Raw genomic sequence first — 72,089 nt, forward strand, 5'->3', positions numbered from 1 at the left:
TTCACATCCTTACTGTTTTACAGTCTTAGTATGTAAACCATTTCTTATTGTTTTATAGTCTTAAGGAAATGTTCTTTCTATTGTTTCATTGATGTTCATTTCATTCTCATTTTTCTAAACCCTTACTATTTTACATCCTCATACTTTATTTAGTTCCTTAAAACCTTACTATTTCACATCCTTACTATTTTAGTGTCCAAGCAAGTTAACAAATAACCTGTTCAAGCATCACTGTAAAAAAAAATATTATGCATAGGGAAGAAAACTTCTTATGGTCAAGCATCATTGTCATCTTACACAATTATTATGTCATTGAATATGAAAATGCATAATAGTTAATCATCAACATCATTGTTAATATTGATCAAGCATTGTTGTAAAAAATAACATGGTTAGTTTGTTCCATTTCATAGTTACCCATATTCTATCATACTTTAATTTTTAGGTCAGTTATGAAATTTGATAATCTCAAGCATCACTCTCTTAAGAAGCTACTGAAATACTTCTTTTGTTGATTTCACTGGTGATATTTTGATTATACTTATTGTCTACGGATGAGGAAGGGAGATCAAATAACGACTCGAGTTTCAAAGAAAAGAGAACCCACAAGGTTGCATGCTCATAAAAGAGGAGTTCGATTTCCCAAACAACTTGAACCTTGCCTCAAGTTGGCAACAATCCAAAACTTGTAGCACTAGTAGTGGAGGTTAGTACACCTAAGTGGTAATCAAAAATTACAATGCAACAAAAGTTGTGGTTTGCAAATGACATTAAAGGGCCACTCAATGATGTTGAGGAAAATGAGATGCCAATTTAAGGGATGCATAAAAAAAATGGAGTATCCCAGCAACCACACTCTCCAAATGGTTAGATGGTTTGACAACCACCTCCAACAAAAGTCTCCCAACTATTCTCATTAGTCATGAAGAAGATATGATTGTTGAATGGTGCAAAGAGATGGCAATTGGTTGTGGACTTGAGATTGTCAACTTGAAGGAAGAGGTCCTTAAGATTTGTGAAACTAGACCCAACCCTTTCAAGAATGGGTTACCTAGGAAGTCTTGGTGGATGAGTCTTAATTCCCAACATCCAAAACTCATGTTGTAGATAGTTGAGGGCCTTGAAAAAGATAGGGCATTGAGCCTTAGATCAACAAATTTCTTTGCTTTTTGCGAGACATTATCAAAAGCATATGCTACAAATCCATATGGTCTTGGTTGCATATGGAATTGTGATGAAACTGATATCTAGGTGAGAATAATTGGAGCTATGAGGATGTTGGATGGAAGAGGAAATAGGAGTGTTTCTTACATAATTCCTAATATTTGAGAATGAATTACCATTCTATGTTGTTTTAATGCTTTCGAGTAGAGAATTCCATGCTTCTACTTATTTAAGGGCAAGAGGCAATAAAAGAATAACATCTCCAATTGTGAACTAGGTGTTTGTATGGTATCCCAACCACATGCGTGGATGAAAAAGAAAATCTTCATGAATTGGTTGCACCACTTTGAATGCTTAGTTCTAGGGGGTGTTTCACCCACCAATAGGCACTTGCTGATTTTCGATGGCCATGTCAACCATGTCGCACCCACAACCATCAAGGAGTCAAGGATGCTAGACATTGATTTACTAAAATTGTCAGCTCACACCTCACATAAACTGCAACCCCCAAATGTTAGTATGTTTTCTTCTTTCAAAACATACTTCAAATCTTAACGAGCAACATGGTTGACAAAGTTTCCCAATGTAGAAATTAGGAGGGCAGAACTTGCACAACTAGGAAGAAAATCGTTGACTAAAGAATTGATGGTTTCTAACATTGTAGCAAGATTTAGAAGGAATGAGATATGGCTCCTCAATCTCAATTTTGTTAGGTCCTGGAGACAACTGAGAGGGGGGGGGGTTGAATCAGTTGTCAAATAAATTCAAACCAAAAACAACTTAACCAACTTAATGCTTATTATCGGTAAACCAGTTTAATATGCTCATAGATAGTTTTAATAGTTAATTGCTATACCGGTAAGGATTAGTGCATGAAACATAAAGACAAAGTCATCCACAACACATAACACCAATATTTGTATGTGGAAATATTGTAAGGGGAAAAACCACAGTGGGAAACCTTACCCACAATTAGATGATACTACTGTAGATAGTAAGTGTACATAAATGGGGTTTGCACATGTAAAAAGGCCAAGCACCTAGAGCTCACTACTCAATCACAAAATGGGAGTCACACTAACTACAGTTGGATGGTTAAATCCAATAAGAATGTACTGCACAAAATAGCATCTTAGTATGCTGGATTCAGTACCGGTGTAGTTCTGATTGTCTTCACAAAAACCCTCCTTCAATCTTCAAATGATGTATGCGTGTATAGCTCTTCTTATTCTCGCATATACCTTCACACAATCCTTTTTCGCATTTCTCATTTGATCTTATAAATAAGATCTTACATTTATACCATAACCTAAGACCAATTTTAGTAGGTCGGCTCTACAAGATATTACAATAAAAACATTTTACAAACAATACAATATCCGATGCAATAACCGATTCAACATGTCAGCTTAATGCATTTACAACAATAATTAATCATCTCCATAGCGTGCCGTGCTGATCTGGAAAAGATAAACTTGCCGGTGTAACCTAGACCTATTTGCCAGTAACAACAAATATGCAACTGCTAATGTACCAATAAACAATTCTTCAAGACAAGATGTCCAAATGATGTCTTCGACATTACGAAGTGTTTTCCATATCATTCCACGTGTCGGTGATCATTATATCTTGCCAGTGTACCAGATACCGGTGATTGTGCATGAGTCATTTGTTTTTCGATGAATGTTGTTGATTCTCCAAAGTGCCAGAGTTGATAAGTGTTTAGTAGGTGTTGACATCAATGACAAAACCATACCAAAATACCAACAATCTCCCCCTTTGGCATTGATGGCAACACAAGATGGAAAAACCATCAAAGTGCCAAAATAGAAATGCCAAATACCAAAAACCAACAATCTCCAAAAAGAGATCATAACCAGAAATCAAAATACAGATACAGAGAGTAATAATCTCTCCCAAACAACAATCTCTCCCCCTGGGAGCAACATGTGTTTTCCTTGTGTTTTTCCATACCAATCTCTCCCCCTTTGACATCAAATGCCAAAGTTACAACAAAACCAAGTTCATATACAAAATACCAATCAATTTAGTATACCAACTACTCCCCCTGAGAAGTAGCTTCCCATCAAAGCTGGAAAAAAAGATTTCTCTATTAATTCTGTCGGTTGATGACAATCATCAACTTCCTAAGTCTATACTAGTGGGGGTATGACCCCAAGCTGATCTCTGAGATATTCAAAAGTCTCCTTAGACAGAGGTTTAGTAAAGATATCTGCAATCTGCTCTTTAGTATTCACATAAACCGGTTTTATTTCCTTTGCTTCAACACTTTCCCTTAGAAAATTCAGTTTGATAGAAACATGTTTGGTTTTAGAATGTAATACCAGATTCTTAGATATATCAATTGCTGTAGTGTTATCACAATAGATAGTAATAGGTTCCTTGCATTTTACCTTTATATCTTTCAACATTTGCTTAAGCCATAGTACCTGTGTACAGTTAGTTGCTGCTACAATATATTCTGATTCAGTTATTGATAAAGATGTACAACTGAGAGGGGGGGTTGAATCAGTTGTCAAAATAAATTCAAACCAAAAATAACTTAACCAACTTAATGCTTAATATCGGTAAACCAGTTTAATATGCCGGTAGATAGTTTTAATAGTTAATTGCTATACCGGTAAGGATTAGTGCATGAAACATAAGGAAAAAGTCATCCACAACCCATAACACCAATATTTGTACGTGGAAACCCTGTAAGGGGAAAAACCATGGTGGGAAACCTTACCCACAATCAGATGATACTACTGCAGATAGTAAGTGTACATAAATGGGGTCTGCACATGCAGAAAGGCCAAGCACCTAGAGCTCACTGCTCAATCACAAAATGGGAGTCACACTGACTATAGTTAGATGGTTAAATCCAATAAGAATGTACTGCACAAAATAGCATCTTCATATGCTAGATTCAGTACCGGTGTAGTTTTGATTGTCTTCATAAAAACCCTCCTTCAATCTTCAAATGATGTATGCGTGTATAGCTCTACTTATTCTCTCATATAACTTCACACAATCCTTTTTCGCATTTCTCATTTGATCTTATAAATAAGATCTTACATTTATACCATAACCTAAGACCAATTTTAGTAGGTCGGCTCTACAAGCTATTACAATAAATTTTTTTACAAACAATACAATATCCGATGCAATAACCGATTCAACATGTTTGCTTAATGCATTTACAACAATAATTAATCATCCCCATAGCATGCCTGCTGATCTGGAAAAGATAAACCTGTTGGTGTAACTTGGACCTATTTGTCGGTAACAACAAATATGCAAATGCTAATGTACCAATAAACAATTCTTCAAGACAGATGTCCAAACGATGTCTTCAACATTACCAAGTGTTTTCCATATCATTTCACGTGCCGATGATCATTATATCTTGCCGGTGTACCAGATATTAGTGATTGTGCATGAGTCATTTGCTTGCCGGTGAATGTTGCTGATTCTCCAAAGTGCCAGAGTTGATAAGTGTTTAGTAGGTGTTGACATCAATGACAAAACCATACCAAAATACCAACAAATTCTATCCTTGAGGACATGTATCCCAACAATACATATCAAATTAATGATGGTGAAGATGCTTCAATAGTGCAATGCATACTTAGTCTATCATGAGTTGTTTTAACTAAAGATGTTTCTTAAACGATTGCTCAAAATAGTCAAATTGATTCAAATACACAAGTCAACTATGATCAACCACCTCATAACATAGAGGAAAGCTAGTTGACAATATGGAGGGTAGTCTTAGTTTTCCCTTAGTACCTAGTCAACCGTTGTGGATTTTGGAAGGGGCGATAAATCTAGGTATTGATTTGCAAGGCCGAGAAGAACAAGGGATATTCTCTTTCCTATCACAACCACCCACGACTATCCCACCAGAACTAGTACATTACTAAGTTGATTGTGTTATTTAGATTATGAAAATGATGCAAATTTCACACAAGAATCAACAACAATTGGTGATGACAAAGACGACAACATAGAATCACAAGTAAATGAGATTCAAGCTTCTCAATTAGAACAAATAATTTGAAAATTCTTAAAGTTTCTTGTGCACATTGTGAACCAAAAACACAACACCGGGGTTGATAATGGAATCTGGTTGAGCTGACAATCCCAACTGTTAACATCCAATGATTACTTTAATCTTTTAATGGATCAAGAAATGAGAAAGAAATAACTTGAGGAGATAAAAGTCAGAAAGAAAGAACAAACCAAGGAGAATAAGGCAACATGTCTTTTGGAAAAGGAAAATAAGGAGCAAGACATAATAGAAAAGAAAGGATCAAAAACCAATAGAAGAAGGAAACACATGCTAGAAAAGAGAAAGAGAAGGCACCAAAGGAGAAAGAGGCAAAATAAAATGTTGAACACTACTAGAAGTTGAGAGTGGGGAGAGGTGAATAAACATTGAACAATACCTTTTAATATAAAAAGACAATAGAAGAAGGAAAAGCATGTCGAAAAAGAGAAAGAGAAGGCACTGAAGGAGAAAGAGGTAGAGGAAAATGTTGAACACTACCAGAAGCTTAGAGGAGGGGGGTGAATTAGCATTGAACACTACCTTTTTATGCTACTCTTTGTTATCATCCAGGTCTACTAAAGTAGATCTCAATTCACATTCCATGTCAACAATATCATCCACATCATTTCAACCATTTTGATCCATATCATCCATGTCATTTAATTCTTCTTTAAACATAGTGTTCAAAATCCACGATCTACCTTAGGGGTTAAGTTGACTCTTTAGGAACCAAAGGTATTATACCAACTGTTGAACACTACCAGAAGCTAAGAGGGGGGGGTGAATCAACATTCACAAAAAATGATCATATTAAGATATTCAAACAATAACACTCATCCAATACTTATGCAAGAAAGTAAACAACTCAATCATCAAAAAACTCTCACAAGAACACTAAGATTTTTATGTGGAAATCCCAAATAGGGAAAAACCATGGTGAGAATCAAAGTCACAATATATATATAATAATTGTTTTACAATAATAATAATAGTGTCAAATTTCTCATACTTATAGAGAAAATAATAAGGTGGCAGACCATTTTTCCAACCAAGGAGTTAAAGCCCATGAAAAGCTAATTTGGTGAAAAGGGGATAAATTGAATGATGAAGTGAGGGGGTTAATTAGGTTGGATAACCTCGCCAGCCAAGAACCTAAGTTGCAATGATTATTGTTATGATTTCTAAATCGCCCTTGTGATTTTTTGAAATTAGAATTAATTGTGCATGGCATGCAAAGGAAATTTCTTGGGAGATTAGAAGTAATTTCTATTCTAGAGCCTTCTTCCCGTACGCTTTATGGATAAGTTTGGGATAAAAATGCATTCACAAACAGATTGGTACCAATTTCTGGTTGAAGAATTGCAGTGGTTTGGCTATTTGCAGACTGGTTTTCGAGCACCGTGGTTGTGATAAAATGGGGGGAGATTTGAAGCACGTGGAGCCCATCGATTGCACATCGCTGAAAAATAATCAAACTATTTGGTGAATTTTGGAGAAAGCCGACTTTACTATTTACATTGAGAAGTTACATGGGGTGAAAGCTAAGGTTACTAAAGATTTTGTCAAAAAACTATAATAAGGGCTTTGTCAACCTTTTTGGTAGAGAAATTGTCATCAGTGAGGACCTTATTGTAGAGGTCACTAGTCTCTCTACCGATGGTGCCAAGTTATATAAATATAGGAAATTTTTTGAGAATGTGGTTAAACTCTTCCCTAAGTAGGAGAAGGAGAGGAAAAATTTGGTGAGAGATGAGACTACTAGCTACAACACTATGAGGATTATGTTCATATGGGGTGTTGTCTTGAAGGTGATTATGGAGTATGTCACTCTTGATGGGAGCTACACCAAATCCTTTGCCTACCATTTTTCTCTCCTAAACCATTTTTGACATAAGGTGAGAATTTCATTCCCCTTTCTTCTAGAAATATCTTTAAATGCCAACATTGCTGATCATAAGAAGGATCCTATCAAAAACCCTATTTTGCATGAAGGTCACATCCTTCTTATCTTTGATCATGTGAAATCTCTGCCGCCTATGATTCCCCCCCCCCCCATGAGGTTAATTCTGATATGGAGAAATTTCACTCTTTAGAGGATGAGTACCATACTAAGACTGAGGATGAGGAATTCAGTCCCTCTTCGGCCACTCCTAAAAATAAGGGGAAAGCTAGTGTTGTTAAAAGCCCTAAATCTAAAAACCCTCGTAGATCTTGCTCCCTACTTTTCATTAGATTGATCCTAACCTTGTTGGTGCTTCGATTGACAATCTTCATAGCCAGGGTAAGAGTCCTTCTCCCTCTACTTCTAGTGAGTCCCTTCCTGATCAGAACCTTGAGAAACTCTAGCCCTTTCCAAGCTCTCTTGAACCCTCTTTACATTTTCTTTATTCTGATAAGGAGTCTATTAATGATGTTCTCTCTCTGGCTAGAAATGGGGACATGAATAATTTTAAGATTTTTAAATTAATTTTCATGAGATTAAGGACATTTAGCTTAAACAAAGAGCTGGCAGCAACAGTTTGGAAATCGTCAAAGATAAAGTCAAGTAGATGGAGAAAGTGTAGGTCTCAAGTGAGATGACCCCCGGGTCTGAGAAGGATATGGCCTTTGTCATAGAATGTCTTAAAACTACTATGGAGGTTTTTGACAATTTCAAGAAGGGTTATGAAGCCAGGATGGAAACTCTAGAAAATGAAAATGCTAAAGTCAAGGAATCCATCAAGATGGTTGTTAAAACTAGCCGTGGGGTGATTGGTTTCACTATGAAAATCTTTAAGAATATTATTAGTCACTTTGAAGAGCAGTTCCAACTGAAGGAAGTGGTGGATGTGGATGCTAATAGTGAGCATGATACTTCTTTGAGACTGAGCAAAAGGACTAGAGGTACATTGAAGAGAAAGGCAGTTGGACCTCCTTTTGACTTTCAGAAGCTCAAGAAGATCATTGACACAATGATCACGATTGAAAAAGAGATGGAACACTCCATGAAATTGCTGGACTGGGGTTGTTGTTTTGGTGATAGTTCTTTGCTGGCTTTTCTATGTCTTGTATTCTTTGCTTTCTCCTATTTTTGTTTTTGGTTGTCTGGTCTTTGCTCCTTTGATGTAATGTAGTTAATTTTTATTATGAGGATGTTAAGTTTTTGTGCTCTTTGTTTTCTTAATTTCTTGCAAAACTTCACTGAGCTTTGATACTATCAAAGGGTTTCGGGTCCCTTCAAAACCTGTTTTTGCCTTAATAAAAAACTATTTTACAATGAACAAGGATTCCTTTCAAAGATTTCATTGCTCTAGACTTGTTGACTAAGGTGCACAACCTCAGAAAATACAAAAAGAGGAATTTCTCAATTGAATATCACTTCTTCAAAGCAAGATACAAACTGCTCTTACAAAACAATAGGAATAATAGATCAAACTGTATACAAAATAACATCTATTAGAATCTAGATAACAATTTACAACGTATATGTGATGGAAAAAATTAGGGTTTCACCCAATGATGTAGTAAAACCCTTATTTTTTTCTTAGGGACCAATTACATTAAAGAGGGGTGAATCCAATAGATCTAGACTCAATCCAATATGGATAGGGATGATAATTCTAAATAGATTTACTGGTTGAATTTGAATACCCTCTTTTTAAGTTGAATTGTGAAATATTGAAATTAGGGTAAATGTGCTAAAATTGAAGCAATTATGCATAAACAATGAGTTCCAATACAATTATAATATCTGTGTAGATGGAGGACCCAATTTGGCCACATTGAATGATTAAGTTTATAGTGAGAAAAGAACAGTCAAGAACATCTTCTATCAATTGGTTTTCAAAATTCACTAAGTTTCCAATATTTTAGGCAATATGAAGTACAAGTGACAAGGGCAAGAACCTGTTTCCATACTCAAAAGCACACTCCCAAAGATAGATGATACAAACTTGGGTCATGTAAGAATCAATGACTTTTGGGAAGAAATGAAAAAAGAGGGGAAGACACCATTGGCTCAGAAGATATTAGACAGTGGGTTAGCACATGTTGGGGGTCATCTGTTAGCAGTTCAGTGTCCAGAGTTGGTTCTTGAGTGCATGAAGGAATATGATCCAAATATTAGAGAAGTTAGAACAACGGAAGGTAATGTCATAGTGAGGCTTGATCCTATATCCATTGGGATCTATTTCAGGATACCGATTAGAGAAGAATTTGCAGACATGACTAAAGAAAACGCTGAAACATATTTTTCTAGGAACAAAAAGAAATGTTTGACTACAATGGCTAAAAGTTGGTTAGTGTCGCCAAGGTAAGGTCAATCACAGTTACCTAAGACACTTCACATAGCACTCTTTGTTGAATACATATCAAACATGGTAATTTTGCTTAATAGGTTGATCGGGAATGAGAATTTTGAAAATTTTCATGAATGGATGTTTTTGTATATCAATACAATATGTATTGGCAAGCAGTTTATTGATTGGGGAGAAATAATTAGTAATAACCTTCATAATTAGTTGACAAAATTCGATCTCAATCAACATTTCCATATGTTTTCGTACCTCATGTATTCTATTGGAAACATGAAACCTTAGCCTGGAATTGATAGTCGTGGGGTATATGGAGACACAAAACTCAAATATACAATTATTACCCATAGTTCAATTGAATCAGAGCTATATACATTTTTGTAAGGTAAATGAAGCATTTACAATGCTCAATGCTAGAGAGCTTCGAGGAAACATTAGACTTCAGATATCACTCAAAGTAGTTGCCCTTGTACGGAAATATGGGAGTTACTTCATACAATTCCCTCGCTTTACCTATATCCATATTGGGGGATTTGATGGTTACTCGTTCATGCTGCCCTGATTTGTAGATGATAAACTTGTGATGACTGAAGTTTGCAGGAAGATTGGCCAAGCTAATAAGAACTGACAGAACAAGCAAGCAAAAATTATCCCATTCCCAATTGGCATGGGTCATTATAGATGTAACTCTTCATCAAATGTACAAAACATAGAAAGGTCCATTGTCAAACTCACTCAATACTTTTATGATGAAAGGTTTCCATTTGATAGTAAAGGATACGTTAGAAACATTTTAGAGTTGGGGCCAGGGTACCTTTGTTGGAAAGAGACACTGTACCGGTAGAGATTTGTGCATGAGAAATATTTTTGGGTTGTCATTGATGGCAAATCAGATCAGAGATCACATCTGGTATATGCAGATTTGTTCTACTGAAAGTTTGATATTCATTTATGCTTAAGATTGGAAGGTGGAATACAGTATGTGACAGAGTATAAGTACATTGTGAAGATCTCTATTTTGGTTGTGTTGAAAGAGGTAGTTGATTGGATGTTAAACACAACTTATTTTGCAATCCTAGTCTTCAGTATTGATTCTTGTGCAAGATAGAAGATCTGGTATCCAGTAATTCAGGAAGAACAGAGTTATTTTGGTGAAACGTGTTGTGTGGAATATTTGGGATGACTTTAGTGATTGGTTTTGAGTTTGAGGTGGTCGAGCTGACATGTGTGAAGTTTATTATCAATTTTTTTTGGTCCGCATATGGATTTGTAATCGGATTGAGTTGACTTTTTTTCACATGTTTCATGTTGCGTGTTATGCAGTTTTTGGAGCCGACATGAAATTATGCAGATATAAGACCAATTCATTTGATCATTTTGGTATGTCTTATGTGATGATATGTGAGTGTGTGAAGATTGTATGAGCAATTGTGCGAAGTTTGTGTGTATGATTGAAGGTTTTTGTGCTCCGGTATATGATAGTGCAACAGAACAAAGTAGAAATATAGAACAGAGGAAGATGACCTTTTGCCCTTAATCAAAACTACAATTTTGCATTCATAGATACTATTCTCTAGTTCAAACATTCTTGTTATCATTTGTAAGGCAGTGAGCCCTCCTCTAGGCTGTAGCGCTCTTTTGTAATTGAGCAGTGAGATCTAGGCAGTGTTCCTGAATGCATGTGCATTCCCCTCTCTTAATATTATCATACTCTTGATCACAGTACTATAATATTGTGGGTTCCAATCTCACCATGGTTTTTCCCTTTCCAAGTTTCCACGTAAAATTTTTGGTGTTATGGTTTTGTGCTTGTTTGCATTTAGTTTTTGTACTTTACTTTTATTCATTTGCATTAGGTGGTTTAAGAGTTAGGTTAAGAAAGTTGTTAATTGCAAAATACTAATTCACCCCCCTCTCAGTGTGCATTGATTCCAACAATTGGTATTGGAGCCTTGTTCCTCTGAGGAAGCCTAACAACTTGAGGAAGATCAGGGAGATTGAATCAATGGACTCCGATTTGCAAAGACAACTTATTGTGGCACTTCAAGACCTAGATGCAATAAAGAAAGAAGCAAGTGATCTGAGAAGAAATTTGAGTGATGCAAAAAAATTCATTGAGTCATTGAAAGATCAAGTGAACACATCCAGAGATAAGAGAAAGGAGCTAATGAACAAACTTAAAGAGAAAGAAGAGCAATTCATTTATAGTGAAGACAAGACAAATGAATTTGAAAAACTTGCCAGAGATAATGCAGTCCTGAAGAATGAAATGCAATCCATTGTGATGAAGCTGACAAAAGAGATTGAAGACATGAAGAAGAATGAAGAAAAATTGACTCATTCATTGAAGGATAGATCTGATGAATGTTGCAGATTTAATCATGAAAATGACCTACAAAAGCTTGAATTAAAGAAAATATCAAATCATAATTTTGAGAGATGAACTTACCACTACTAATGAGTACAAAGAAAAAATTAATGCTAGCTTGGCTAAGCTAGATGAGATGCTAAAATTTCAGAAGAACTAAGGTGATATGGGAGGACTTGGATTTGAGAAAGGAGGAAGCTCCGGATCTAGTCAAAGCAATCATCAAAAGAACAAGAGATTTCCAGTAAGACAGACTAATGCTTATAAATTCAATGGTAAATGTTTTTTTGCAATAAATTTGCTCATATGACAAGTCAATGCAGACATAAAGCTAATCAAAATAATTCATCATTCTTCGGACAATATTTTAATTACAATAAATATGGTCATAAGTAAGTTAAATGTAGAAGTATGGTAAATAGGAGGAATGTAAGATGCTATGCTTGTGGAATATTTGGACATATTGCTAACCAATATAGAACAAAGGGAAATCAAGGGAATTTTAGACCTAATCAAAGAAACAACATTGTTTTCTATGCTTGCAACAAATCTGATCATATTGCAAAATACTGTAGAAGCAAGAATGCTCTAACAGACAAGAACAAAGCAGATGAAAAGGGAAAATCAAAGGTTGAAGAGATCAAGGAGCAGTACAAGAAGATGTGGGTTAAAAAAGAAGATTCAAATGCATCAAATGGGTTCGCAACTGATTCTGGTGTTGGATCTTCATCTGGTAAATAAGGCATTTAGCCTTAGGGGGAAGTTTTTCATGCAGATCCTTAAAACCCCCTTTATGAGATCTGTAGCTAGTTGCGCATGGTTGCAGATGGTTGTATATGATTGTATAGATGATCTTGAGAAATATTCGGAAGATTTGATGTTGATTTGATGCTATGATACAATGTTCATGAGTTTCGGGGCATTCGAAAGGACTTTAGGGTTGAGCATTTATTGCACCTTAGAGTTAGGTATTCAAAGGATAAAAAGGCATTTTAACTTTCATTTTCCCAGATTGCGTTTGAAGAAAAAGAGAAGAAGAGTGTGGTGAAGAAGATTGTGCAGCTAAACCAAATCTTGTGTGGATTCGACAAAGATTTCTTGCATCCAGTTGAAGTCAAAAAGGTACTTTATGAGTTCGACGCTATTTGTTCATAACCTAGATTTTGATAATGGCATCATCTAGTTCTAGTGTGGCGACTACGTTAGTTGTCGAGATAACTGATAGGGCAACACCAAAATTCAAGAAGCGTCCATACAAACCAATGGAAGATGATCTGAATGGTGCATTCTCATCTATTCTATATGAGGTATTGCATGTCGAAGACAATAGGGAATACATCCACTGCAATATTGAGGAGCTTGGAAATGCAGAAATGCTATCACTTGACGATATGGGCAACCTCAAACCTAGTTTCAAATCTTTGCAGGATAAGGGTTTCATTCAATTCATGAACTTTTAATTTTTAAATGAACCCGAATGGGTTAGGTATATTCTAAGCAGAGTCTATGATGAATTCATATGGCTAGACAAACCATACAAGATTACCAAGAACTCAATCTAGACGGTAACATGTTTGAATGCAACCGATGAAGTCCCCAGTCTGAGAAATGTGAAGAACACAATTGTGACAGAGGTAACTGATTCTCAGCATGACAACAGATCAATGACAATTAAGTATGATGTCAGATTTGTGTCCATGGTAATAGGATATAAGGTATATCAATCTAGCAGAGATAATTTAGTCTTTGGTACAATAATATATGCAACATATCAAATTCTGAAAGAGAACAACTTGTATGACCTGTGTGGAGTACCGCTGAGTGAACTTATGAGGAATTTGAATAAGATCAAGCAAGATAATAAGCATGTTTTTAATTTTGGCACTTTGATTGTCTATTTGGATTTCTATTTCATGAATGTGATTCCCAATATAGGGAAAATTTAATGGGAATATGATAAACCAGTGGCGGTGCAGATCAAGGAAGCCTTACACGGATTAGGAGATGCTCAAGCACAGAAAGCTATCCTATGGGGTTAGTTCAAATCCTTCCAAGGCATGATGTAGAGTAGGGAAAGGATTCCGAAGGAGATTGTGGAGAAGTATGAGGACACCATATACTTTATGGTGGAAATTGACTAATGTCTAATGGAAGTTGTTGAACCAAGGATAGTTTGGATCATGCCCATGGAGTATGAAGTTGATGCTAATACTCTTGACATTTATGCTCAACATATTTTGAGAAAGTCCATGGATGAGAAGGAAGAGAGATTTGGGACCTATAAGGAGAAAATTTTATGCTTGTATTCTTAATTTACCAAGCCCAGAATATAGAAGAGTTAGGAAAAAACTAGAACAACTCGTTGAAGATATGGGCATCACTAAGGAAGTGGTTTGTAGAGCCTGTGAGAAAAATATCCCGAAAGAGGAGGACACGGTTCAACCAAACAAGACTAAATTGGTGACTCCTTTGAAGCCAAGGCAAACAAAGTCAACACCTTCCTCCAGTGCTCAAAAGCCTATCTCTCCACCTAAGCCTCAAACCAAATCATCCGATGGAGCAGAGAAGAGGAAGAAAGGGAAGCATGAGAGAGTCTATGTAGAAGCCACTTCTAAGGAAGAGACAAAATTTGATGAAGAAATGAGGGAAGTGAAGAATATTGCTAACTCTACTAGGGTAGTCAAGAAGCCACCATCCAGTGAAGGTCAGCCAAGCAAAAAGCCTAAAGTTGCAGCTGAACAATCCGGAAGACCTCGACCCAGCAAGAAGCCCAAATCTGAGCTTGATGAAGCATTAATGTCTGGGAAGCTAGAAGGTAACTACACTATTGTGCCCCCCATTTCACTTAGTTAGATAGTTGATGAAGTAGGGACGGAAGGAAATTTGAAGAATATATTTGAATATTATGAGAATTGTGATGAGAATGATCAAAGAACTCTTGAGGAAGCCATTGTACAATACATGAATGTATATAGAAAAGCCCTAATAGAATTATCATCTATGATTCCGAAGGGTTTATATGAAATTTTGGATGCCAGAAGGCATACAGATAGTTTAGATGATGAGAGAATAAAAGAGTATGTATTAGTTAATTTGTGCTCTATGATTTCCAAGAGTGAAGTTGACAAACTCCTTAAGGTCATGAATAGAATATTTAGAAGAAAAACAAGAGTTAACGAGATCATGCTCAGAAAAGTAGATGAAGTGGATAAGGAGACATAAATAATTTTGAAACAAGTTTTGGAAGAGAATAGGTATGAATTAAATCTGGAAAAAGTTGACACCCCTCAGGAAGTACATGTATAGGATCATACGTCCGCTCTGGATGTGCATAAAAATATACAAGATACAGTTGGAGATGATACTGTTGATAATCAGAAGGTTACTGACTCCAGTGAAGTTGATCAGAATCCTCCAGTGATAAATGTTAAATCTGAGAAGGCAGTTGAGGATGTTGGAGATGGAAAGGGAGAGGATGCAGAAAAAGGTGAAGATGTAGAGAAGGCAAAGAAGGAGAATGATGGAGATAATATTGAACAAGTTCCAGCGGAAAGAGACAATATGGACAAAGGGAAACAAATTATTAGTGACACAGATCTCACCAAAGGGCCTATAGATCTTAATTCTCTATCTCCAGTCCAAGAACTCAAGCTTGCAACACTTGCACAGGCCAAAGAGAGTGAAGACTTATTGAAGTATCACTTTGAATACAAAGAACCGATATCCATGGAAACAAGTGTGTTGGGGAAAATTCAGCCATCTTTTAAGCAAGATTCAACAAACTCACCCTCTAGTAAGCTGAGGAGCATGCTGAAAGTAGTTGATTCTCATTTTGTGTCTTTAGAGAAAGAAGCGGAAGGAAAGGTACTTAGTCAATTTATTGTTATACAGTTAAGGACAATTTTGAAAATGGTTGAAGGCAATAGGGTTAGTGTGATTTCCGGTTTGAAGACTATTCAGGAGGGACTAGATGAAGGCAATAAGATATACAAGTCATGCTTTCTTTTGCCTAAACTCACAATTGAGATAGATAACAAGATAAAGGAATGTGAAGGGTAGTTAGCCGGTATTTCTCAATCTTATGCCCCCCAATCAATTTTTGCTAGTAACTATGAAGCTCAGGTGATGGCTCTACTGGACAAAATCAAGAGCCTTAATCAAGAAAAATATAGAGTGGTTGGGAGAGTGGGAGAACTCAGGAATTTCATTACTCCCCGGTAACGGGATATAAGGTAACGGGATATGAGTATGAGTACCCTTATGCTATATGAATGCCTATGGTATGAGAATGATATTGAAGTTGGACGAAGAGTTATGACCAAATGTAATTGATGAAAATATTTATAAGCCACCAAAAGAGAGATTTCTTCACTCTCTCTCTCTCTCTCTTATGTACTAATTTTGGATTTAGTATGTGCGATTAAGCCTTGGGAGGGTGTTAATGTGTATTCTCTAAGTGTGTTCTATGTGTTTGTAATTTTAGTTGTCATGTGTGTGATCCAATCTCTTTGGGGAATCTCCTTGAGATCAGGGGTGGTGTATGCATACACCCGTGGTTGGGATGTGAGCTTCTTGTGGCCCCTTGGAAAAGATATTTGTTCTTGTGTGTGTAGGTTGTGACCATGTTGAAGACATGTTATTTAGAAGGAGATATGCCTTGTTTACTTAGTATATTTTAGAGAGAAAAGGGGACTCTTAAATGGAAAAGAAAATGTATGTAAATAAATATATAGTTGTGTTTAAAATATAAGTTGTCATACAATTTATGAATTTTATTCAAAGTACATGCAATTTGTACAAGGAAATAACTTATGCAATATGTTCAAGAGAAAAAAATGAATTATGTTCAAAGGAAAATTTATGTAGCCCATTCCAAAGAGTGAGTGTGCTCTATTTCAAATAAATTTTATGTATTTCACTTTTGTGTTAAAAAAAATAAACAACTTTCTTGCGAAGGAAAATATGTTAGTTACTTAAACACACAAAAAAAGAATTGGATAGCTTTATGTTAAGAATATATTAGGAGAAAACAATAATTATTTTACCAATTCTTGAGAATGTTGTTGGGTAACAATTGAGTTTTTTTTTTTGGATGTTTTATGTTGAATTTTTTTTTTAGTCTTGTTGTTCTTCAAAAAAATTGTCTTCTATTTCTCTAACCTTATGATTAAAATTGATAGCATATGAATTATGAAAGAATTTGTGCATAGAAGTGTGAACATGATAGTTCCATCATCATGAATAGAAGAGCCTTTCTGCATAAAACTACCTTTTTTATAAGACGTCTTTAAGAATAAATTGGACAATGGAAAAAACATAATAACACAACAATAAAGGGTACAATTTTACGATATTTTATCACTCTACAATTGACATCAGTGGATGATAGTCACACTGATTTAGATAATATTGCCAATTACTGGACATAAAAGAAGAAAGGATGTTGATCTTATAAAGTTCCATTGATTATTGGATCATAAAACATATTTCATAATGAGGATAGTTGCAAATTTATTACCATTCCAGCCTCTATTTCAAAGGAGGGGTATATAGTCTTCTTCAAAATCAAGGTTGCTAAGGTAATTTCCTCAAGAATTTATAGATACAAGGAAAGAATATATGAAAAAAGTAAATATAAAGTAAAATTTACTTCTAATATTACAATATTGCAAGCATGGGGTTGTGTAGCAAGTTCATCAAACACCTTGAAGCAGGAGCAACCATCACAAGGTCACGTGCTTCTATTGATTTGGGATAGTTTTGGTGGTGGCTATTGGGAAATAAAATAAGTTCAATACTAAAGATTGTGGATCAATCTCTATCCAATAAACCAATAAAATGATGAGATTCAAGGCTTGGACAACTACAACATCAAAATCCAAAACTTATATGCAAATCTGGAAATTAAGTTGTCTTAATGCATGGAAACCCATGATTAGTTCCTTTTTTCTTTATGATGTCAAAAATCAATACATATCATGCTTAATAATCCTATCTTATGTGAACTTACAACAACAAAAAAAATAAAGAATAACGTCACCATAATATAATAGCAATGATGCACAAATCAACAACATAAGAACACCACATAACACAGTTTTTATGTGGAGAAACCTTTGTAGGAAAAAAAAATCCACCAAGAAAAAAGGTCAAGTATATATTATCAACAATAAATGTGTTTATAATTTAATCACTTACATTCTCCTCTTTTCCTCCAACATAGCAGCACCTATATACTTGTGAACAACCTCCTTATGCCTCCCACCTATCCTTTTTATTGTAGAAAAAATTTATATTCAACTATTCTTCATCTAAACTCTACATTCAAAAGTTGAATTTATAGAATGGCAAGATCTCCAAAACCACCAATAAATATGTCCAAAGAAGGCTTTTCATTCTTCACAATTACAACCCTTGGAATGCCTCTACGAAAGTTAAAAAAATAGTAGTTTTGGCTTCAATAATTTCCCTCCAACTTGGGCACCCAATCTTGCAAGATAAGCATTACATTAAATGCAATAAATGACAAAATACCAAGAGACAAATGTTGCCTCTTCCAAGCACCCACTTGGAGAAGCCCAAAGGTCACTCATTTGTCTACTTCTTAAGTCACTAATTATCTTATTCTGGGTATCCAAGTGTGGGAAAAATAATATAAAATAATTCTATTCACAACCCACCTTTACCACTGCTAAATGAACCCATCCCCTTATGAATGTATTAAAAACAATAGTGAGAATAAAATATTATAGATTATTTTTCCAATATGGACCCTAAGTGCCTTAGGACACTTTCTAAGATCGTTGGAACCATCTGATAGGATTTACAAGGTAGATGAAACCTTAATCCTAATAATAGCAATCTCCCAAGACACCATTGCCTCTAACAATAACACACAAAAAAATAAAAACATTCAATTAATAGACACAGGGGACTATCTAGCCATTTTTCTCTAGATGCATAAGGTTGGAACCCATATAGTAAGCCAACATAAGAAGAAGAAAAAATAAGAGGAAGGTGGCATAATGAAGACCTATTGTGTGGGTCATCATGGCTAGGAGTGAATACTACTCGTGCCCATCACTTTGACCCATTGGGTATAGGACATAGAGACATATATATAGTGTGAGGTAATAGGGGGAGGGCAGCTCCTTAGGTTGACATTGATAAACTATCATGCTTTTTAGCTATCCATGAACAAATAGAAGAAATAGTAGAAATAGATATGTTAGGGATTGATGTAAGGTGTGTTTAGGAAGTTAGGAGAAACATACACATATTTTATCAATGAAGGGAGATTCCTTAGCAGGGCGAGTGACCCTTCCATGTTAAAAATGGATCCTCAATTTCTTGAAGAAGATAATTTGGATGCCAAGATAACAATGCAAGGACTACAATCGTTATGTAATTGGATTGATATGCATTATGTCTATAGTATCAGTGACGAAGATTTATTTGGATTGAACATTAAGATTTATATTAGTATAAAAGTTGTAGTATAGTTAGCTCGGAACACTCGTGAGTTTTTCTATAAGGATAAGTAGTTACCATTATTAAAATCTCCATCACTCTTTAAAATAGTTAAGAATGGAGAATTTCAAATTTATAATGAAAACTATTATTATCTATAATATAAACTAAAGATGGAATATTAATCGATTATAATATGAATTAAAATTATTATTATTATTATTTTTGTTGATTTAATAAAAATTGGGGATGGGACAACATTAATTGATTGTACTATGAATGAGAGTATGGTAATAGCTATTAATATTCAATGAGATTGAAACAATAGGTAGATAGGATTGAGAGTAATAAAAGTGTTCATATTGCATTATGAATAATGACATCAATAATAACATTATAGTTTGGGCAAGACTATGTGAGTTGTTTATATTATTATTGTTATTAATAATAGAATGGGTAATAATCTATGCCTTGACAGCTACAAATATAATAGTGAACTTAGCAAATTATTAACATTATATTGGAGGAAGGTTTTTGCAAAGGTGAATTTCCTTAGTAAAGAGGTTTAATGATAAACTCTAAGCTCATTAATAATGGAACCTATAGCTATAAAATTGTATATCTAGAAATTGGGTGGTTAATTATTGTGGAAATACAAAACCCACACCATAAACATGAATTAAGAATAAGTTGTGTAACCACTTATAACCAAAGAAAGACACACACACAAAAAAAAAAAGCAACCATAGAACACTTACATCATTTGCACCAATGCCACAAAATAACAAGGACAAACCCTACCAATCAAATAAACAACCAAACACCTCACCAACCCCCCTTAAAAACGACTAGTTGATTCTCCACTACACTAAAAAGCAAGGAAATCCTAGTCACCTTCTATAGAAGAGGGAACCTAATTAGGCATGTAGGCTTTTTACTTCCCCTTGTTTTCTCATTTCATATAGTTTGCTTCAAGCAATTGGTGAGACCTCCCCAACAATAAAAAAATCATCATCATTGTAGAAATTATAAAATATAGGAATAACATTGTTGGGAAGAAAGGTATTTGAACCTTTGGTGAATGCCCTAACAACCTTATAAAGAGATCAATGACAACAGTTAGAAGCATGAAAATGGTTCAAAATCCTAAAATAGACCTTTGACTAGTGTATTATATGTCTTCATGATCTTCATGGAAGAGATATGAACCCATTACCTAAGAGAGAATCATTGTGCAACTCAAGGATCGTGTGGCAATAAATGCATTACAATGATCATGAGTTTTTGAAAGTTCTAGAAACTCTTTGGCCATAACAACCCTCAAGCCAACTAACAAAGATCCATCCAATTCTTTGGCCAACTCCTAATTTATTACAACTTATTATCATAGATTTAGAGTCCTAATCTCCTTATCAAGAAGAGGCATGAAGCTTGACAACTTCTTTTCCCCCAAAACTTGATGTTTCCTCTAGCTTGATCACCTCCTAACTAATGCTTGGTCACACCCTCTTAACACCTCCACCATACTATCAACGTCCAACGATGCCCTAAAACAGGTGCCATTATTCATGATTATAATACCTCACTAGATAGCCATAACCACTAGGATCGACATATAGTAGAATCATTGCATATATCTAAGATATAATTTTTCCCACCAATCCATTGATTCTAGATGCCTTATACACTTACAAATTCGTCAACATCCAAATCCATTATTAGGTCTTGAATTTATTATTTTAATTATTTATATAATTTTTTGCATTTTATATTATTTAAATTAGCCTCACATAGAAATGGGGCATGAGAATTTGATGCATTATATTCCAAGTGCCAATATTTTATTGATGTTGTAAGATGATATTTAAAGTGGGGCACCCTACTTGTGTGGGATCCTATGAAAAACATTCTAATAGATTCTTATGATGTGTAAGAACTTGTAAGAGGAGAGTCACTTTGAAATCTTGACCAACATTATGATAGGTGTTTATACTTGTCATATAGCTCTATTTTTTAGTATGTGAGCTACAATCCATGCATTCATGTTGGTTAGATACTTATGATGCAATACGACAAGTGTAAGAGGCATTATTGATTTACTATTTTACTCAAAATGTAAAATCTTCCTACGTGGGCTTTGGAATTTGAGTAGTAGTTGGGCACCATACCACTAGGTGGATTTGGCAAATTGTTTGTAAAACCATTAATGGTTTCAAGTTGCTCATTTCTTATAATTCGAGTTTCATAATTGTAGTATTTATGTATGAATTTACAGGTGTTGAAGTATCACTAAAATTACTCTAACATTTGATGCTAATGAAACTCCTATAAAAGCTTTCTCTACAAGTGTGTTGTAACCTCCTATTCAATTTGATAATACATAGATCATATTTTGGAGTATGGGGTTTTTCTCCTAGAAGGGATTTCCCCACATAATATTAGTTTTATGTGTTTTACGTGCTTTTATTTGTGTTTTTGCATATTTTATTGTTTAAATCTATAATTATGAATTTTTGTGTACACACATCTGAGCTCATTATTACCATAACAGGTTAGTTCCACTGCTTTTCTTCGTTACTCCTTGTAGTGTGACAAATTAAAGTTTGTACAAACACTCTGAAGTTTGAAAGATCTATGCAAGGTTTTTATGCTCTTTTCTAAAATTTGAATTTGTGTGTGCCATATTTAGAAAAAAAGATATTTTTAGCTCCCACTTTTAATCTTTTGCATTTGACTTAAAGTTTGACATATTTGTGAAACAACTCCCAACCTTTTGTTTTGTAAAATAAATGTACATAGGCGATACTTTTATTTATGTTTCTGTAGGTGAGGATATATTGATAGTGAAGCATATGGAGTATGATTTGGTGCTTAGTAAGAACCTCCATTATGCCTCAAAAACCTATTTAAGTTATAACTAATTTTCTTAAATATTCCTTATGTTGGAGTTTGGCATGTTTTTTATTAAAAAAATAGTGTTAACAAGGGCGTCGACCCTTAACATAGTCAGAGACTATAAAAAAGAAAAGACCGCAAGTAGAATACAACACATGGGAAGAAGCCTTGAGCACACGAAATGTCTAACCTACAACAACCCAACCCCAACTCAAGGAGGGTAAATGAATCCCAATCCTTGACAAAGAGGGGTAAGAGGGGGCGAGGAGGACAAACCCACTGGTTGTTGTTGCAGGATAACAACTGGCTACTATAGAATAGGAACAACAACAGGTTGTTGTAGAGGAGGGGCATTAGGAGCAAAATTAGTAGGTATAGAGAAGAGCTACAAGTTAGCGACAGGAGTTAAATCCACCAAGGCGGGAGGAGTGGAAATGACCACAATATCATTAGTAGTAAGAGGCACCTCAACCTCCCGAGAGGAGTTGTTTGAATCAGAATCAACAACATGGATGGTCAAATGATCAACAACAGCATCCTTCCACAAAGTAGCAACACCTTGTGGCCTGAGATAGAGAAGTACGAAGAAAGATGACCCATAGAGAAACATTTTCGACAGGGAAAGGGGAGGCCCTCAAAATCTAGCAGTTGTGTCCACAGTCGATCCCCAACCATGAGAACCACATCTCCTGGGAGAGGCGAGGATATGTCAATATCAACTAAGATGCAAGCAAAGGTAGTATGGTCCATAGAAGACGTAGCATCATCGACCTTTAAGAAACAATCAATAGAGTTACTGATAGCCTCATAGCAAGAAAGCTCCCAAAAATGAAGAGGGAGGTTTGGAAGGCGGACCCAAACTGGATGCACATTGAGTGGTTCAGTGAGAGGGTTAAAGGAAGTTGTCCAAGGCTTAACAAAGAGGGAGAATGCACTCCCCAAGCCCACAACTTTCCCAAAACCAAATCTTGGTCAGCTGAAGATGTGAAAGAAGCAATGAAAAATCCTTTAGCACATGGAAAAGGCTCAATATTATGAGCCACCAAAGGCCTCCAAGAGTCAAACCCAACGGTGGAGGTCCAGTAGTGAAGGCCGAAACCCAGAGAATTTGCACACTAAAGCACAACGTTGGTAGAACCCAATGTTGTCCACAACATCCTATCCACAGACTACCATGGGAGAGGATTTGACACAGGGAAGAGGACGAACCCCCTTAGAGAGCTGGACAACAGATCTGACCACACGAGCAAAACTACGCCTACCAGCAAAGGAAGGTTTGGGTGGGACCTTAGCACCCACAACATCTGTAGCAGTCGGCTGAGAAGCCTCACCATGAGACTCAACACCAGCATATTCATTCGGAAGAGGAACCGTGAGTGGAGGAGGGCACAAACCCGCGCCAATACCCATGACATTGTTAACAACAGAGACAAAAACCTTAGGGGAAGGGGCATGCAATCCACACACAGTAGTGGCATCACCACCGAGAAGGGGGCCACAGCAGGATTGGCTGCAGCATAAGAAAACACCCGTAGGGAGGAGCCGTTCCAAACACGGTCGACAATTTTTGAAAATGCCTCATGGGCGGGAACCGTTGCAGGCATCGAAGCCATTTTTTTGGAGTTTGGCATGTTATATATTGGAGATGCTCTCTTTTAAAGAGGTTTGATAATTTGACTATGACTTTTCTATGAGCTCGTGCAATGTTGCTGTTTCTAAAATACTTGTAAGTGCATTATTTAAGCTTCAATAAAGGTAATATTTGAAAGACTAAACATTTTTTAAGTTATTTGTAAACATAGTATTAAGTTTCCTTAATAAAAACATAGTATTAAGTTCCTCTATATATTGAAAATAGTTATATTTTGTGAATGAGAGGATGAAAGGTAAATTTCAAGATATAAATGCTCATAGAATTATTTGATTGTTGAAAAGGAAGTATTGATTACCAAAGTTCCTTAGTTTGTCAGTAGTAAAAGTTCTTGAGACAAGCTCTAACTTTGAAAACATTCTTTTGTCCATTTTGTTATTTTTCATAATAGTTTTGATTTGATTTTGAATTTTTTTGTACACATATCCTCTCAATATTAGCATAGCAAGTTGACTCAACTACCTTTTCTTCCCTACACTTTGTAGTGTGACAAAATCAAGTTTGTAAAGGCTCTCTCAAGTTTGAAAGATCCATGCAAGATTTTCATGCTCTTTTCTATTAATTTGAATTTGTGTGTGGCTATCAAAAAAGGGTTTGATTCCTAACAAGTATTAGCATGATACTTCAATACTTTCCTCTCTTTATAAAATAAGACATTTTTAGCTCCTACTCTTTTTTTCTTTTGACTTGAGTTTGAAATTCTTGAATCACAACACTTAACCTTTTGTTTTGTAAAATAAATGACACATAAATTTTATTTATATTTTTGTAAATGAGAATATACTGATAGTAAGGCACATGGGACATGATATGGTGCTTAGTAAGAAGCTCCACTAAGCTTCAAACCCATTTTGAGTATAAGTAATTTGCTTAAATACTCATTATGGTGAAGTTTGACATACTAATTATTGAAACTACTCTATTTTCCAATAGTTTAATAATATTTCTAACATTTTGTACGAGGCTTTGTTTAATGGTGTTGTTTCCATATTACTTGTTTACATATATTCTTTATGCTTTACTAAAGGGAAAATTATTAAGAATAATGTTAGCTTGGCCTACACAGTTTTATTCATATCTTCCATTGATTCGAAAAAATCACAAAACCGATAATCTGATTTCATCTGCATGCCCATCAAATTACACTTACCAACTATTTAGTAAGGCATGTTAAGTTACCATTGATGGCAGATTTACACCACATTTCACTGTATTCATCCCCCGTAGGCCCCCCTTCCCCGAAACGCCATGGATTTTAGAACTAGACAGCAGACGTATATGTTGTTCCAGGATTTGGTATGAAATGCGTGGCATTCTGTTCTAACTAAATTGTTATCTACTTGATGGGGAGTAGGAATGTTGAGCAGATACAAGCGTTCCACTGGGTAGACCACTCCATACTGGAGACAAGAGGGTGAGTGTATGTGAGTGTATGTTCTTGTTAAAAGGGCAAAATTATATTTCTAACAATCTTACATTTCTTATTTGAATAAAATTTGTGATTTAGGGTAAGATTTATGACAATTTCAAAAAGTGGGCATTACAAATGGTATTAGAGCTTGGATCATGTCATCTTACAAGTAAAAATGAATCAATGAATGCATTATAGTCAATAAGAAGGATCTAATAATATGCACATTTACGTGTATGCTTCGCGTCTGCATATATTCATGTGTATGCTTCGTGTTTTATGTGTATGCTCTATGTTTGGTTCATACTTGATGTGTTTCCAACATGTCTACTTCAGGTATCACCATGATTGTGTTATGAATTTATTTAGAGAACAACATTGCATATAATGTCATGCTTCTTCTCCTCATCTTAAAATATGAAAATTTCCTCTTCTTACTTTGCCTCAAGGAAGTAAATCAAAGCAAATTCCTGGTAGATGCAGAAATTGAAATTTGATTGATCATCCCTCAATTGGTTTCAAACTACTCTATTACAAGGGAAAACTTATCTTGAGTTGCAAGCCTTGCAACTTCTCAACTCTTGTTCACATTGTTGAGAATGATTAGGATACCCCACCTTGAAGTAAAAGCAAAAACCTATCTTGGTTTCAATTTGCAAGTTGAGTTAATATCAGAGTAGCACAATGTGGGATAAGTCTTGATTAAAACAAGTGGCAAGTCCGAAGCCTTTTCATATTGGGAGTCATCGAAAACACTTTCTACTTGCTTGAGGACAATAAATCTTAGGAAGGGTGGACTATCATGCCCCACCATGAAGGAGATTTGCACAGCTTAGGAAAAATCATCGTCCCTCAAGACTTCAAGATTTTTCCCAAAGAACAATCAACAAATATTACTAATAAACAACAATTGGGTTGATATTAAACAACGATGACATTGGAGATGAACAACGATTAGATAACAATAAAGAGATCTTAAGGAAAGCACTAAGTATTTAGTTAAAGACATCTGATCCATCAAGAGATGCAATTGCAAACTAATTATGATAACTAATGATTGATTGTGGGACATCATTGAGAAGACCTAACCCTCATGAAAAGATAACCATTCCAAAAGTTGCACCACTTGTGGGGAAGGATAGGATATTAAACCATGATTGGAAGAAGACAAGAAGGTATGTAATAAGAGAAAATAAGACATTTGGTCAAGCAATAGATTTCCAATTTCACAATTAATTAAACTAGATAGCAAATCTATATGTTATTCAACCATTTGGTATGATGCATAATATGTGGCATTCTGATCTGGCCGAATTGTTATCTACTTGACAAGAAATAGGAATGTTATGTAGATAATGTAATCTACTAATGTATATCTATATGTTGCTATTCTTGCCATTATGATGTCTATGCATAATAGAGCATATAGGTAAGATTATTTAATACTTAAAACAACAAACTATCCCATTATGGAGGGGAGAATGTACATATAAGGGATGCAAGTAGCACAAGGTTCCATTGAAGTATAGAAACCTTGAGTGGGGCCAAGAGGCCAAACGACGAGTGTCATTTCATGCTCTTGGGCTTGGTGGATGGGCTTGAGGTACCTTGTATGATGTCCCAAGTGGCTCCATAATATGGATGGGTTGTTAGGGAAAGTATTATTGAATCTTGCATGCCCTCAATCATAAGATAACGAATTAAGTAAACATGGATAGGGGGTACATATACAAGTGTTCCACTAGGTAGACCAGTCCATGTTGGATCTCCAATGTGCCTACCACTTGGAGCCAAGAGGGTGAGTGTCCAGTCTTGGGCTTAGTGTCAAGATTGCTTCGGGCCAATCCTATCATGCCCCTTCATTCAAAATCTCATATGATTAGATCTACCTAATGGATTAGGATAATTATATGCATTGGTACTCATTTGTCTGATTGCTAACCTTAATGGAAATAGTTGAGATTTATGTATTATGTATATATATCTTCATATTATTTTATCTGTTTGCAAGACTTAAATTAGGGTTTACCTTGTTAAAAGGGCAAAGTTATACCTCTAACGATCTTACATTTCTTAATTACGACAATTTCAAAAATGGGACATTACAAAATACAAAGCTTCAAAATTTAGGAACAAACATGTCCAACTAAACAGAACGCACAACACACTTGAAATTCTTTATTTATGAGACCTTAAGGAAAAGGCGATTGCATCAACACACATTCTGCAACTCATTTTCCAAAGAGAACCTTCAACCTCACAACCATGCCATGCCATAGTTCATTTGGATCATCATATATTTTTTATTTTTTTGTGTTGCAGAAGATTTAGACTCAGTACCATCTAAGTGCCTACAACATGAACTTTGCATTAAACCAAGTGCCCTTGGGCACTCATCACATATTTAGAAATGGGCATGGGACAAAATTACTTTAGAATTATTAAGCATTTTAAAAAAAACTGCTCCAAATAGAGGATACAAAAAACCTCATGAAATCTTTTGATAATATTACTTTCATAGACACAATTGAAACATTTTTTTTATTGTTTTAATGAAGTTAAATGTTTTTAAATGAGTCCACCAGAGATTAATTTGTGCTAAATGCATAAGGCAGTGCCATGAACTTTAGGAACTATTTTTATGGAGGAGGAGGTCCCACGAGAAAAAAATGCTATATGATTAATTAGAATTTTTTCCTCATAAATAGAAATCTCCACGTTTTAGATTGTGATTTAAGCAAGTTCATTTAAGATGGGGTTACGACATGTCCTCATGTGACTACTTAAAAATAAAAAATTGGTCTCCCCATGCAAATTTTTAATTATAGGAAAAGGATAATTTGGAATCTTTTATTATTTTTATGGAAGACTGCTTAAAAAATGAAAATAGTCTATTGAAAAAAAGGAGGGTTTGGAAATAAGTTCCAACTGCATATTTAAAAAAAATGTCATGTGGTTGCATAAATTTCTTTTTCTCCTTTTTTACATTTGTTTCCCATTTTTCCCTCTAAAACAAAAATTATTAATAATCATATACAAATAATTTAGTATCTATGATATCATTTTCACTATATGTGTTGCCCAGACTGAGCATACAATTTGGTTTAAAATATCTCATACAAATTAGTCCAAAGTATGTGATCAACTCTTTTGTTTTTGTTGTATTTTATTGTATGCCGCAAAGAACTCTAAGCATACAATTTGGTCAGAAATATCTCATACAAATGAGTCCAAAGTATGTGATCAACTCTTTTTTGTGTGTGTGTTTTATTGTATGCCCGGAAGAACTCTTTTTCAAGTACACATTGACATCCTCTTTTTTAAACTTGTTCCTCATGCTTCGGCTACAAATGTATACAATCTCCCATTTCCAACCATTTATGTTTGTTTGTCCCTACTCATCATACGAAAGTTTTGTTTTTATTTGTTTTCTTTTTTAAGACCATGTGCAATCAAAAAATACACACAGTTTTAATGTTTTACATTTCTTTGCAATTTATATAATAAAATAAGTTTATCTTTTTTTCAATTAAGTGAATATGTTTTTCCTTAGAGCATTTTTTTCCCATATGCTAAAACAGACTAGATCAACTAAGCTTACATGAAAATGCATAATACTTAAAAAATTTATACAATTAATTTTTTTTATAAATTTATATTTATTACAAAAGAATTAATATCCATGAGGTCATCCGCTCCACAAATTGCTCCTTAAAATGTTGAGCACTAACTAAAATAAGCTAAGCAGCCACATGAGGATTTAATTTTTTTTCCTAACTTAGAAATTTTTTGTCACTTGTCAATCATCTAAAGTTTTAGATTCCTATCAATTATAAGTTTTTTAGTATTTTATATTTATATACTCTATTAAATTGAATATGCAAAATAATAAAATTCATGAGACCACTAGCTTCCATAAATTTTGGAGCTTAAACTTTAAGCTTAGGATAAGGGTTGGTCTCCATGCAGTTGCTTAACTTATTTTGGCTCATAATCACTCAAGCTAATGGCCTGCTGCTTATTTTTAAGCAACAGTCTTAAATGGTATTCTTAATAATATTTTTTACAAATAAAATTTGGATAAAATATTGAAGGTAAATAAAAAAAGAAAAAAAAATTGTGAAGTCAGGTGTCATTTTGTCAATAATGCTTATTTGCAGTCCCCTCTTTTTTCAAAGCTTATTTTCAATTTTTAAGCAGGAGTTGCTCCATTAAAAGAGAAGGATTATGTTGTTGTAGTACCCCTACCCTAATGATGCAGGAGCATCCCCGGTTCATAGCAATCTTGCATCAACCAAAAATATTTTCCTTTCCGTTTTGCTTTATGTTTGTAGTTTCATCATTGCTTTCTATGTGTCCCAGATTTGGCTCACCAGATCCTGTGGAGTTGGATTCTACTTGAGACTTAATCATCTTCCTTATCCCCAAACCGCAAAGCATTTGGATCTTCTTCTAGCAAGTTATCGCTCTCGGTTTCCATGACAGTTTTTTTGTTACTGGTTGACAATTTCCTATTACCGGTTGCCTGGACCTATTTGCATTTGTGATCTACCGAACCCCCTTTCGTAGCTTGCGGAGCCTTGAGCGTTGATTCCGATGTTCCTTGGCATTTGGCCGACCTTTTCCCATGATCTACACTTCATCCTTTGGATTTTCTAGAGGAATTTCTTGGTGGAGGTCGACCTTGTTGGTTTTACACATTAGGTCTTGTTCTTCGGGTTTTGATCCCTTTTTGGACCGACCGGATCCCTTGGATCGTATAAATCATTGTAATTGAGCATTAGAATGAAAACAATCGAACAAGAAAGTAGTTAGACTACGCGTAGAAGATAGATCTTAAGATTGAAGGTCCCAGTTGTGACCTATTTTGTACTTTGAGCATGTTTTAGTAGGCCTATGAGCCGGTTTCTGTAACCCGGTTGTTACAAGTTGGTTGTAAGCAGTTTTCATGAAATAAAACAATTTGTTTTGCATTGCCTCCATCCTATCTTTGTGTTTTTGTTGTGTTTACTCTTGCTGACTAGTCTGGATTGATCTCTTTGAGGTCCCTCCTAACCGGTGTCTGCTTTACCTAATCAAACCCTTTTTTACCTCGTTGACCATGGTTGACTTTTTAGTGGTTTATGTGGATGGTTGATTTATTGTGATTGTGATGTTTTATTCCGTTATGATGCTTCGGAGTGCAATTTGGTGAATATGATTATGCATTATTGATCATTGAGGAGTAGTTGTTAACTTTGCTTCTACATTGTATCTTATTAATGATGAAATGTTAATTTTATTTATGTGTTACTAATGATGGACTAACACATTTGCTTCATGTGCAAGTTGTTTTATGTATGTGTCGTCATATTGTGTGGGAAGTGTTTGGGGTGTGAGGAGATGATTTCTCGTCACTCGTTTCGGTGAGACACGGAAAGTCAATTCTCCTTCACCGTTGTGTTTACCATGTTTGTGAATATATATGTATGTGTGATTCGGTGATGCAGGAAATTGCAGGTACAAGGTACCGACTCCACCTGGCTCCACAAGTCTGAGCGTACCTAATTAACTCGATAGAAGTGGAGGAGATGGTTCTAAGGTCCTAATGTTAACCCTAGCCTTGCTCGATTGTGAGCATTGCCAGTCTTTTGTCAACCCTATTGGACCACCAAGTAGGTCGTTATTTCGACATTGGTATGTCGGTCCTGTAACTGTTTTGTTTAAGTTGAGTTTTGCATGTTATGCGTTTGTGACTTTATTTATTCTTCTAGTGTCGTTTTATGTGAATTGCGTTTATAGATTAAATAGGGATAAATTATTATGGGTACTTTTTTATGGTTAAATTAATAATGCAAGCATGCTAGGTTGATTGATTTAAATTATTGTTTAAAAGTCTTTATATAGTGGGTTTATATTTATGCCTTGTGTATTTATAATAAGTCAATTCTTATTTTTAGAAATTAAAATGTCTTATGACTTTTGTGTTAAAAAAATAAAAATAAAAGAATAATAGAATTTGTTTAATATGTCATATAAATGCTTTGAGTTAAATTAGATTTTCAATTTTTATTAAAAAATGAAATTGTCCCCTAAATTAGATTTTTGGGGTAAAAGGCTTTATAATTTGGAAAAAATTTGGAAAAAAAGGGGATTCTTTCCTCATTCTGGAAAATTTTGGGGTTTGAGGGAAAACTCTAGGAATTTTGGGAGGATTGGGATGGCTTTTCCTCAAATTTCCTCCAAGAAAGCTCTTGCAAATTGGCTGCTTGATTCTTTCGCTTGTTCTTTGTTTTTAAAATTGTTTGTGTTTCTGTGATTGTTTGTTCCTTTCTTTGCCTAGTTTCAATATGAATCTAGTGAATTAAAAGAAGCGATTCCTTCCTTTTGGGGAAAAATAGGTTCTTGGGTGTTGAAATTTCTCAATTTCCTATTTGGAAAGAAAAATTGGACTGTGCATTGTATTTAAAATTTTTGGCATTTGAATTTAATATTGAGACTATTAAATTAGTAATTGGAAGGTTTTTTCTAGACCATTTATTGGCAAATGTCCATACCCTGTTTCTGGGAGAACTGGTTATTTTTTTATATGTTGCTGGAAACTTCATTGTGTAATTTCATATTGAATTTTTATTTTATTTTTTAAATTATATAAAAAAAAGTGGTCTGTCGAATTTGACAAAGGGGAAATTTTTTTAAAAAATGAAAAAAATAAAATTTGGGGTTAAGGAGGGTTGGGCGTGGAGCCAAACCCCACGACTGTGGGGAGAGGCAACCCATAGCTGTGGGCACAACAGTGGGGAGAGGTGGTCACATTGTGGGCGCCCCTACCTCCACAACCATTAACTTGGAATTTGAATGCAAATGGTATTTGTTATAGCCAAATTGGCTTAAATTGAAATGATTATATATTTGTTTTACATGATGGCTTATTTAGGGAACGAGTTGTCGTTATTCTTTTTAAGGGTTTATGGTTTTAAATCAAGCATTGTTCAAGTCTATTCGGGGTGTATGTTTACTTAGACCCTTTCTTTATGCGTTATTCCCTATTGAGGTGTTTTTTATCATGAAAGAGTCAGTTATTGAAAGAGCTGCAATTAGAGAACATTGGATTTTAATTATATTTTGAGTAATCATTATGATTCCTTAACATGGATGTGTTTAGAGTGCAAGTGTTCCCTTTTGAGCACTTACTCTGATTGGTGGAATTTTGGTGTTGATTTGAAAGTCATTTTCATGTCATGATGGCATGTTGTTGAATGTAAGTCTATCATGCAAGTTGATCTGGGTACGTTTTGATTATGGTCGTACTTGCTTTATTTTGGTTTTGGTCTTGTCTTGTGGATAGACCAATTGTTCGTTTCACACCTCCAATGGTTTAACCTTGGTAGAAGGTTTGAATAATCAAGTTGTTCTTCAATTTTGTTTTTTGAACTCCATGTGTTAGTTGGATTTTGTGTTTTGCCTTGGGGTTCTTTGGAGGTTGTGTAGTGTCATAAGGAAGAGTGGCTTTTAAGTGGGGGTTGGGGCCCAAAGTGGCTGCCAAGATAACCCCTTAGAAGTTGTGTAATATGTGATAATTTAATTAATAAACTAGGTTTGGGTTTCAAACATTAATCAAGATTAATTGTGCCCCACTCATGGTTGAGTGCTAGTACAGACTCAGGATGCAGTGGCAAGGCCTAGAATGATAAACCAACTACCTTCTCTTCACAAAAGGTTTGGTGGGTCCGCATGAATCATGGACGGGGGTCGGGGGTTCGAGAGAGGCTACCAGGATAACCTAGGATGGGGGTCGGGGCCTATGGACACTTGCCAGGATAACCCATACCAGCTATGTGATGATAACCTTCCCTTATGTTCACTAGTGTGTAGTCATGTGTTGGCTTTACTTGGAGCACTCTTGTGAGAGTCATATATGTATGCTTATGTCTTGTGTGAGTACCTGATGTACTTGTGAGACCATGTGATGCTTTGTTGTGGCTTGCTTGAGGCCCTTATTACTGTCTCCTAGCACGAAGGGGTGGTTCCTTTTCGGGCCACATGGTCGGGTGGTAGTGTCAGTTCCCATTGGATATTTTGTTCGTGTCTTCTTGTGATGGATTAGCTTCGTAGGTTCTCCAGATGGTTCTATTGGATTCATTTCATTCCATTGTACTAGTTGGATCCTCTTTGTGTCCTTGGATCATATTTGTATATCTTGGACCCTTATGTGGTCAATTGTATCATATGTTATATGTATGCCCTCATGGTAGTTTTAATTTGATGTAATCATTATGTAATTTTTATGTGACTTGATGTATTAAGTGCAACTGTAATACTAAGTTATCCTTGCAATGTAAAAGAAATGTACTATGATGTGAGTTAGATGTTAGGAATTCTATCTTTAAGTAAATCATTGTTGTAATGTAATTGAATGTAGTATAGTAATGTTATTGTTATCTCGTTCAAAGTATAAACAATCATTGATTTGTATAATTACGTTCTTAATGGTTAAATGTGTATCTTAAATGGATTAATTAATCTTAAGGAAAGATTAGTTTAATTAAGTAATTCACGTTGGGAGACCCTTTAGGAGTTTGTGTTAAGTCTTCTACATGTGCAACTTCAATTGCAATGTTTATCTTTTATGTTAATGTGCTCTGATTATTTTTAAAAAAAAATTGTACTCTTTTCGAGTGTTCGTAGTTGTATGCTTTAGGGTTTCTTGGTGGGGCATTACACTTGGTATCAGAGCCAAGGTTTGCAAACACTGGGATCTCTGGTGTAATTTGTGCCCTTAGTTTGGTGTGCAGTATATAGTCATTTTTTTGGTATGCCTGTCTCTCTTATGTATGCTTGTGATTAACGCTTGGGATCTTGAAGATCTTAGATGTTCCATGCTATGTTTCTTTACTGACTCTTTCTGAAAACCATACACGAGTGTAACATGTGTTTTCAGTTCTTGCTCTTCCTGATTGATAATTAGTGCTCATTGTCTGATTATATGTGCGTTGTTTTCCCGTAAGATGTTTAGGTCTACAGTTACTCTCATCTTTAGAGAGAATTGGATGTACCTTCTTAATTGATATTATACTATTTAGATTAGCTTAATATGTTGAATAATGCATTGTCTTAAGTTTGAAGTATGATTTTGTGCTTGTGTGATACTTGTAAATTGTATTTAGTGTGGTAATAATGAGAACTTGTATAGAAACTATTGAGTGCATATTCATAGTGAATTAGATGTATTTCTTCCTCCTTCTCTCTAGAAATTAAAATATTTGTATTTTGTGTACTTATGGATGTGTATGTTTTCTTGTTGCGAACGAATGTTACGATTTCCTAAAACCCTTATGTGAACCTTAGAGAGGTTAGTGTGTACTTGAGTGTTAGAAGATATCTTGGATGGGTAAAAGGATCATGTTATAGTGGTATAGAAGGGGATTGGATGTGTTTTCATTAAAAGATTTCATTGGGTGTTTTACATGACCAACTCGAATAATGACCTGTAAGAACAATACAATAATATAATTGCAGTGGGCATATCAAATTGACTTTGTATAAATAGGATGTGTAAATGTAGAACGTGTATGATGTGCCTACATAACCCTATATTAGTTCATGGGTAATTTCAATTTTCCATCATCTCCTCATGTTTTGACATTCGATGAATGGTCATAGTTAATGATGTATTTTTATCAAACAAGAGTAATGAGTGTTTTGATAGAAGGTTAATATGTAAGGAAAGATTGTATTTTATTATTCTTATCTGGAAACTAAGACATTAGTGGCATCTTTATATAAGGAAATATCATGATAAGCCAATTTGCATTCTATTATATCGGTAGTGAAATGGAAAATAGTACAATGAAAATGATAGGCATATAGGGAGAAATCTAATCATACTTGTGTGATCTTGTTGGTTGTGTGCATATGTGCGAATTGATTGACTATAAAAAATTCTCTCCCTATTCTTTCTATTTAGTTATGAAGATTATAGAAATGCTATTAAATTATTTAATTGAAAATTAAATAGAAATAATTGATTGTTTGCAACGAATATTATGAGGCATTTACTAAGGAATGTCTATTTCAATCTGCATTGAAAACCAAAGTGGTATGTTTTGCCTACGAGTGCATCATGTCGAGTAAGTAAGTAAATTGAATACTTTTTTTTTGAATATATTCTGTAGGTGGTCCATGTAATTTAGATGTGGATAGATCATGATGGGGAAGAAGTATTGATTAAGATAATCTTATTACTGCATGTAGAATGTGTGTAGAGAATAGGAAATTAATCTTTTGTGATTCCATTTTATTTTGAAAAAATAGAATTCTTAGCTTTGCAAAACTTTTTTGTAATTGTTAAGAACTATAAGAATATAGTGGTTGGTTAGAGAAAATATAGAAATGATTTTATTCCTTATCTTATTGATTTGGGAATTCTAGTAATTTGGATAAATGATAATGTTGGGAAGGTGATACTTGTGGATAGAGATTGTATGGTATTAAAGTATAGTAGTTAGTCTAATAGCCTTAGTGTCTACTATTCATTCTTTAATGCACTCGAGATGTGTGATCTTGGATGTAGTGTAGTGATTACTCCCTATGATGTGGCTGAGAATGGTCACTTTGTTTCGTGTTTTTTTATTATTGTGATAGTGTTTTGACTGTCTTTTGAATTGTGTTTTGTTGGCAAATTGGAGGAATTGATTATGTGTTGCATTGATGTTTTGTCATTGATGGCAACACTGATTGTTTTGGTTGTTTACCGGTTTTCAATAGGTTCCGGTAGAGCGGTTGGATTATGATATTGATCTGGTATGCTTCGGTTTGTGGAATTGGTTCGGGTCTATCATTCATGTTATTCATATGTGTATCACGATTAGTTAGTTTGGGATTTGATGACTCAGGAGCTATCATTTGTTCTAGTAAGCCTTTTGGTCACCGGTAAGGGTTTTACCGGCAGAGCTTTGTTGAAGATCTTTTGATGTACTTGATAATTGGTGTTGGTGCGGCTTCTAGATGGCTTTCGAGATGTTGTTGGTTATCTTGTTCGTATTCATGTTGATCATTGGTGTTGAATTTTGGACTGGACTTAGTGCTATCTTATTCTGCTAGGTTATGGACCGGTTTATGTAACGTGTTGGTGGATGATCCCGATGCATTTTTGGTTGGATCTATTGATTGGATTATGTTGTTTCAGTCTTAGGCCGACTTGGTTGATCATTGGATTGTGGGTTTATGTTATAAATTTATTGTATTATCTTTTAGGTGGTCGACCTAATTGTTTAGGTCCCAGGTTGGTATAAATATGATGTAAGATCTCTTTGTAGATCATGGGCATATTCATGGTTTTTTTGGGATATAGGATAATTTGTGTGTGAATAAGGTTGTAATCATATGCAGAGGTTTTGGTCAATCATTGGTGAAAGAGGATTAAGACCTCCGGTACTGAGCTTAACTGGAACTGTATTCAGGCATAGGAGATGATATTCTTGCAGTCCATTCTTCTTTCTAGATTGTAGTCTGGATTTATTTTGTGGTCAGTGAGGCTCCTTTTGTGATGAGCAGTGTGCTCTAGGCGGTTAGCCTTCCTGCATGTGCAGGCCCCTCTTTTTGTAATCACATACTTACTACAAAAGTATTATCTGACTGTGGGTAGGCTTCCCACCGTGGTTTTTCCTTTTACCGGGTTTTCCACGTACAAATCTTGGTGTTATCTTTTGTGGATGGTTGGTAAATGTTCTATGATTTATATTTGTGCTTAGCTTTTATATCTTCTATTTCGGTAATAAGGTTTTAAGGCTTAAAGTTCTATAATTTTTTAACAACTAATTCACCCCCCACCCCCCCCCCCTCTCAGTTGTTCACCGGTTATCTGAGTTGTCTAACATGTTTTGTGGCTAAGAGGCTAGCATTTTCTTTTGAAATTTCTTATGACGAAATGACCACTAAACTCTCGTTCCTTTTTATTTATATTTGGCACTTGTCATGTTTTCGATTTTGTTGATTTTCAAAATTGGGTTGCATTTTTCTTATTTATCATCATATTTGTTGATCATCATTTGGATGACGTTATTTTGAATGGTTGTATTGGCTGGCCCTGGCTATGTGTTAAGTGTTATATCTATCATGTTCACTTGAACCTCTGATAGTGTTTTAAGGGAGAGCACCACATAGAGTGATTCTAGGCATAATGAGGTAACTAAATAAGTAATGAGATTAGTTAAGAAAATAAATGTATTTTCTTTGATGAAATTGGTTGGTAATCGTCTGAATGATAAGATGTAGTAGGAAGAAGTGTGAAATGGATCTGATAGATTGTGTGATAAATTTTAGATAAATATTAATGATCTGCAGACTTATTGTTTCATCGAGTATTTGAAAGGCCTACATGGGTTCTACTTGAATTAAGTAGACCTTAGATGGTTTAATGTAGGAATTTATATTCATTTTTTCATTCGAATGAGGCTGTATCTTGCCTTATGAGTGATGCTTTGGTGTTGTTATTGATGTGATTTTGCACCATGAACCTTTATTCATTTAATGTGTATGCATTATGTACTTTAGAGGTAGTATGAAATATTAGTTACGACTGAATTTTAGAGTTTAATTTGAGAATATGTTGTGGTTAACCTAGTAATGCAGGGAAGTGTGTATAATTAGGATGTTGCAGTAGACATGTAAATATCATCTTTATGATGCTTATTGGTGTAGAGTCTGATCTTGCTAGTGCCAGTGAACTATCTTGCTAGTGTAATGCCTTGCCGGTGCCATAGGATTGTAAGGTTGCCATCAATGACAAAACCTTCAATCACCTACAATGTCTCATTGGAGTGTGCATATGCCAACAATCTCCCCCTTTGGCATTGATGGCAACACTCATGAGAAAATTAAAAAGTGTATCCAAAGCTTGTAATCCAAAAATGTTTCCAAAAATATGTTACCAAAAATTTAAGAACTCCCCCTGAATAGATAAGTCTTTTGCCGGTTATTTTCTCATACTGCTACTCCCCCTTTGGCATCAATAACAAAGGTTGTCAAGGTGTCAGTAGAGTTGTAGTCTCAACCTTGTGACTGGGTTGTTACAATTTGAAAAAGATCTCCCGAAATCAAGTTTATACTTTCCATAAACTTCTTGTTGTCTTTTATTGTTGTCTCTGTTCTTTTAACTGTACCGGTGAGGTGCCGCATATGCTCTGTCGATGTTTTCTATCCCTATACTAGTGCCTCAGATATTTCCTTCCGTAATGATACTAGATAGTCCAATCTTGGAGTCAGTTTTAGTCTCAAATTCTTTGCCTTATTTACTATTCTCTCCTTTTCTCTTTCTAACTTAAATAACTCTTCCTCAAAACTTGTTATCCTTTGTTCAAAAACTGATAATGAATTAGGTGAGTTAACAAAATTATCAGCAAGTTTATTGATTTCATCCTGTACCCTGCTCATTTTCTTATCTATGTCTACTGTCAAAAAGTTTGTCTTGCAAGTATCTTTGTACAGAGTTTTGTATTCCTTCAATAAGTTACATAGTTCCGGTAGAAGTGTGTCAAATTCCCTAGTACGCTTCTTTATCTGATCTTCAAAGAATTTTTGCTTTTCAATTTCTAACTTATCCTTCAATGCCTCTTCCTTTATTTGCTCAACAGTCACTGTGTTCTCAGTGATGTATTTACAAAAAGTGTCAAGTTGTCTTAAAGAATCCTTATTGTCCATGTTACAGTTAGGGGCTATCATCTTCAAAATTGGGATTGTATCATCTATAGCTTTATAAGCCTGTGAACTACAATCTGTTATCCTTTTGATGGAGTCCAAAAGTACTTCAGTTACATTTGTTGATTTGTAGCCTGCTGAGGAGGAACCAACATTCTGAATTCCGCCGGTGGAGGAAGTAACCAAGCTTGTAGTGACATCTGGTAGGTCAGTCTGTGTTTCCATTTCTTTAAGCAATGGCTTTTGATCTTCTCCTGTTGTCGGTAGCACTGTTTCCACATGAATCTGTTCCTGTTCTAGAGCATGTTGCTCTGCTTGTCTCTCTATTTGTTGCTCTGTGTTATCAACTTCAACTTTTCTTTTAGTATTGTCAATGCTGTCAATTGCCGGTGGCTCATTAGCCATATTTGTCTTGTCGGTTGTATCTTTGTCTATCATAATGTTGATTTTTTGTGTATCAACATCAACTGTGTATAGTACCTCAGGATTAGGATTAGTATCCTTTATGTCCATACTCTCATCTGTCAGTTGATCTTCAGTAGTTGTTACCGGTGATGTAATTGGAGACGGTGGGAGTAAGTTGTCTTTTACTTTGATGCTCAAAGGTCCACCAACCTTTCCTTTTCCTTTGTCCCTTTCCTTCTAGTATACCTTTATTGGTTTGGGGTTCCTTTACTCTTCCTGTTTTTCCTTCTCAACAAGGAATATGTCCCATGCATTTTTTGTTTCCTCTGTTACTTCATTCACTCTTCCAACCATTAATGCAATATGCCGGTGTGCAGTAGAGAATACTGACCGGTTGGCTTGTGCAATTAAGTCATCTATCTCCTTAGGTGAATTTACTGGGTAAACAACAAGTAACTTTTCAATTTTGATTTTCTTATCAAGCTCTACAACAACTTGTCTTCTTGCTTCCAGTCTTTTGAACAATTCATCTGGTAGTTCATCTACAACTTCCATCAAAAACTTCTTATAGATATCTAGGTGTAAAATGACATTGTTTTCAATTTGTTCTTTTTCATCTGCTGACAGTGTATCATAGACCTTTCCTATGTTCTTGAGTTTCCCTTCCTCTGTGATTTCATTTAGCAATTTTTCAAGAGGGGCCATGTTTTGTTTAGTCTTCTTCTTCTTTGGTGTCAACTTTTTCTTTGGTGTTGTCTTTCTAACTGGAGACCTCACTGCCTGTTGTTTTTGTCTAGTTCTTCTAGGTGAGGGTGTGGATACCAGTGAAGGATCCCTTTTCCTTATAACTCTTTTGAAAGTTGTAGGCATGTCACTCTCTGAAGAAGTAGCTACTGGTGAAAGGTGAGTCTCAGGCTATAGATTTCCTAACTCATCCTCAGTGATACCAGTTTGTTTCAGTATATCTTCTTTAATAGCCTTAGTCTATCTAGAACCTCTTCTCACAACTGCTTCAACCTTTTTCACTCTCTTCTTAGATTGAATTTGATTTTCTATGGTCTCAGCACTACCAAATACTTCTTCCTTAGGTTCATTTGGTGCTTCCAGAAGTGCTTTAGCATAAGTCTCAATAATATGATCATCGGTTTCATAACCCATCTCTGTTACCCAAATTGTTCTAGGGACGACTGCTTCCATCCAGATCTCATCCTTGTATTTGTTAACAATTTCCTATGATAGTCTGATCCTTTTGTTCATCCTAACCTTTAGTGCTTGAAAGTGGTCATGAATATTATTTTCTTTGTTTTCACCCATATTGTTGAATAGGCCTGTTAACTGTTTTCCTACCAGTATATCAAATCCAAGGTTCTTATGACCAATACTGGGAACCTGTTTAGTTATGTGTAGCATCAGGCATACAAGTAGATTTCCAAATCTAAAAGTTCCTTTCTTATCCTTCTTGATTTTGCCTAACCTATCAATCAACTCATCTTTTAACCATTCACATAAATCAATTTTTGCATTGTCTTTAACCATATCATAAGCACTCTTAATGCATAAACTGGAAACTGAGTTAAGTCTATTTGCATGAGTTTCTTTGTACCCTAAAATCATGCTAACAAATCTCACATTTATATCAGTCACATCATTAACCCTCAGAGACCTTCTGTCTAATGTTGCACTAGTTAAGTTCATTACTAGGTCAGTGGAGACCTTCTTAGTCTTGTCTGGTATGTTACTGGTGGAAGGTAACCCTATTACTGCTTTCACAACTTCCTTTGTAATTTTGTGAATCAAATCAAGCCAAAAGAATGAACCATGTACCCTGCTTAAAACTATCCTAATCACTTCCTTGGGAAATTTAGGAATGCAGAGGATTTTAGTGAATCCTAGGGTTTCAACAATTTTATGTTCAGGTTTTATATTTTCAGAATTGTCACATATAACATTCTTATACATGTTTTTAATTTCTTCATCTCCTAATTCCTCTATGTTGCAATGGATGTATATTCTGGGATCTTCTACAAAAATAACTCCTTTTGGAATTTGGGAAAAAGCACCTACATTGTCATCTTTCTTAGCTACCTTGGGAACTAGTTGAAATACGTTCCTAGGGCATTTTATAACCTCGACTACTGTAGGGTTTGCTATGAATTCAGGTGCAGAGGAGGATGCCATGATAAATACCTTTTTCTGCCTTTGGATGGATTGATTTCTGAAGTGCTTTACCTCTTTGCTCAGAATGCCTTAGCTCTGGAGATTTCACCCTCTTCGAATGTTTGAATGCTCGGTGAAGTGAAATGGAGCCAAAAACATTAATTTATAGTGTTGAACTGCAAACTACCACATTTAATGTATGCCGGTTAAGTAGTCACTTAACATTGTCTGCCAGTATAGAAGTAATTTCCAATTTCTCACCATTAACCGAGGGAATTATAGCATATGTCTCATTGATTGCCAAACCCTCAAGAAAATTTTCTTCAATTTGATGAAGAGCTTCCTATCAGTGGAGTATTACTCTGTCCTGCCGATGAAGCACTACTCTATCCTACCGGTGGAGTGATGATTGGTTCTACCGGTGGAGGAGTATTCCCAACAATATTTAGGTCAGACTTTCTAATCCATTGTTTTGATAATTCTCGCTTAACCTCTTCAACTTTTTCTTTTCCTTTCAAACTAGGACCTTTGTTGTCTATTGGTGATCCTTTACTTCTACAAAATTTTGCAATATGCTCAATCTTGTTACATGCATAACAAGTCACATTATTTTTCTGAATAGCCTTTCCATAACCTATGCCGGTTTGTGTTTTGCATCGATTAGATAAATGTCCAAATCTTCCACAAACATAACATCTCACATTCATTCTGCAATTTTCAGAGTTGTGACCAATTTTGTTGCATTTTGAACATTGACCGGTGGGTGCATTGATATTTTGATAATTTCTAGATCTACATTCATTTGCTCTATGACCATACTTATTACAGTTAAAGCATTTTCCATTGAATTTATAAGCATTAGGTTGCCTTACCGGTTTGCTATGGTCCTATGTGTTTGCAGTACCAGAGCTTTCACCAACTTCAAAGCCAATTCCAAAAGTGTCACCTTCAGGTTTTTTATTCTTCAGCAAGTTGCCAAGTTCCTCTGAGCTTTTCTTGAATTTTTCTTTATGTTGATTTGCAGTAACTAGTTCTCTTTCTAAGACTTCTTTCTGCCTCATTAGTTCATTGGAGTCATTCTGAGTGTGCATCAGATCTGTCTTCAACAAATCATTTTCATAGCTAAGTCTTGTGTTCTCATTTGCTACATCACTTAGTCTTCTATTCAAATCTTCTTCATTCTTCTTTCTATCTTCAATTTCTTTACAAAATCTCATAGTCATATCCTGCATCTCATTCTTTGTTGTCATGCTCTCTTGTTTCAGCTTGTTTATCATATCATTAAGTGATTCCTTTTCATCATTCTCATTTTGTATCTTTTCACAAAGTTCTCTTCTCTTATTTCTTGCAATAGTAAGATTCTCTTGAAGTGCTTGAATAATATCCTGGGCTGCCTTTAGATCATCTTCTAGTTTGATGTTTTTCAATTTCTCTGCATCATAGTCTGAGAGAGCTCCTTTAAGTTGCTTCATCAAATTTTCCATCTCTACCAGTGTCAAGATCTTCCTCAAGCTATTAGGCTTTTGAAAATAGAGGACCAGACTCTGATACCAATTGTTAGGATTCCCACAAATACTGAGAGGGGGGGTGAATCAGTATCTAACCGGTGAATTGCATTTCTTAACTTAAAACATGTAGAACATATTATAACAGTGTACCGGTATGCAAGAAATAATGCAATAAACAGAATTAAAAGCATCCACATGAAAAGCACACCATGACACAAGGATTTAACGAGGAAACCCGGTGTGGGAAAAACCTCGATGGGATTTGTGACCCATAATATTCACTTACTGGCCAATAAGAGAATATTACTGCTACAAGAGGGGCCTGCACATGCAGGAAGACCAACTGCCTAGAGCTCACTGCTCAAATACAAAATGGGAAGCCTCACTGACTTACAATGATAGATTATATAAATCCAGCATCTTGTACTACTTCAGAAAAGCATCTATAATGCTAGATCCAGTACCGGTTTCTGCTCTGCTTCTTACATAAACCCTTAACCTATATTTCGAATAGGTCTGCCTTAATTCGCCTAAATACAATCTTCTATATTCCTTTCTTGCTTACAAATGTTCTACAATGATCTCTCTTATATAAGAGTCATTTTACAATGATGCCAAGTCGGCTTACAAAGATTTTACAATAATAAACAAAATATAATATAACAAAAATCCTGTCGGCCTCTATGTCGGTATGCTTCCTTTCTCTGTTGGTGCCGGTGGTCTGAGTGCTAGTGTAGAGTCTGATCTTGCTAGTGCCGGTGAACTCTCTTGTCGGTGTAATGCCTTGCTGGTGCCATAGGATTGTAAGGTTGCCATCAATGACAAAACCTTCAATCACCTAGAATGTCTCATTGGAGTATGCATATGCCAACATGAATAAGGGTATTAGTATGTTTAACCTAGGTGATAAAAGATGACACATCTTGTTGTAACTCTTTTAACGCATTGATTTCTGTAATTGAGGAACGTAAAAGGAAGATTGTTCAATGTTAACTATTTGATTTAGAAAAGGCAGGAAATGTTTATGTTAAGATAGTTGATTTAGGATGTTGATTTCTATACATTACTATATTGATTTTGTGGATTGCATTCTCGTTAAGATAAGTTATGATTTTGGGTTATGATATGTGAGTGGGATGACTTAGGTGTCCTTGTTGTTCCATCCTAGCCTTACAACTTCTAGGAGTAAGTCAAACCCTAGGGGGGAGAATGTAGTACCCCTACTCTAATCAAACCCTTTTTGACCTCGTTGACCATGGTTGACTTTTTAGTGGCTTATGTGGATGGTTGATTTATTGTGATTGTGATGTTTTATTTCGTTATGATGCTTCAGAGTGCGATTTGGTGAATATGATTATGCATTATTGCTCATTGAGGAGTAGTTGTTAACTCTGCTTCTACATTGTATCTTATTAATGGTAAAATGTTAAGTTTATTTATGTGTTACTAACGATGGACTAACACATTTGCTTCATGTGCGAGTTGCTTTATGTATATGTCGTCATGTTATGTGGGAAGTGTATCGGGTGCGAAGAGATGATTTCCCATCACTCATTTTGGTGAGACACAGAAAGTCACGATTCTCCTTCACCAGTGTGTTTACTGTGTTTGTGAATATATATGTATGTGTGGTTCGGTGATACAGGAAATTGCAGGTACAAGGTATCGATTCCACCTGGCTCCACGAGTCTGAGCATACCTAATTAACCCGATGGAAGTGGAGGAGATGGTTCTAAAGCCCTAATGTTAACCCTAGCCTTGCTCAATTGTGAGCGTCATCAGTCCTTTGTCAACCCTGTCGGATCGCCAAGTAGGCCGCTATTCCGATGTTGGTATGTGGGTCATGTCTCTATTTTGTTTAAGTTGAGTTTTGCGTGTTATGCGTTTGTGACTTTATTTATTCTTCTAATGTCCTTTTATGTGAATTGCATTTATAGGTTAAATGGGGATAAATTATTATGGATACATTTTTATGGTTAAATTAATAATACAAGCATGCTAGGTTGATTGATTTAAATTATTGTTTAAAAGTCATTATATAGTAGGTTTATATTTTTGCCTTGTGTATTTATAAAAAATCAATTCTTATTTTTAGAAATTAAAATGTCTTATGACTTTTGGGTTAAAAAAAATAAAATAAAAGAATAATAATATGTCATGTAAATGCTTTGAGTTAAATTAGATTTTCAATTTTTATTAAAAAATGAATTTGTGCCCTAAATTAGTTTTTTGGGGTAAAAGGCTTTATAATTTGGATTTTTTTTGGAAAAAAAGGGGATTCTTTTCTCATTCTGGAAAATTCTTTCTCTCTGGTGATTTTGGGGTTTGAGGGAAAACTCTGGCAATTTTGGGAGGATTGGGATGGCTCTTCCTCAAATTTCCTCCAGGAAAGCTCTTGCAGGTTGGCTGCCTGGTTCTTTTGCTTGTTCTTTGTTTTTAAAATTGTCTGTGTTTGTGTGATTGTTTGTTCCTTTCTTTGCCTGGTTTCAATCCGAATCTAGTGAATTAAAAGAAGTTGATTCCTTCCTTTTGGGGCAAAATTGGTTCTTGGGTGTTGAAATTTCTCAATTTCCTGTTTGGAAAGAAAAATTGGAATGTGCATTGTCTTTAAAATTTTTGGTATTTGAATTTACATTCAGATTGTTAAATTAGTAATTGGAAGGTTTTTTCCAGTCCATTTATTGGCAAATGTCCATACCTTGTTTTTGGGAGAACTGGTTATTTTTTTAATATGTTGGTAGAAACTTCATTGTGTAATTTCATATTGAAATTTTTTTTTTTTTTTTAAAATTATAAAAGAAAAGTGGTCTATCGAATTTGACAGAGGGGAAATTTAAAAAGAAAAAAAAAATGAAAAAAATGAAATTCGAGCGGGGGGGGGGAGGGTGGAGCCAAACCCCATAGCCGTGGGCGCCCCTCTACCCATAGCAGTGGGGAGAGGCGGCCATGTTGTGGTCGCCCCTACCTCCACAACCATGTGGGAAAGGCACCCACAACTTGGGTGTCTCCTTCCCCACGCTATGGAATGGGGGGGTAAACCATCCCCTGCATGCCATGAAAACAAAAAAATGCGGTTCAATTTAATCTTTGTTTATTCGCTGACTTAAAACTGTTTCGGCCATGTGGTTTGAGATATGTATTAAATTTCATTTTATATATATATATATATATATATATATATATATATATATATATATATATATATATATATATATATATATATATATATATATAATTTTGAATTGATAAGAGGTTTAGTGAATATTGGTTTTTTTGAAATGATTTTCGGATTTCAAATTTAATAAGTAAATATATATATATATGTGTGTGTGTGTGTGTGTGTGTGTGTGTGTGTGTGTGTGTGTGTGTGTGTGTGTGTGTGTGTGTGTGTGTGTGTGTGTGTGTGTTTTGAAAATTAGTAGTAGATTGATTAGATGTAATCACAATTTATTTTATTAAAATGAAATTTATATTGTTATCCATCAATTATGTTTAGTCGATATGACTTTTATTTGAAAAGGATTATTTTGATTTAAATATTGAATTTAGTTTTCAAATGTAATTTAAATGTTATTTTCATTAACTTGGAATTTGAATGCAAATGGTATTTGTTATAGCCAAATTGGCTTAAATTGAAATGATTATATATTTGTTTTAAATGATGGCTTATTTAGGGAACAAGTTGTTGTTATTCTTTTTAAGGGTGTATGGTTTTAAATCAAGCATTATTCAAGTCTATTTGGGGTGTATGTTTACGTAGACCCTTTCTTTATGCGTTATTCCCTATTGAGGTGTTTTTTTAGCATGAAACAGTCAGTTATTGAAAGAGCTGCAATTAAATAACATTGGATTTTAATTATATTTTGAGTAATCGTTATGATTCCTTAACATGAATGTGTTTAGAGTGCAAGTGTACCCTTTTGAGTATTTAATCTAATTGGTGGATTTTTGGTGTTGATTTGAAAGTCATTTTCATGTCATGATGGCATGTTGTTGAATGTAAGTCTATCGTGCAAGTTGATTTGGGTATGTTTTGATTGTGTCCATACTTTCTTTTTTTTGGTTTTGGTCTTGTCTTGTGGATGTACCAGTTGTTCGTTTCACACCTCCAGTGGTTTAACCTTGGTAGAAGGTTTGAATAATAAAGTTGTTCTTCAGTTTTGTTTTTTGAACTCCGTGTGTGAGTTGGCTTTTGTGTTTTGCCTTGGGGTTCTTTGGATGTTGTGTAGTGTCATAAGGAAGAGTGGCTTCTAAGTGGGGGTCGAGGCCCAAAGTGGCTGCCAGGATAACCCCTTGGAAGTTGTGTAATAAGTGATAATTTAATTAATCAACTGGGTTTGGGTTTCAAACATTAATCAAGATTAATTGTGCCCTGCTCATGGTTGAGTGCTAGTACAGACCTAGGATGCAGTGTGAAGCAGTCACTGGTGAGGAAGGAACTCAAAGAGATCAATCCAGACTGGTCAACAAGAGTAAACACAATGGAAACACAAAGATATGATGGAGGCAATGCAGAACAGATTGTTTTATTTCATGAAAATTGATTACAACCAAACGGTAACAACTGGGTTACAACATAACTAGCTCACAAGCCTGGTAGAACATACAGAATAGGTCACAACCGAGACCTTGAATCTTAAGATCTATCTTTTGTGCACAGTCTAGCTACTCGATTCTTCTGATTGATTACATTCTAATGCACAGTTGCAATTATATATACCGATCCAAAGGGTCTAGTCGGCCCAAAAAGGATCAAAACCCGAAGAACAAGACCTAACTTGTAAAATAAACAAGGTCGGCCTCCGCCAAGAGATTCCTCCAGAAAATCCAAAGGATGAAATGTAGATTGCGGGAAAAGGTAGGCGACACGCCAAGGAACATCTGAATCAATGCTCAAGGCTCCACAAGCTTTGGAAGGGGTTCCGGTAGATCACCAAAATAGGTCTAGGCAACCGGTAACAAGAATTGTCAACCGGTAACAGGAAACTGTCAAGGAAACCGATAGCGATATCTTGCCGAAAAAATATCCAAATGCGATGTGGTCTGGAAGCAAGAAAGATGATCAAGTCTTCAAGTAGAATCCAACTCCACAGGAAAGAAAATTGAAACTGCAAACATAAAGCAAAATAGAAAGGAAAATGTTCTTGGTTGATGCAAGATTGTTATGAACTGGGGATGCTCCTACATCACAGTGGGAAGGCCTAGAATGGAAAACCAACTACCTTGTCTTCACGAAAGGTTTGTTGGGTCCGCATGAGTCATGGATGGGGGCTAGTGGTTTGGGAGAGGCTACCAGGATAACCCAGGATGGGGGTTGAGGCCTATGGAGGCCTGCTAGGATAACCTATACCAGCTCTACGATGACACTTTTCCCTTATGTTCACTAGTGTGTAGTCATGCGTTGACTTTACTTGGAGTACTCTTGTGAGAGTCATATATGTATGCTTATGTCTTGTGTGAGTACCTGATGTACATGTGAGACCATGTGATGCTTTGTTGTGGCTTGCTTGAGGGCCTTATTAATGTCTCCTAGCACAGAGGGGTGGTTCCTTTTTGGGCCACATTGTCGGGTGGTAGTGCCACTTTCCATTGGTTATTTTGTTCGTGCCTTCTTGCAATGGATTAGCTTCGCAGGTGCTCCAGATGTTTCTCTTGGATTCATTCCATTCCATTGTACCAGTTGGATCCTCTTTGTGTCCTTGGATCATATTTGTATATCTTGGACCCTTATGTGGTCGATCGTTTCACATGTTATATGTATGCCCTCATGGCAGTTGTAGTTTGACGTAATCATTATGTAATTTTTATGTGGCTTGATGTATTAAGTGCAATTGTAATACTAAGTTATCCTTGCAATGTAAAAGAAATGTACTATGATGTGAGTTATATGTTAGGAATTGTATCTTTAATTAAATAATTGTTGTAATGTAATTGAATGTATTAACATGAATGAATTATAGTAATGTTATTGTTATCTCGTTCAAAGTATAAACAATCATTGATTTGTATAATTAAGTTCTTAATGGTTAAATGTGTATCTTAAATGGATTAATTGACCTTAAGGAAATATTAGTTTAATTAAGTAATTCACATTGGGAAACTCTTTTAAGAGTTTGTGTTAAGTCTTCCACATGTGCAACTTCAATTGCAATGTTTATCTTTCACGTTAATGTGTTCTAATTATTTTTAAAAAAAAATTGCACTCTTTTTGAGTGTTCATAGTTGTATCCTTTAGGGTTTCTTGGTTGGGCATTACAGTTGTGACGTATTCACACATCACCCCATTGAAAATGGGGACCCCCACTTTTTGCTTAGGCATAGGAGTCTAGTTAGGTCATCTTATCTTGGTAAGTTCAGTAGTTGTTAGCCCTTGCCTATGAGAGGTGAATATGCCTAGTCAAATCAGGATTGAAGTTGTGTTGCCAACCTTGCTAAGATGGTTAATGTTGCTAAGAGATGTTAATTGTAGGAAAATCTCTTAGGGCTTAAGGTGTTGTGGATTTGGGTTTTTGATTGGCATAGGTTAAATCGAGAAAAGAGCCATTGAGATCACTTTCAAGGGGAGATAGACAATGCAATCTCATAGCATAGGTTGAATTAGGATTTTGAGATAAAAAATAGACTAAGGCATGAGTTTGCTCTAAATATTGATCCTGATGAATGTTTCCTTAGCAAGTTCAAGTTTGTGAAAATGAGAACCTTGAAATCCCAATTCGAACAATGAAAGAATGAAGATGAAATTTCCACCCTTAAAGTTTGAAAATTTAAGACTTGGACGAGGTACGAATGAAACGAGGAACGAACTTGGTACGAATGGAGATGAAATTTCCACCCCTGAAGTTGGAGAGTTCAAGACTTGGAAGAGGTATGAATGAAATGAGGTATGAACTTGGTACGAATGAAGGTGAAAATTCCACCCCTCCAAGTTAAGATTTCATAAAATGAAAGTGGTATGAATGGAACATGAAATGAATTTGGCACAAATGGATGTCAAAATTCCGCCTCATTCAAGTTTGAGATTAATGAAGAAAAGAGGTACAAACAAAATGCGAAATGAAAATGGTGCAAACGAAGTGCAAAACACTGAAGTACAAATGAAGCTCAAAAGGCCGCTCAAGTCGCTAAGTCCAAACAAAAGAGTTTCGAAGTCCAAACGAAAGAGGTTTTGATCAAGTCCAAATGAAAGAGCTTCTAAGTCCAAACAAAAGAACTTCAAGTCCAAATGAAAGATGTTTTGATCAAGTCCAAATGAAAGAGCTTCTAAGTTCAAATGAAAGAGGTTTTTATCAAGTCCAAATGAAGGAGCTCCTAAGTCAAAATGAAAGAGGTTTTGATCAAGTCCAAATGGACAACAAAAAGTCACTCTAATTATCAAGTCCAAATGAAGGGAGAAAAGTTGCTCCAACCATCAAGTCCAAATGTGCATGAGAAAGTTGCCAAGATGACTAAGTCCAAATGAAGCTTGGAAAGTCACCAAGATGACTAAGTCCAAATGAAGCTTGGAAAGTCACCAAGATCACTAAGTACAAATGGAGATGAAAAATCTGCTCAAGTGAAGAAGTGCAAATGAAGGATCTAAGACCAATTTGAAAAAAGGTTTTGCTTGAGTCCAAATGAAGCTCAAAAAGCTACCCAAGTCAAGAAGTCCAAATGAAGGAGAAAAAGCCGCTAAGGTTGTCAAGTCCAAATGAAGATGAGAAAGTCGCTTAAGATGTTAAGTCCAAATGAACACAAGATAGCCACTCAAGGATATCAAGTCCAAATGAGGACCCAAAAGACGATTCAACATAGGTACAAATGAGAGCTTAAATATCAAAAACATTGTGCAATTGAAAGGACAATCACCGATTTTAGAAAGAGAAGAAGTCGACCATGAAGGATAAGTGCCTAACAAATGGAAGTTCAAAAGGACATTTTTTTATTATGCAAGTCGGCCTAATGAGAAGTTGAAGTGAAAAGTGGTGACTTTTAGCCCTTAGCATCTATAAAGAGGATCATTTGTAATTCATTTTGTCACACATGAAAATATTATTCAAGAAAAATCCAACCTGCACTCGGAAACATCAGCGATTTTTATCTTCAATACATTCAAGGCGATAATTTTGAAGGACAATTTTCATCTTCAAGATAGCAATTGGACAAAGGAGATCAACGATTTGGTCAAAGAATTTTGATCATTTCATTGATCAAAATATACTTTTGAGAGAGGCGATTTGGAGTATAAAGGTTCTGATCCCAATCTAGAAAATTTTCAGTCCAATTTGAAGGCAACATAGACAAAATTTGGTGAAATTTTGTGCATCATCAAACCTATAGCAAGCATGAAATGAGGCATATAAAAGTGCAAGGTAAGTGAATTTGATATGTATTTTATGTTTTTGACACCCTTTTGTTTTCTTTGCAGGTGATTAAGGAATCAAGGACAGGTCAACATCAAGATCAAGCTTGAGTCATGCAAAGCAGAAATAAAAGTCAAGGCCTTAGAGCATGAAGGAAAGATAATGTGCATGATGAAAGAATGTTTCATAATCTTGAATTCCCTTCGAAAATCCAAGAATCAAAGTTGGTACATTGAGGAGCTACATTCAACCGGGTGTATCATTCATCAAGTGTATCATGAATATGGGAAAATCAACCATCTATTGATGTGTAGCTAGGTCGGATCCTTCTAGGGCCGACCTAGTACACTTGATGGCTAAGTGACCTATTGGACTTAGCCATATTGATGGTTCAATTTGATATGTAAACATTGTTTAAGTCTGGCCCTAATCGGGCATCACATGTAACTTGTAATTGTATTGGACAAGACCTATATGGATGTAACTTGTAATTTATAGGTTTGATCCTATTATTGGCGCCATAACAATAGGGCCAACCTAAGTTCTATTAGGAGACATTGAGGCATATATATACAAGTTGATTTGTAATCATTCAATATGAATTCACATACAATGAACTATCTCTGTCCACTGATCAACAATCTGCCTATGTCAAGCGAATTAGTGTTTCAGTCCAGCAAATTCATCCTGATTGCTTGCTTGGCTGGGCAAACACCATACTTGGTTGGGTGAACATCATTCTTGGCTTAGCAAACATCATACAAGGCTGGCGAACTTCCTTTCAAGGCTTCTGAATCCATTCATAGTAACAATGAACTTCATCTAGGGCAGTGAAGTATTCAAGGACATAGCCTTCAGCATATCGTATCTCCTACAACAAGATAGGTTGCCCTAATGTGTGCCCTGATTTTAAGTATGTTTCATGTGTGAAGAAAGATTGTAAATTTGCTATCGAGTTTAATTAATATAATTTGAGATCTTTTGTTGTTGGGTTTTTCACCTCCAAGAGGGAGGTTTTCCCAGGGTACTATTGTGTTATGTGTGTTGCATTTGTTATTTTTTGCTTTGTGTTATCCGTCTGATCCAAAACTAACATGGTATTAGAGCAAGATTTGAAGTGATCATGATCAAACTGTCTGATAGCAGCAAAACACTCTCTCCTACTTCACCTTCATCAAGCAATTTCCAACATTGAAGATGGTGACCATTTTAAAGGTTGAAGATAGACTTGATGGAGCTTTGAACTTCACCTTGTGGAAGGTTAGAGTTCTTATTGCACTTGAAGAGAATGGTCTACTTCAATTTGTAGAAGGAAAAGATCACCCTGAACTTGAAGATCAAGAAGAGAAACTCCAATTCAAGAAGATTGTTTTCAAAGCAAAGAAGATCCTGATTGACTCCATGAAGGACCACCTTGTGCCTATCATTTCCAAGATGTCTTCAGCCAAAGATATGTGAAGACATTGGAAGGGATGTATGAGATCAACAACACAAGCCATGATCTGGCCTTAAAGAAACAACTTCATCACATCAAGATGGAAAAAGGAGAAACTTTTATTGCTTACTTCAGGAGGATCTCTAAGTTGAGAGATCATCTCTCTTCTATTGGTCATGTTATTGACAGGAAGGACTTGACCATGTTGGCTCTTAATGGTCTTCTTGCATCCTGGGAATCTTACATTCAAGGAATTAGTGCAAGATCGAAACTTCCCAAGTTTGATCGTCTTCGTGCAGATTGCATTCAAGAAGAGTCAAGATTGATAGAAAGAGGAATTGAGTGTGATCATTATGATGTGGAAAATCAAGTCCTTGCTACACGTATGGAAAGAGGCAAAAGAAGGAATTGGGATAGAGACAAGAATCAGATCATGTCTTTGAATCAAAAAGGAAGAAGGACTTATCTCACATTCAATGTTTTAGGTGTGATAAGTATGGTCACTATGCTCGAGAGTGCAAATTCAGGTCTACTACTCTAGCTTCTTCTGCAGAAGTTGACACAGGGATACCTCAGGAGGAGCCAAGGTCAAATGTCAACTTAGAAGATTTCTTATTCTAAAAGGAGGAAATGTCAGTTCAACTTCAGAGGGAGCCTGACATTTCAGCTTCAGAGGAAGCATCATCTTTTGGTTAATGCATTCTTCTCCGTGAGAGAAGTTTGAGGTGAAAGCCCTCGTTCCACCCTCTGCGTGTAGGTATGGTGGATCCACCCTCTGTGAGTAGGCATGGTGGATGTCATGGAAGAAATTCCATGATGTAGCACTTGTGTTTATCCGCCCTCTACGAGTAGGCATGGTGGATGTCATGGAAGAAATTTCATGACTTAGCACTTGTGTTTGTTCACCCTCTGGGAGTAGCTATGGTGAACGTCATGATGTTTATTTAGTTTCCATCCATGGGAGTAGCCATGGTGGACGCACCCTCTGGGAGTAGCCATGGTGGTTGTGTTCTTTTGTAATTCCATTCATGGGAGTAGCCATGATGGACCCACCCTTTGGGAGTAGCCATGGTGGTTGTGTTCATTTGAATTTTTCTTGGGAGTAGCCATGACGGTTGTCACTATGCGACTTGGTTATTGAGAAGGAATCCTCCCTAGCTAAGAGGGAGTGTTGATGTGTAGCTAGGTCAAATCCTTCTAGGGCCAACCTAGTACACTTGATGACTAATTCGCTTGTCTGCCTTAGCCATATTGATGATTCAATTTGATATGTAAACAGTGTTCAAGTCTGGCCCTAATCGAGCATCACATGTAACTTGTAATTGAGAAAGACCTATATGTAACTTGTAATTGTATTGGACAAGACCTATATGAATGTAACTTGTAATTTATAGGTTTGATCCTATTCTTGGCGCCAAAACAGTAAAGCCGACCTTGTTGGATATTGTTGGTCATTGCTGCTGCTAGGATATGTTTTTGTCATTGATGTCAACATATTCCTATGAATTGCTCCAGTGATTGCAAATTGGGAAGATCTTATGATCCGGTTTGTTGTTTTGTTTTGTTTTGTTGATCACTGTTTTGCAGAGTTCGGTATTTTCTCCGGTGTGATCAGATCTTGTGTTGAGTTTTTGGGATATTGCTTGGGATGGTTTTGTGTATCTTCATTTTAGATGGATAGTGATTTGGTGCTCCGCAAGTTATCTTTCTTCGTGACAGTTGCTGATTGATTGTGTTCTTGAACTTTCAGACGTTGACCGATGAAGATTTGATAAGTGGTGTTGGTGCAGTTGTTCTTGATGATTCTAACGTGCTTGTTGGTGTTTCCTAGTCCTGTCCTATTTGTTTTTGTGATTTGCATTGATCGTTGTACGAGTTTTTGGTGGTTTCTATCAACCGGTGATGATTTTTGTGTTATGTGGTTTTCCTGGTGGTGTAGCGTGTTGCGGTTGATCTTGGCATGATTTCTAGTGGAGTTGTGCGTTCGGGAATTTGTTTTAGGACCATGATATGCTATGTAAATCATTATATTGGTTTGGTGGTCGATCTTTGTATCGTGTGATGTAATTTTGTTATTGAGGGTTGAGGGTTTAGCCGACCTTTTTATCAAGGTTGATGATTTGTATATATAGGTAATATATTCATGTAATTTTGGTTTCAATGTTAAATCTGCATTATCAGAGAGAGGTTTATGTGTGAACAAGTGATTTATCCTTCGGTGTTGAGTTTGAGGAGAGATTGGTGTTGTAGGGCAGACATCTGTGCTTAACCGAAACTGTAATCAGGCATTTGGAGATGCTATTCTTTCAATTCATTTCTTCTGGATTGTAGTCTGAATCTTATTGTAAGTCGGTGAGACTTCCCTGAGGGTTGTAGTCTTTCGGGCCATTATCTCTTGACCAATGAGCTCTAGGTAGTGTTCCTAAATGCATGTGCATTCCCCATTGTAGTATTTTCACATACTACTGTAGAGTATCATCTTACTATGGGTAGGTTCCCACCGTGGTTTTCCCCTTAACCAGGTTTTCCACGTCAAAATCTTGGTGTTGTGTGTTGTGCTTTCAATTTGCTTATCTGTCTTATTACTGCAGTTTATCAGATCTGTGTTTTGTGATTAAGTTCTATATTCTGGTGAAGATTGATTCACCCCCCCTCTCAGTCTTCCTTCTTGGTTGCTGCTAAAAATTGGTATCAGAACTAGATCCTTTGGTAGAAGCTTAACCGCTTTAGGAGATCCGGGATGGCAGCTCAAGATGTTATCTATAAGGATAGTCTGAGATTTGATGGAAACTACGCTATATGGAAGGACCAGATGGAAGTGCACTTGAAAAGTCTTAGTGAAGATTATTGGAAGATTATAAAGAATGCCTATATTATTCCTTTGAATGGACCGTCTACTCCTGATGAGATCAAGGAAGTTGAACATAATATTAGAGCGAAGGAAGCACTGCTTAGGGCCCTGACTGATTCTGAGATGATAAATGTTATGGGACTCCAGACCGCACATGAGATCTGGGTGAAGCTTGAGATTTTGTATGAAGGTGATAAACAGGTGAAGGTTGCTAAGTTGCAGAGTTTGAAAGAAAAGTATGAGACATTGAAGATGATAGATGATGAGAAGATACACTCTTTCATGGCTAAGGTGAATGACCTTGTCCTAGGTATCAGATGTGTTGGTGGAACCATTGAGGAAGATGAAATTGTTGCTAAGGTGTTGAGATCTTTGCCTCCTGCCTATAAACATAAGGTTGTTGCTATTGATGAGATCCAGAGTGTGACTACAATGACAAGAGATATGCTGGTTGGAAAGCTTGCTGCATTTGAGCTAAGTGAGTTTGGAGAATCGCATGGAAAGTCTGAGACAACATTTAAAGCATCTGAATCTATATTCGATAAGCAGAAATATGATCCTGATGAATGCAAAATATCTAGATATGTAAGAGAGAGAAGAGAGATGGAAGAGAAAGAAAGGGAGTTGGATGAACTTGAAGCAATGATTGCCTGGAGATTGCTTAAAGGTGTTGGTAAGTATGATGGAAAGTTGCCTTTGAAATGTTTCTTTTGTAATAAGATAGGACATTTTGCTTCTAGATGTCCGGAGAGAAAGACTAAGTATGACAGGCATGATAAGTTTAATAAGCATGGTAGGAATGATAGATATGAAAAGCATGAGAAGTATGATAAGCCTTACAAGCCTAACCGAAAGTATAGAAATCAGAAGAATCGTTACTATGCTGCTGATGAAAGTATTACAAATGAAAAATCAGAAGGAGATGAAGTTGTATTTCTTACCATTAAGGAAGATGGGTTTATACCTGTTGATTCCACTAGCTGTACTATTGAGGAGAAAGCTTTAGCTACTAAAGTTGAAGACAAAGATGAATGGGTAATTAACAATGGTTGTTCACATCATATGACAGGTGATAAAATAAAATTTGTGAGTATGGAAAGGTATGATGGTGGAATAGTTAGATTTGGAGATGACAAAGCATGTGTAATCTGTGGGAGAGGTTCTATTTCTTTTGATGGTAAGCATAACACTGATGATGTCTTGTATGTTGAAGGTTTGAAGCATAATCTTTTGAGTGTTGGACAAATGGTTGATAAAGGTTATGATCTACAATTCAAGGATGGAAAATGCAAGATCTTAAATGCCTCTGGTGTAGAGATTGCATCTGGAACTAAGACTGAAGGTAACATTTTTTAATTGAATGCTAGTGAGAAAAGTTGTTCGATTGCTCAGATTGTTGAGAGTTGGTTGTGGCATAGGAGAATGTGTCATGTAAATTTTGATTCAATGATTAAGATCAGTTCTACACATGTTGTTAGAGATCTGCGTAAGATTGTTAAGCCTGCTAATCCGATATGTAAGGAATGTTAGTTGGGTAAGAAAACAAGGATTTCTTTCAAAAGAAAATAGTATACATTAGAAGGATTGCTAGATCTTGTGCATACTGACCTATGTGGACCTACAAATGTTTTTAAGAGTGCAGGGTGATAGATATTTTATGCTACTAATTGATGATTATTCTAGGATGATGTGAGTTGTCTTTTTGAAAGAGAAATCAGAAACATTGGACAAATTCAAGATATTCAAAGCAAAGGTTGAGACTGGGTATGGATTGAAGGTGAAGTGTCTGAGATTTGATAGAGGTGGAGAATTATGTTCCGGTGAGTTCAATTCATTCTGTGAGAAGCATGGGATTAGAAGACAATTATCTGCTCTTGGAACCCCTCAGCAGAATGGAGTTGTTGAGAGGAAGAACATTGTTGGTATTTTGGTATGGTTTTGTCATTGATGTCAATACCTACTAAAACACTAGCACTCTAGATATCCAACAACATTCACCGACAAGCAAGTAACTATTGCACGGTTACTGCTATATAGTTCACCGGCAGGATATAATGATCATCGACACTTGAAATTATGTGGAAGACACCTGATAATGTCGAAGACATCATGTGGACACTTATTAATCATTGGTATATTCATATTTGCATATTTGCTTTTACCGGCAAATAGGTCTAGGGTTACATCGGCAGGTTTATCTTTTCTAGATCAGCATGGCATGCTATGAAGATGATTTATTATTGTTGTAAATGCATTAAGCTGACATGTTTAATCGGTTATTGCATCGGATATTATATTGATTGTAAAAAGATGTTATTGTAATATCTTGTAGAGCCGACCTACTAAAATTGGTCTTAGGTTATGGTATAAATGTAAGATCTTATTTGTAAAATCAAATGTGGAATGCGAAAAAGAATTGTGTGAAGGTATATGCGAGATTAAGCAGAGGTATACATGAAGACATCATTTGAAGGTGAAGCTAGGTTTTTGTGAAAGCATATCAGCATTACACCGGTACTGAATCCAGCATATGAAGATGCTATTTTGTGCAGTACATTCTTATTGGATTTAACCATCCAACTGTAGTCAGTGTAACTCCCATTCTGTGATTGAGTAGTGAGCTCTAGGTTGTTAGCCTTTCTGCATGTGCAGACCCCATTTATGTACACTTACTATCTGTAGTAGTATCATCTGATTGTGGGTAAGGTTTCTCACTGTGGTTTTTCCCCTTACAGGGTTTCCACGTACAAATATTGGTGTTATGTGTTGTGGACGACTTTGTATTTATGTTTCATGCATTAATCTTTACCGGTATAGCAATTTTCTGTTAACACTGTCTACCGGCATACTTAACTAGTTTACCGGTATTAAGCATTAAGTTGGTTAAGTGGTTTTTGGTTTGAATTTATTAGACAACTGATTCACCCCCCCCTCTCAGTTGTCTTCGGGACCTAACAATTGGTATAAGAGCTTAGTCCTCTTTTTGCAGAAGTTTAACAACTTGAGGAGATCCAATGTCTACTAGTTATTTCAGGAAGGACAGTCCTAAACTTGATGGAACCAACTATGGGATATGGAAGATCGGGATGGAGACACATCTGAATTGTATTGGTAAAGACATCTAGGAAGTTACAAAGAATGGTTATACTGCTGCTGTAGCTGGTCAGACTGCTCCAACTACCTTAGCTAAAGATGAGGAGAATGATTGCAAAGCAAGAGAAACACTTTTAAGCTCATTATTAGATCAACAAATCATGGGATTATCAGATAGGTCTACTACTAAAGCTATTTGGGATCATTTGGAAACACTGAATGAAGGAGATTCCATAGTCAAGATTGCAAAACTTGAAAGCTTCCGCGTCAACTATGAACATCTAAAAATGGAAGAAGATGAAAGGATTTCTGCCTTTATGGAAAGAGTAAATGAAATTGTTTTGGGTATTAAATGTTGTGGAGGAACCTTGAGTGAGGATGAAATTGTTTCAAAAATCTTAAGAGGATTGCCACCGACATATAAAATGAAGGTTACTGCTATAAATGAGTTGAAAACAATGCCTAATACATCAGTAACTAGGGATACATTGATTGGAAAACTTTCAACTTTTGAAATTGAGGAATTTGGTCCTGTTGCTACTATAAAGACAGATTTGGCCTTTAAAGCATCAACATCAGCTGCTCCATCATTTGACAAATCAGATTGGAAAGCCTTTGATGCAAGAGAACTTGAAGAAACTAGGAAGGAGAATGAAGAGCTTGAAGAACTTGAAACACTATTTGCAAGGAAAATGCCAAAAGGTCAAGTTGGAAGTAAGTATGAAGCTAAAGCACCCTTTAAATGTTTTAACTGCAATAAGATTGGTCATATGGCTTTGAGATACCTTGATAGACATGCTAGACTAAGAGAAGAAGCTAGAAGAACATACAAACCTAATCCTGAATATCAGAGATACAGATTTAAGAAGAACAAAGACAAATCTTGTTACATTGTTGATGAAGGTGTGACTGATGATTCTGATGAGGATCCAATAGACAATGGATGGGTTTTTGTTGCTATAACAGAAGATCAACCAGCACCTACTGTTCAACCGGTAGAACAAGCCCTAGTAGCTAAAGTTGAAGTAAAGGATGAATGGATCATTGACTCAGGATGCTCACATCATATGACAGGAGACAAAGGTAAATTCTTGAACTTTCAAGAATACAATGGAAGTTTAGTAAGATTTGGAGATGACAAAGCCTATTCAATCAAAGGTAAGGGCACAATATCTCTTGATGGTAAGCATAACACTGACAATGTCTACTATGTTGAAGGATTAAAGCATAATCTTTTAAGTGTTGGTCAATTGGTTGAGAAAATATTTCAGTTACAATTTAAGAATGGAAAATGCAAAATCATGAATAGAACTGGTTTGAAAATTGCAATTGGTAATCAGACTAGAGGTAATATCTTTCATTTGAATAACAGTGAAAAGGCATGCTTGATTGCACATATAGATGAAAGCTGGTTATGACATAAGAGACTCTGTCATGTAAAATTTGATTGCATTGTGAAGATCAGTACTTCTAAGGTAGGTAGAGATCTACCTAAAATTGTGAAACCTCATAATACAATTTGTAAGGAATGTCAATTTGAAAAACAAGTTAGAGCTAGTTTCAAAAGTATTCTAGAAAAATCCAATAATGCTCTTGATTTGATTCACATTGATTTATGTGGTCTAGCTAGAACTAAAAGCTTACAAGGTGATAGATATTTCATGCTAATTATTGATGATTATTTTAGAATGTGTTGGGTTACTTTTCTCAAAGAAAAATCAGAAGCACTTGGAAAGTTCAAACTGTTCAAAGCAATGGTTGAAAATGAAACCGGTAAGAAAATCAAATGTTTAAGATCATATCAAGGAGGAGAATTCACATCTAAGGACTTTAATACATTCTGTGAAGTGAATGGAATCAGAAGACAGTTATCAGCACCTCGGACACCACAGTAGAATGAAGTTGTTGAAAGGAAAAAAAGAACTATCTTGGATGCAGCAAGAAGCATGTTATCAGAAGCAAATCTACCACATGTGTATTGGAGAGAAACAGTCAGCACTGCCATCTATATATTCAACAAAGTTCACATCAAAGGTGAAACCAGTAAGACCCCTCATGAACTATGGTTTGGTAATACTCCTACTCTTAAGTATTTCAAAATTTTTGGAAGTAAATGTTATATTAGAAGAGATAAGTATATTGACAAATTTAATCCTAGAAGTGATGAAGGAATATTTCTTGGTTATTCATCTAAGAGCAAGGCATATAGATGTTTTAACAAGAGATTGCAGAAAATTGTTGAGAGTACAAATGTAAAGATTGATGAACAATTCAGAGGAACTTCAAGGTATATAGACTCTGAACCGACAACAAAAATTGTGACAAATGAACCTACACTAAATCCACTGGTACAGAATGAAGATCCAGTTACCTCGGTACCATCAGAGGATTCCACAGTAATTGAAGAACAACAACAAACTAAGACACCCCGATATGTAAGATTGAATCATTCTGAAGATCAGATAATTGGAAACAAATTTAAAGGAGTTATGACAAGAGGAAGATTGGCAAATGAAGAGGTATGCCTTATTTCTCAAATTGAACCATCATCTGTTAATGAGGCATGTGAAGACAAATTTTGGATTAAAGCTATGGAAGAAGAATTAGGACAAATTGAGAAAAATAATACTTGGACATTAGTTCCCCGGCCTAAAGATAAAAATGTAATTGGAACTAAATGGGTATTTAGAAACAAACTTAATGAAGATGGTAAGGTTGTCAGAAATAAAACAAGACTAGTGTGTAAGGGATATTCTCAGAAAGAAGGAGTTGATTACAATGAAACCTTTGCACTGGTAGCTAGAATTGAGGCAATCAGATTATTCTTGGCTTTTGCAGCTCACAAGAACTACAAAGTTTATCAAATGGATATTAAATGTGCATTCTTGAAAGGAGATCTTGAAGAGGAAGTCTATATTGAACAACCTGATGAATTTTCTTTGACAGATGACAATGATATGGTTTGCAGGTTAAGAAAAACTCTGTATGGATTGAAACAAGCCCCAAGAGCTTGGTATGCAAGGTTGGATAAGTATCTTTTAAAGATTGGTTTTACTAAAGGAAATGCAGACATCAATTTATATTACAAAATAACTAATGATGACATCTTGATTATAGAAGTATTTGTTGATGATATAATTTTTGGAGGAGAAGATGGATTATGTAAGAAATTTTCTATTAAAATGCAGCAAGAATTTGAAATGTCTATGATTGGAGAAATAAAATTCTTTTTAGGATTGCAGATTTCACAAACTGATAAAGGTATATTTTTTAGTCAATCCAAGTACCTGAAAGAGTTACTAAAGAAATTTGGAATGGAGATCTCTAAAACGGTAAGCACACTGATGACTACAAATGACAAATTATCTCAAAGAGATGAATCTACACCTGTTAATCCAACTAGATACAAATCTATGATAGGAGGTTTACTGTATTTGACACAAACCAAACCTAATATTATGAATGCAGTATGTATTGTTTCTAGATTTCAAAGTAATCCTAGGGAAAATCATGAATCAACAGTAAAAAGGATTTTCCGATACTTACAAGGTATTGCAAATCTTGGATTATGGTATCCTAGAGATGAAAATTTTGATCTACGTGCATACCCAGATGCAAATTGGGCAGGAGATGTGGATGATAGAAAAAGCACCACCGGCGGAGCATTCTTTCTTGGAAAGAGATTAGTTTCTTGGTTGAGTAAGAAATAGAGTTGTACATCTTTATCAACAGCAGAATCAGAATATGTTGCATCAACAACTAATTGTACACAGGTACTATGGCTTAAACAAATGTTGAAAGACATAAAGGTAAAATGCAAGGAACCTATCACTATATATTGTGATAACATTGCAGCAATTGATATATCTAAGAATCTGGTATTACGTTCTAAAACAAAACATGTTTCTATCAAACTGAATTTTCTAAGGAAAAAATTTGAAGAAAAAAAGATAAAACTGGTTTATGTGAATACTAAAGAACATCTTGCAAATATTTTCACAAAACCTTTGCCTAAGGAGACTTTTGAATATCTTAGAGATCATCTTGGAGTAATACCACTACCGGTAGAAACTTAGACAGTTGATGATTGTCATCAACCAGCAAAATTGAAAGACAAATCTTTTACTCCGGTCTTTGATGAGGAAGCTACTTCTCAGGGGGAGTAATTGGTATATTGAATTGATTGGTATTTTGTATATGAACTTGGTTTTATTATAACTTTGGCATTTGATGTCAAAGGGGGAGAGATATCTATAGAAAAACACATTATCTTTTAAGAGACCGGTATTGAAATTCTTTAGATAAACAAATGTTGCTCCTAGGGGGAGAGATTGTTGTTTAAAGGAGATTGTTGGTTTTTGGTATTTGGCATTTCTGCTTTGGCACTTTGATGATTTTTCCATCTTGTGTTGCCATCAATGCCAAAGGGGGAGATTGTTGGTATTTTGGTATGCTTTTGTCATTGATGTCAACACCTACTAAAACACTAGCACTCTGGAGATCCAACAACATTCACTGGCAAGCAAGTAACTATTGCACAGTTACTAGTATATAGTTCACCGGCAGGATATAATGATCACCGACACTTGGAATTATGTTGTAAATGCATTAAGCCGACATGTTTAATCGGTGATTGCATCGGATATTATATTGATTGTAAAAAGATTTTATTGTAATATCTTGTAGAGCCGACCTACTAAAATTGGTCTTAGGTTATGGTATAAATGTAATTAAGATCTTATTTGTAAGATCAAATGTGGAATACGAAAAAGAATTGTGTGAAGGTATATGCGAGATTAAGCAGAGGTATACACAAAGACATCATTTGAAGGTGAAGCTAGGTTTTTGTGAAAGCATATCAACATTACACCGGTACTGAATCCAGCATATGAAGATGTTATTTTGTGCAGTACATTCTTATTGGATTTAACCATCCAACTGTAGTCAGTGTGACTCCCATTCTGTGATTGAGTAGTGAGCTCTAGGCTGTTGGCCTTTCTGCATGTGTAGACCCCATTTATGTACACTTACTATCTGCAGTAGTATCATCTGATTGTGGGTAAGGTTTCCCACCGTGGTTTTCCCCTTACAGGGTTTCCACGTACAAATATTGGTGTTATGTGTTGTGGATGACTTTGTATTTATGTTTCATGCATTAATCTTTACCGGTATAGCAATTTACTATTAACACTGTCTACCGACATACTTAACTAGTTTACCAGTATTAAGCATTAAGTTGGTTAAGTGGTTTTTGGTTTGAATTTATTAGACAACTGATTCACCCCCCCTCCCCGCACCCCCCCCCCCCCCCCCTCTCAGTTGTCTCTGGGACCTAACAAACATACATGTCTTGGATGCTGCAAGGACTATGCTAATTGAAAGAAATGTTCCAAAGATCTACTGGAAAGAAGCTATTAGCATTGTTGTTTACACATTCAATAGAGTTCACATCAAAGGTGATACCGGTAAGACCTCTTATGAGCTATGATTTGGTCATGTTCTTACTGTGAGATATTCCAGAGTATTTGGTAGCAAATGTTATATCAAGAGAGATGAGGATATAGGAAAGTTTGATGCTAGAAGTGATGAAGGAATTTTCTTGGGATATTCAACAAAGAGAAAAGCCTACCAGTGCTACAACAAAAGACTGAGGAAGATAGTGGAGAGTGCAAATGTGAAGGTGGATGAGAACCCTAGAAAATAGATCAGAGCATGTGGTTATGATGATGGACAACATATTGTTTTAATGCCTATTCAAACTGAAGAACCTAAGCAAAATGATTCGGTAGAGACAGTTAATCTTGATGTTGCTGCTACTGGTGAAGAAGTGTAGGAACCTGATAATCAGAACAATCAGAAGACTTTGAGGTATGTAAGACTAAATCTTTCTGAAAATTAGATCATTGGTGACAAGAATAAAGGTGTAATGACTAGAAGAAGGTTAGTTGTTGAAGAAGTATGTTTGATTTTTAAAGTTGAACCTAAAGATGATGCTGAAGCTTGCAAAGATGAAAATTGGATGAGAGTTATGGAAGAAGAACTAGATCAGATTGAAAAGAATAATACTTGAGAACTTGTGCCTAGACCTAAGGATAAAAATGTTATTGGTACTAAATGGGTATTCAAAAACAAATTGAAAGAAGCTGGTGAAGTTGTCAGAAATAAAGCTAGACTAGTCTGCAAAAAATATTCTCATAAAGAAGGAATTGACTCATAAAGAAGCTTGCAAAGATGAAAATTGGATGAGAGTTGTGGAAGAAGAACAAGATCAGATTGAAAAGAATAATACTTGGGAACTTGTGCCTAGACCTAAGGATACAAATGTTATTGGTACTAAATGGGTATTCAAAAACAAATTGAATGAAGCCGGTGAAGTTGTCGGAAATAAAGCTAGACTAGTCTGCAAAGGATATTCTCATAAAGAAGGAATTGATTATGAGGAGACTTTTGCTTCGGTTGCTAGACTTGAAGTTGTTAGACTGTTGCTTGCTTATGCTACTTATTAAGATTTCAAGGTATATTAGATGGATGCCAAATCTATTTTTTTTAATGGTGATCTAGAGGAAGAAGTTTACATTGAGCAACCTGATGGATTTTCATTGTTAGATGATGGAGACATGGTATGTAAATTGAAGAAAGCTCTTTATGGATTGAAACAAGCCCCTAGAGTCTGGTATGCTAGATTAGATAAATATTTGTTAAAATTGGGATTTGCTAAAGGTGTTGCTGATAGTAATCTGTATTTCAAGATTGAGAATGATAACATCCTGATTGTTGAAGTCTTTGTTGATGATATTATCTTTGGAGGTGATGATGACTTGAGCAAGAAGTTTGTCAGTGATACGTAGAAAGAATTTGAGATGTCTATGATAGGTGAGATGAAATTCTTCTTAAGTTTGCAGATTTCATAGGCTGGAAAAGGTATATTCATATCTCAAACCAAGTATGTGAAGGAATTGCTCAAGAAGTTTGGGTTAGACGACTCCAAACTTGTTGGGACTCCTATGGTGACTGGTTGTAAATTATCTAAGAATGATGAATCTTTGAAAGCTAATCAGAGTTTGTATAGATCTATGGTTGGTGGACTACTATATCTTACTCAGACTAGGCCAGACATTATCCATGTTGTGTGCATGGCTGCTAGATATCAAGTTGATCCACAAGAAAATCATGTCACTGCTGTGAAGAGGATATTCAGATATTTGAAGGGAACTGTGGACTATGGTTTATGGTATCTGAGGAATGATGATTTCCTTCTATGTGCTTACACTGATGTTGATTAGGTTGTTGATGTTGATGACCGAAAGAGCACTATCGGTGGAGCATTCTTTTTGGGTAAGAAGTTGGTTTCATGGGCTAGTAAGAAACAAGATTCAATATCCTTATCTACTGTTGAAATTGAGTAAATTGCTGCTGCTAGTAATTGCACTCAGGTAGTTTGGATGAAGCAAATGTTGAAGGATATCAGAGTTATTTATGATGGGCCTACTATTATACATTGTGATAATTCCAGTGCTATTAACATGTCAAAGAATTTGGTGCAACATTCAAAGACTAAGCATGTGTCAATCAAATATCATTACTGTTGGCATTTTGATGATGTTTTGATTGTCATTGATGGACACACACTTTCTTGATGTATGAGTTATGCTCAACCGGTAATTGTTCCAACCGGTATTGTGTATTGTTGAATGTATAGTGTTTAAACTATCAGTATTTTGCAGAAGATGGTTTACCGGTCACAGATTGATTGAAGATCCCAAGCAGTATGAAGACCCCAAGCGGTTTGAGGATCTCAAGTGGTACGAAGGACCCAAGCGGTAGTTAAATTTTGATCGGAACACTAAGATCTTCCAGTCTTCATTTTTGACAATCGACAATCGATATATTGTATTAACCGGTATATATCTGTGATGAGTTACCAACTGGTATTACTATAATGTGTGATGAGTTATTATCCACCGACACTTTGGCGGTGTGTTTGTGTCATGTTACCAAATGTGTCTAGATGCACTGTACCTAGGAACTTGTAGTCTAATTCTATTGGACTGACATGAAATCAGATTCCTTTATAAGGACATCATGTCTAGGGTTTGCATGTATAAGACATAGAATAGAAAAGGTTATGCGTGATTAGTGAAGAGAAGATTAGGTCTGTGTGAAGAGATAGAGTGTGGAGATATTGAAGACTGAAGTAATGCTGAAATGCATTAACAATGAGTTGTCAAGGATCTAATTAAGCATACAGTGCTATTATCTAAATCATTCACTTGTGGATTACTAATATCTTTGACAAGTTTGAAACCCTTAACCGGGTAGGCCCAACAAAGCCTTTGTAAATCCTCTGACAATGTGGTTCACAACTGTGGATCTGAAATCCTTTAACAAGGTAGTCTTTAATAGGACTTATCTCCTAACAGAGATCTAGATTCCTAACAGGATCTGTTCTGGTGAAGAACATTGTATGACCTTAACCGGTTTGGTTACTATTCTGTAGATAGTTACTTGTGAGTTTCTGCTCACCGTGGTTTTTCCCATTTGAGTTTCCACATCGAATATCTTGTGTTATGGTGATTGTGCTTTTGTGGGTGAATGCTTTGTTTGCTATTTGGTTTGCATTTATCTTAACCGGTTTATTAGTGAATTTGTTGCACCGATTATCTGCTAAACTATTTAAAAGATTGATTACAGTATTTTTTGGTACACTAATTCACCCCCCTCTTAGTATTCATCAATTGGTATCAGAGCCAACCTTTCTATAAGTCTAACCACTTGGAAGGAGATATGGGGGAATACAGTGTGAGGGAACTTAATCATCATCTCACTCAGACTGAGAGAGCCTATGATGAACTCAAAGTTAAGTATAAAGCCTCTTTGGCCAAAAGAAGAGAGCATGTTGAGAAACTGATGGAACTTATTGAAAATAGCTCTTCTAATGAAGCAAACATGGATGCCCTAGTTGAAGAAGTTGAAAAACTAAATGAATCAAAAGCCAACCAGAGAAAAGAGTTGGAAGGACTGACTATTAGAATATGTTAAGAGCTTGAGAACAAAAGGAAAGTTGAAGATCTGGTAAAAGACAAAGATGATGAGATCTCCAAGTTGAAGCAAGAAATCAGTACCCTTACTGCTCATCTCCAAGAGAGTAAAGTGGAAAAAGAAGAAATGCAATGTGAACTAAACATGGCTATTTCTGAGAATGCAACCTTGATGGAATTCAATGCTTCTATTTCCAAGGAACTTACCGAGTCAAAGGAGATACTTGCCAAATTCATTCAGAGTACTGCTAAGCTAGAGCAAAAGCTAGAATTGGCAAAGCCAGTAAAGAATACCACTAGACTTGGTTTCTCTAGATATGAGGAAGGTGAGACCTCTGGAACAAAATTTAAAGCATCAAAGAAGCAACCGACATCCAAGGATAAAGGTAAGCAAAAATTTAAACCTGTTTGCTTTAATTGTCTCAAAGAAGGACATACTGCCAATGTGTGTAGAAGCAAGGGCTACAACAATTTTCCTTATTTTCAAAACAATATGCCTAGATCCAATAGATTCAATGGAAACTATTATGCATGCAACAAGTTTGGGCATAGAGCATTTGAATGCAAGTTGGTTTTGCACAACACTAGGAGATATTCTCCAAGGACTCAAGAAGTTATTCTGAAACTTCCTATGAACTGGAATCCCAACTGGTACAATACTTATGACCATCAATCAGCTGGTTATCAAGCAGCAACTAGTTGGAAAGCAACTTGTTTGATCTATCGTGGTAGCAGTCACATTGCTGCAACATGCAGAAGGAAGAATGGAAGTATGAATAACGGACCATGGAGAACACCTGGAATGGTATGCTATCATTGCAACAAACCGGGACACACTGCCAGAACTTGCAGACTGAGAAAGAACCTATCAGATGATATATCGATCACTCCAGAAGGGAAGATTGATGTTGAAATTGTTCAGGTGGAAATGAATAAAATTTGGAAAAAGAAATCAGAAGAAGAGTCACAAGATGAACCTGCTTCTGCACCTAGTGTGGAAGTCTCTGAACCGACAAACTGAGCTTCAGAAAAGCTTAGGAGGAACATATCGGTGAAATAATTCGAACCCCCGATTTATACCGATAAAGACCGTCATCGATATATGTTACCTGTCAGTCAACAGAAGATCTGAAGCGGTAAAAGGCAAAATTAGGGTTTGTGCCCTAGCGGTGATGCATTTATTATGGTAGGTGAGAGTTTGTTTAAAAGGGTTTTCGTCGTCATTTTCACTTATCTATTTTTGAAATAAGATCTTCAAGAGCAGAGCAACCAGAGCAATTTGTTTAGCATTTGGAGAAATTGTGTGCAAAATCTTGCAATCATCTTCAAGCAATCAGTGAAGAACACTAAGTGGTGAACTAGCAACCGAAGTGGTGTACTATGCACGATATTGGAAAACCTAAATTTCAAATTGTGAAGGTATTTTTCAAAATTCTTTCTTATCATTTGGTTATGGCTTCTGCATTGCATTCTAGTTCTAGTGCACCCGAAGATACACCAGAGTTTCTTCAAAAGAAAATGAGATACAATGCCCTATCTCAAATTCTTGTCAGAGTTATTGTCGAGGAAGATGTTTTAGGGTATATAGACTGTAAGTTGGAAGACCTAGGATCCCTAGTGATTCACTCCCAGCTAAGTTTGTTCTGTGGAGATGACAAGAAGATCAAACCAAAGTATAACATCCTCCAGAAGATGAATCTACACAATGCAGTATACTTTCTGGAAGAATTTATAGAACAACATATTCGCATTATCCTCAGCAGAGTGCATGGTGACAAGATGTATCTCGAGCGGACCCATGACATCACACCTGAAGCGATTCATGCCGTCACTGGATTCTGCAATGTTGGAGAAGTATTAGCTCTACAGAAGGTCACCAAAACTAAAATGACAGAGCTCACTAGTTCTGTGAGTGACCAATGGGCAATGACTGTCAACACCATTTTTGATGATCTGGTGAAATACGCGTGCATGGTGATTGGTTATAGGATATTTTATGCCAGCAGAATGAATTTTGTCCCTGCTGCTGCGGTGAATGCTACTTATAGGATGATAAAGGAAGCTACTAAATTTGACCTATGTACCTTCTTACAGAAGCAATTGTTGGCGAATTTGAAATCCATCAAACAGGACAAATCATTGAGGTTCAAGTTTGGCCAACTTCTGGTCGGTCTATTCTTCTACATTCAAGGTTATTTCCCTGGAGTAGGTGATGTTCAATGGTCTACTGACCTACCAGTTTCCAGACAGATTAAGGAGAGTCTACAAGTAGTGGGAACTGCATATCTTGAGGTTCTAGGTAAGTATTTTGATGAATTCAAACGAAAGATGAGCTAGAGAATGAGGATATCTAGTGATATAGTGAAGAAGTATGAAGATGAAATCTGTTTCACAATAAGGATAGATGACTGCATAATGGAAGTTGTGGAACCGAGAAAGGAAGTAGTTGGCCCTAAGGGGTATGAAGTGGTGAATGACTTATTGATCAGGTATGCCTCTACCTTGCTTGCCTCACCACTGGATGCAAATAAGAAAAGAACTCGTACCTACTTGGAGAGGGTCACACCGATTGAGGAACCGAAGCAGAAAAAGGGCAAAGCAGTGCCATTGGTATCTGCACCGGTTACATCTACCAGTCCGAAAGTGACCAAGCAGTCACCAGCCAAAAAGAAACCTGAGATTATTCCGACAAAATTATTTGAGAGGAAGCGGAAATCCAGAACTCACTCATCGGAGTCAGAAGACATTGAACTTGAGATTCAAATAAAGAAGACAAGGCAATCAAGCAAAAAGATGAAGTCTACCTGTAATGTACCTGCAACTTCTGCACCGGTAAATATTGATATTTCTTCTTAAATACCAATGACACATTGTCAGAGGACAATAAAGAATATTAGGAGAAAATTGCTTGATGACTTGAAGGAAAATTTTTATGACTAATGATAATGAGAAAGAGGAGGTAGAACAGGAGGTCATTAAATATTTATGTGTTAATGATCGCTCGCCTTCTGAGATTAAATCGGTTACTCCAAATTCTTTGTATAATTCTTTGGATAATAAATGGCGCATTGCCATTGAAAGAGAACAAGAAATCAAGGAGAAATTTTTTGCACAATACTTTCCCAATGCTTCAAATTCTGATTTATTTGAAAATTATGGATAAGAACAAAGGCATCTTCTTTATGAGAAGAAGGCGACTCAGGTTACTAGAAGGTAAAACTTCTAAAGTAGAAAAGGATACACACTTACATGTTAAAGTTGTTGTTGAAATACACCAAGTATCTAAAGCCACTAGGAAGGTTGATCAAGAACTTGACCTATCCTCAGGCAAACTGGATGAGGTATTTGACAGTCAAGGTGAAAGAGTGACAGAACAAATTGACCATATTGATGTTGATGCATTAGATAATGAGGATGCCACTCCTGATAAAGAAAAAGCTGAGAAAGGGAAACAGGACAAAGAGAAAACAGAGAAAGAACAAGAGGAAAAGAAAAAGCAAGAAGAAGATAAGAGAAAAGAAGAAGAGAAGAAGAGAGAAGAAGATAAGAGAAAAGAAGAAGAGAAGAAGAAAGAAGAAGACAAGAGGAAGGAAAAATAAAGGAAGAAGGAGGAAGAGAAGTGTGTAGGGGAAAAAAGTGAGACTAGGTTAATCATGCCCTAATCCTACCTTTTGACACACATTACGAAATACGAGAGAGCCTAGAGATATCGCACAATTGGCTACTTCTTTTGGTGAAAGAGAGAGCCACGGGATATCTATTAGGATTTCTATTCCCTTGTTGAAATTGTAAGATCAAGTAATGCAGGTTCAAACCCTAATCTCAAAATGCAAGTATGAACTAATAACAAGATTGCAGAATTGAGATTAAACAATGAACAGCTGTAAGTGTAAGGATAAAATAAGAATGCAGATATGTACCCGGAGTCGAAATCGGACTGAAAATGTTCAGGACGGGGGCGCGGGCGCCACTGTCCTAAAAACTGCACCGGAAACCACTATTCTGCACCCTGAAACACTGTCGGAAAGTCGTCGGAAAGCTGTCTGTCCGGAGGACCAGGGCGCCCAGCGCCTCTGTCCCAGGGACCAGGGCGCCCAGCGCCCCTGTCCTGGTAGGACCAGGGCACCCAGCGCCCCTGTCCCGATCTTCTGAGCTGCAACTTCACACAGGGTTCTGCCTCAGCCTTCTCTCTCCGGATCTGTGTCCCGCGGCGTCGTCGGAATCCCGAAACCTGCAATAATATCTGAAAAGGGGCAGGGGCGGCTATATAGGGTTTTTCCT

Source organism: Cryptomeria japonica, chromosome 8 (assembly GCF_030272615.1).
Source record: "Cryptomeria japonica chromosome 8, Sugi_1.0, whole genome shotgun sequence".
In the NCBI taxonomy this organism is placed as follows: Eukaryota; Viridiplantae; Streptophyta; class Pinopsida; order Cupressales; family Cupressaceae; genus Cryptomeria; species Cryptomeria japonica.